The 72,089-nt window shown below is 35.5% G+C and overlaps 1 protein-coding gene across 1 annotated transcript; it reads right to left on the bottom strand.

Annotated features, from left to right (window-relative positions):
- Nucleotides 1-40,222: 40,222 nt before the first annotated feature.
- LOC108484891 (uncharacterized) lies at nucleotides 40,223-40,899 on the bottom strand. Its single transcript, XM_017788776.1, has 3 exons — nucleotides 40,832-40,899; nucleotides 40,567-40,686; nucleotides 40,223-40,418 (listed from the first exon to the last, which is right to left on the bottom strand). Exons 1-3 carry the CDS (start codon nucleotides 40,897-40,899, stop codon nucleotides 40,223-40,225), a joined length of 384 nt encoding a protein of 127 aa, XP_017644265.1.
- Nucleotides 40,900-72,089: the final 31,190 nt, after the last annotated feature.

Raw genomic sequence — 72,089 nt, forward strand, 5'->3', positions numbered from 1 at the left:
ACTTAATTGCAAAAGTTGATAAATATGAGTTCTAGATGTTAAAGGATTTAATTGAAGAGCATAATTGAAGTAGAGGTCCTTAAATGGTAATTATACCCTTAGGTTTTCATGGACAAAAGTGGACATACATAGGTAGAAATAACCAAAGTTTTTAATGAAGGGTATTTTAGTCATTTGGTAATTAAAAGATTAAAAAAAGGAAAAAGATGGCAAAATATGTCCATCTTCTTCATTAGGATGAAATTTCACGGGTTCTCCATAGCTAGGGTTTGTTTCAAGCTTCCAAGCTCCATAGTAAGTGATTCCAAGCCCCGTTTTTAATGTTCGTTACGTTTTTGGAGTCCCGGCAACTTGATTTAGCTTATTCTAGCAATAATTTAACCTAGGGTTTATATTTGGAAAAATACCCATAGGTAAAATGTGTTTATTTTGATGTTTTATGGTATAATATGAAGCTTTAAATTGTGTTAAACAACTTTTGCTAAACGATTTTATGTGAAAACGAGTAAAATGACATAATTGGTAAAAATACCTAATGTTTATAACTACATGTTAGAGTGAGAATTTGATGTTTTCATAGAAGGGAAAAATGATCAGCATGTCATAAAACATAATAATTTTGGAAAAAAAATTTAATTTTTGAGCTTTGGGCAAAAGTGTAAATATGCAGAAGTGTAGAGGCAAAATCATAATTTTTCCAAAGTTAGAGTTAAGGACTATTTTGATAAATGTGAGCATTAAGTCAACTAAATGTGTTATTTTAGACCAAGAAAGATGTGGAATCTACCTTGATCGGGGAAAGGAAAAGATTGTGGACTAAATTGCAAAATTTCTTTATTTTGTACCGAGGTAAGTTTAGGTGTAAATGTAGTAACATAATTGTCATTTTAAGTAATTTAATTTAATTTATATGATATGATGATTAATATCATGAAATATTATGCTTTGTGGTTATTATTGAGTAATATGCAAATTATGTGTGCTACTTGTTAAATATGAATTGCTACCGAGTATCGATTTCGATATTCCGTGGAAGACGAAAAAGATATGTGATCGAGGAAAAATCCCGTTTAAACCTTGGGAATAGATTAGAATACAAGTGACATATCACTAAGATGTTTGAGTTCTGAGCTGGTTGAGTTGAGTCCGAGTTCACTTATGGGCGGGTTACATGGTAGCTTGGCTACATAATTTCCACAGGCTATTGAGTTTGTCTAGCTGCGGGTATGGCACTTATGTGCATGAAATCCGTGTATTCGAATCATATTCCGATGTGTTCAACGGGTAAATCTTAAATGGATAAGGTGAGTACCTAAAATGAAGGTGACATGTTAGTAAGTGTGGTGAATGAGAAAATTTGTACAGGTATATACTTAACCCTCGGGTTGAGACTTCAATATAACAATAATATGGTAGGATCATGAATGAGAAATATGATATGAATGCTTTGGTGATATTATGCTAATGTGGATTTCGTATTATTGCATGGTTATGTTACTTGCTATTTACATGTGAACTTACTAAGCAATTATGCTTACTCCCTCCTCTCTATTCTTTGTAGTTTTGTCAAGCCGGCTAGGAGATCGGGAACGGTCGGAGGCGCGGTTACACTATCAACAAACTATTTCGGTATAATGACTTGTATGTTTTGGGAATACGGCATGTATAGCATTATAATCATTTTGTGTATATAATCTTATGATATGGCTCATGGATGACATGGAAATGTTTGAGAATGATTAGCTATTGGAGTGGCTAATTAAGATTATATTTGATAACACGTATGCTTTATGTGCTAACTAATCTATGGAAATCCATAAAATGGTGAAATTGGCTATAAAACAGAATCACACAGCAGCAGTGACGTGAGTTTGAAAAAACACTAAAAATATTAGAGATAGAATTAGATGATGAATAAAATATGGAATTGAAGCTTAATGAATCTATTTTCATGTGGAAGAAACAAAATAGGTAAAAGAGTTTTATTTTATGAGATATTTATGTTTTCGTGAAACAGGGTCAGAGCAATTTCTGGATTCCCTGTTCTGACTTTAGAAATTCATCATAAATTTTGTAAAAATAATTAGGACTAAAACTTTATATGTATGGATTACTTATTGAGTCTATTTTTAAGATAAATAAACGAAATGGTCATTGGATCTCTGTACAGGAAGAAATTTTATTCATAGTGCACAGGAGTCAGAGTAGCCAAACCCTAAAATAGGGGAGACTTTAACTAATAAACTGTACTAATTGGCCCTATCAAAAATTCTAGAAAAAAATTAGTAAGTAGATATATGAGTCTAGTTTCAGGAAAAATTTACGGAATTTGATTTCGAGTTTCATAACTTGAGATATGATTTTTTTAGAGACTATGACGCATATGGACAGTTTACTACGAGAATTGTTTGAACTTGTTTAAATGATAAAATAAGTTTAGTAATGTCTCATGCTGGACTCCGGTGACGGTCTCGGGTAAGGGGGTATTACAATATCTGGGACATGGCATCGGCATCTTACCCTTTTTGTATGAGGCTTAGCGGGTATCCATTTATTTTTCCAACTGGTTCAACGGGTAATTTAAAGATTATATCATGATTGAGAAAAGTTATGATTACGTTGCAAGTGGCACAGGTACCTAAACGAAACTCATAAGAATGAGCTTGGGTTATGTATATGAATAGTAAGGGTGAAATGTTATGTTTACAGTCATTCAAGAATCTTGTGCAAGTGTATGATATGTTATGAGTATGATGTTACTTGGTAAAACAATGTTAATTATTTACTTGTAACTTACTAAGCTTTATGCTTACTCCCTCTCTTTTCCATTTTCTTATAGTGTCGCTAAGCTAGCATCGGGAATCAAGGGACGTCGGAAGTCTTGATCACACTATCACCTGAAGCTTTTGGTATAGCTAGTTTAAATGTTTTGAGTGTGGCATGTATTGGGACTTGGTCTTTCTGTTTAATGTCATGTTAGTTTAGCCACAAGTGTTGGCTTATATGGATGTAATATTCATTTTGTATAGGTCATTGACGTTGGCTAATATTGATTATTATTAAATGCATTTGATGAAAATTCTCATGGTTGTGGCTATTTTTAGTTATGTGTGTTTATACTTGAATTGGAGATGTTTGATGTTGTGTAGGTTGGTGCAAGTAAGGGTGGCAAAAAAGCTTGGTAGATAGCCTTGTTTTTGTCTACACGGTCTGCCCCACAAACGTGTAGTCAGGCCGTGTGTCCCCTGCACCTAAATTTGGCAAAACAGAATGCCTAGTAGTAACCATACAGGCGGAGACACTGCGCGTGTCTCAAACGTGTGGAGGACACGGCCTAGTACACGGGCGTGTACCATGAACGTGTGCCCTTAAAGGGTTACTGATGTTAGAAATAGAATGTCAAGGTTTTTGTACATGGGCTGAGACACAGGCATGTCATGGCCGTGTGGGGGACACGGGCTATGGACACGAGCGTGTGCCAAGATGTGTGAAAATTCCTGTAGGTTCGAATCGAGAAATAAATTCGCACGTACGGGCATGTCCTGATATGTTCAGGCCGTGTAAGCCACACGGGCCTTCAACATGGCCATGTTAAGAAAATACACGGGCGTGTCGCCCTTCCACATAGGCGTGTGCCCCTGTCTGCGTTGAAATTTTACAAAGTTTTCTAAAGTGTTTAGTTTATTCTCGAAACATTTCCAAAGCGTGTTTTGGACCTCGTAGGTTTATATTAGGGTCGTTAAGAGGAAGTTTGAAAGTTTAAAAAAAAATCAAGTGAAACTTTATGACCCGAAAATGTTTGTATGTATGTGTTTAATTCCGGTAACACCTCGTATCCTGTTCCGGCGTCGAACTCGAGTAAGGGGTGTTACAATGACAACAAAATAAATAAACAAAGACACCAAAGAAATGGGCTTTTCTATAAAACTAACCCCAAAAATAATTAATTAATTAAGTGACCTTTTTTAAAAAAAATAAAAATAACCTAAAATTTACAGTAAAAGTTGGTGCAGCCAAAGTATTGACGCTACCAACATGCCATGTCAGCAATCGAGATAAAAAAAATTAATTTTTTGGTGGAGTCATGTAGAATGGCACCACCTGTATAAATACTAGGGAAAGACTACAATTTTTTAAAAAATGAGGGGGCTTTAAACAAATTTACCTTTTTTTGGTGAAGACAAATAATTTGGCGTCAGCATATTCCATGGCCTGCTGCTAGAGGTGCGCATGGGCCGCCTGAAATTTGGGAGGGTTTGGGCAAAAATATAGGCCCGAAAAATGGGTTTGGATAAAAAAATTAAGCCCGTTTAAAAAATGGGCCGGGCCTCGGTAAGGCATTTTTGGCCCGAGCCCAGCCTGGCCAGGCTCGAATTCACTACATGACAAAAAATCTATTTTTTAATATTATTTTCTTATTGTTTTCTTCCTATTTTGCTACTATTTTACTATTATGTTGCTACTATTTTGTTGTTATTATTTGGATATTGTATAAAATTTATTTTATTGTTAATTTTTATTATTTTAAACACATTTGTTAATTTTGTTATTATTTTAGAAGCATTTGCTTGTTAAGTTGCATCTATTTTAGTGTTATTTAAGTATACATATTTTTAAAATTTATTTTCAATATGTTGAGAAATATTTATTTTGATGTTTTTAGTATTTTTGATAGCTTATATATATTTTAAAATTATATAAAAATAATATAAAAATTAATATGGGTGGGTAGGTCGGACAGAGTTTTAACATTTTATTCGTGTCGGCTTGGGAAAAATTTTAGGCCCATCTTTCGGGCCGTGCCCGCAAGCAAACGGGTCTAATTTTGTAGTTGGGCCCGACCGAACTCAACCCGCCCCGGCCGACCCATGCACACCTCTACTTGTTTGCCTATGTCCTTTTTCTGAATTTTTTAATTTATTTTTCATTTTTCTGTTTTTATTAGTTTTTATTATTTGTTTATTATTTGTTTTACAATATTTTAAATGTATATTTGAAATGTTTTATAATATTATTTATTAAAATTTAAATATAATTTATTTAATATTATAAAATATTTAAAATATATTATTTTAAAGAATGGCCTTTCAAATTTATTATTTATTTTATAATATTTTAAATGTATATTTTAAAATTTTAAATATTAATTTTAAATTTATAAATATATATTTTAAAATTATTTTTAAAGATATTCAAATATTTTAAAAAATTATATTTAAAATTTTAAAAGAGTAATATTTTATTTGGTGGAGTCAAATTATAATAACTAAATAATAAAACTAATAAAAAACAGAAAAAGGAAAAACAAGTAAACAAAAACTGAAAAAGGAAATAAAGAAAAAAACAAAAAGGACAAACAAATAAAAGAGCAGAAAAATGAAAAAAAATAAAAAAACAGAAAAAGGACATAAGCAAAAGGGCCTTGGAGTCTGGCGGCGCCAAATTATTTGGCTGCACCTAAAAAAGGTAAATTTGCTTAAAGTCCTCCTATTTTTAAAAAATTATAGTATTTCCCTAATATTTATACAGGTGGCGCCATTCTACACTGCTCCACCAAAAAATTGAGTTTTTTTTATCCCGATTGCTGACATGGCATATTGGTGACGCCAAATATTTTGGCTCAACCACTTTTTACTATAGATTTTAGGTTATTTTCGTATTTTTTTTAAAAAAATAGGTCATTTAAGTAATTAATTATTTTTTTGAGGTTAGTTTTATAAAAAAAGAGAAAGAAATTATTTTTAACACGAGAAATGAAACAAAGCTGAATAATATTAAAACATGGATTAAAGTGTAACTATAAGAAAAGTTGAAGTATTAAAAGGTAATTAAACCTAGCCACTGTAAACTTAACTAACTAACTAACTAAGCATTAAACTAGAAAAGAAAGAGTTTGAATCCTAAAAAGGTTTGATAAACACTATACCCTAAGTTAAAAAGATGTTTTAAACTCACCCTTACTTTTTTCTCTCATTGTATGAAAGCTTCACTTTATAATATTATGATCTTATTAAATTTTACTTTATACTATTTTCCAATTAGTATTATAATTATAATTTTATATGAATATTCAGTTTGTTATTATTGTTTAAATAATTTGCACCTCCAAAGCAATTAATTGTATTAGAAGTCTAATATTGATTAAAGATGATTAAACATGTAGTACCCTTTATCCGAGCTTGATATCTGACCTGAGTAAGAAGCGTTATATTCAAACATCAAAGTTAATTTCCAATTTGCACTCATAATTATAACTTTTTTTTGTTAAATCCAACATTTTAAAACATTCCCAAACTTAGCTAAACGTTTAATCATCAAATTACTTTCTAACGTCATTCAACATAATATATACTCAACCATCATCATTCGAGTGCAAGTCATTACCAAAAGTTGAAAATGTTTAAGCCTAAACATAGCTCAACTTCAAGTCACTAAGCAACTACTCAAAATACATTAGACCTAACTTTAGTTCTTATGTACATGCTATACTAAAAACCATAATTTAAACACAAAAAGGTAGTCATACTCTTCAAGCCCCAAGGTGATGTGATGTGACCCGAAACGAACAAAATCTGAATCCAATCTTTTTAAGCCTAACCTTCAATCTAGGTGTAGAAAATAACAACGCGTTAAGCTATTAAATTGCTTAGTAAGTACTCATATGAACTCATTCTTTACTTTTCCATTTCGTATATGATTATAATTTAAGTAAATCAATTAACATTAAAGTAAATTTAATTACAACACATAAATATTATAGCTCATAAATAACTTATCAATTTCCATTTTAATTTAGCCCTTAGTAAACTTTAACAAACTACAGCCGGATATGTGAAATAATAAATTAGTTGCACAAGAGATTATATAAATAACGAATGTACAAACAAAATTGCACATTCGGTGCAATAGATCATATCTACCAGAAGGACAAGTGTGCTATGCACATTTAGTGCAAGATACATATTCTTAAATTCAGATCCGCACAAATAAAATTCCTAATGACATGCCATCAATATCCAACAAGTTCAAATCTTGTTTACTAAGGTAATTCTATATCATAATTAATTATAGGCAAAATTTATAATCTCATATCATATTAGCATTTCAAAATCACATAGTCACAATCATCTAATCGATTAAAACAATTGAACTTTCAAAATAAGGTTGTCAACTTGAGTATTAGTTACTAATATATATCTTAGTCCAAAAAATTCAAAATCAAGATCCATTAAATTTTGTTAGAAACTAGACTTAATAAGATTTCATCCATAAAAAAATCATAATTTAATTCCTTATCATTTTAACTCAGAAAATTTTTAAAATTACTTTAGTGCTGCTACTAAGCAACGGTGACCTTTCATCACTTAAAAATATTTTTCTCCTAATATAAAATTTTTATGCATATACTGCTTGCTTCATTTGAAACTATGTTCAATAATATTTCTATAAATATAAATATCTTATTTTAACTCAATTTCTACAATTCTCGACAATTTTTCAAAGTTGGAATAAGGGTCGTTGCCAACAACTTTGAGTTACCTTCACTAAAATAATTTTAAATCATAATACAAAATTTGTAACACCCTTCACCTGTCTCCGTCATTGGATTAGGTTATGGGATGCTACAGTAAATAACAGAACAAAATCATGCGATTCTAGTCCAAAACTTATTAACACATTCATTAATCGTCAAACATTTAGTTGAACATGTTATACATACAAGATTAGGCTTAAATCGAGCTTAGGAAAGCTCTAAAAACAATTTAGAATTAAGTAGGAACTAATTTGAAACATTTCAAAAAAATGTGACAAAAGTACAAAACAAGGGTCACACAGTCGTGTCACCAGGTCATGTAACTAACTGTGGCCACGTGGACCTAATTGCAAATCTTTTCAAATATTTTTATGGTCATGTATCTAGGTCGTATGAGAGACTAAGGTTGTGTCAATCAACCCGCACCAAATTCATTAAGAGCACATGGCTGTGTCACATGCCCATGTGAGGCACACGGCCGTGTGTTAGACCGTGTTCACCTATATGTACCTTATAAGGCAAGTTACAAACCGTCAACACTTACATACCATACGTGCACTTTATACCAAATCTTAAAACCTAATCAAAATACACCAAAATATACCAAAAACACCATTTAAAACATCATTCCTAAGTGCTTAACCAACATGCCATTTTAGCACCATGACAACAAATTGTAAACCATTATCAAAGCATTCAACAAATATAATACTATCATGATTCAATTATAACTTTCAACCATACATATAAGCATGAGATACCATTGTTCATCTTGCCATAAATTTCTATCAAACCTTACTTTGTAAAGTAACCTAAAACATGCCATAACATCTAATAGAATTGGCCATCTAGGTATCAAGTAAACAACTAGATCTATAACATGTTTAATCCATCCAAATCTCAATTTACATATATTTTTCATGATTCAAAATATCGCATATACCTATTAATCAACCATTTGTTAAAGCATTATCATAGCATAATTCTTCATAATTAAAAATAGGTATACATCAACAGGGCACACTTAAACCATTAATTCTATCAACCAAGCCAAATAACCTTATAAACATATTACATAATATCCGTTTTAACTACATAATCACATCCAATTCATGATCCCCCAAATGACCTATATATATATATATAACATATAACCATTCAAACTCAAATCACAATCAACAACCAAAGTACCAACATTCAAGATTGACCAAAAATGAGTCGCCTATATACATGCCACAAAACCAAGTTTTAAACGATATAAAGACTACTGAATCAATATCAGGATAGTGTGAGTTTCTTGACGATCCACCTGATACGTTTCGCAAGTTGACAATCTATAGGGAAAAAGGGAAACAAGGGAGTAAGCATTACTAATGCTTAGTAAGTTCATAGTTACTAAAACAACAACTCACCTCATTTTATAAATTTAAACAACAAGTTATTCAACTTGACGATTTTGCCTAAATCTGGCAACCCTATATTAACAAGGTGAGTTCATCCCCTAACTAATTCATATAACTCTAGACATTTAGCATTTCAAATAATTTTAATACCAATTGCATGGAAAACAACAACTCAATACCATTCACAACATTCCAATCAACATTTCAATTCACAAGTACTACTAAAAGTCTCAATGATACACATGTATCAATACATAGTAACTTTAATTAATCAATTTAAAGATTATATCTATCATTTCATTTTGTTGTTTGAATTTTGCATCAAATTCATAGATTTATCACATTTCCATATTGGCCCTTCGGCACATATATCCAATATATATTAGCAGTCAATGCTATCGATATTCATATATGTAACACCCCTAACCCGTACCCGTCGCTGGAGGGTTAAGGAGTATTACCATACAAGCACGAAATTCCATTTAACTTTATTCGAATAACTCCCGTTGGCATACTTATAAAACCGAATTCCAACTTGTTTTTCCAATTATACAATATACAAAAGAGTCATCTCAAGTTAATGGGTACATTGATTCATTCTTAAGTTCAATTCACATCAAAACATGGAAAACATTAATCGAATATCAACCACACATTCACATTAACTATGTGGAACACATATAGTAACTTAACAAGCCATTTTCGCATGGCTATACATATATACATCATCAAAAAGATACTTATTTAACATCAAAAAGTCAAGCCTATACATGCCATTATCAAAGTTTAGCTACTAGAGTACCGAATGGGCTTAGATAGTGTGGACGACTTCGACTTTGAGATTCCCGAGAACGTAGCTAACGAACGAGATCTATAAAACAGAGAATTAAGGACAACAGAGTAAGCATTTCTATGCTTAGTAAGTTTTAAGCAATGAAATCATTTAAAATTAAAACATAGCATTCATAAGGCTTATCATCTTTTCTTTAACCGAATGTAACCATGACTAAATATACCACTATTGTTCATGCATGTCATTTTAAATTTTTCCTTAAACACAAATTCATATCACGTAGATAACTTCTTTTTATCCAACCAGTTTCATCATTTGGCCGAATACATCTAATTCAATTACAAGGCTAAATAAATACATATATGCATATTCACATATTCATGTTACTTCACACTTCAACCAATATACTCACATGCTTAGAGCCAATCTTAACATATTTCCACTTGAATCAAAATTCATGTATCCTGAATAAGCTATAGACTTCATACAACCCTAAGCAATGGCTGGAAGAGCACTATCCAAATGAATAATCACAATTTAAACCGAATCAAATTTTACAACGTATATACGGTACATACCTGACCATCTTAGGGTTGTGAGCGCATTAATTGGAATTATTACAGCATGATCACACATTTCCAACACAAATGCCTTTGGGACTTAGCCCGGATATAACACCAGCACGAATACCTTTGAGACTTAGCCCGGATATAACACTAGCACAAATACCTTCGGGACTTAGCTCGGATATAACACCAGCACGAATGCCTTCAGGACTTAGCTCGGATATAACACCAGCACGAATGCCTTCGGGACTTAGCCCGGATATAAATCTCACACAAGGCCTGCGGGTCTTACCCTGGTTATAATCCTCAATTATCATGCACATATATATATATATATATATATATATATCATAACACATTAGCATTTCATTTACATTACTAGAACACAAGCACAACATGCTTATCAACCATTCCACTTTCGGCTCAATAGCCACATACAAAGAACACGATTTCATTTCGCTATCCAACATGATTTCTATAACCATTCGGCTACAAGTCATATGCACAAATTATTTATCTCACTACGTAATTCAAGTAGAACTATTAGGTCACAATTTATTTATTATGCTTATATATCATGATTTTATCAAATCATAAGCTAAGTTCCATTACTCAAAGACTTACCTTGTATTTTTCTGAACAAATTTCGGGTTGGCTATTCCGCGACTTTAGCTTTTCCCTTATCCGATGTTGCCCCTCTATGCTCTTGAGCTATGTTAAACAAGTTTAATTATATTAAACCTTATTCATACCTCTCATTCAATAATTACACTTTCATTCCAATATGACACACACACACACACACAATTTTCCTTTACATACACATTCGGCCAAATACAACTATGTTACAAGTCACAACTAAATTATTGATTTGATCAAGTTTACATAATCTTTTAATCAAACTCATTATTCATGACATAATAATCATCAACAGCTGAATATGTGATCACTTAGTAAGCTTAAATTCATGTGAACTTAAGTGTCAAAAATGTTTATGAAATATTTACTCACTATCTTCTATCTTTAACTCAATTTCCTAGCTCCCAATCGGCACACTAGGACCATCTTAATTCATTTCTCATCTTGTTAACATAAACATGGCAAAGCTAATTCCCATAAACAATTATCATTAATTCATTCATTCTCTAGGGACAAAGCCGAATGTTCAATAAGCAAATAAGGCACACAAAGCATGACTTCTTCAATTAAACCTACCATTCTCTATTTCATTGATTTTAACATCAATTTTACTTTTCAACTTCTCACTTTACAATTCGGCAACCATGAAAGCTTCTTTTTAAGCATATTAACTAAATTCTCAATTATCCAAATCTTAACAAAATCTAGCTAATGGCCGACTATAAATACTTTGCCCCATACCCACGAATTCACCTATTCTAAGCTCAATTTGCTAATTAAGTAAATAACACTAATGTTGAGCATTATTTGACAATTTGTCTTAAGTAGCTGACTAAATTCATGTTCCTAATTCATAATTTCAAGTATTTCATTCACAAGTTACACAAATTATGCTCAAAACCTCAAATTCAATTTCGGTAAGCACAAACATGTTAGCCAAAATTTCCCCAAAGCACCTAAACCACTACTATGCATATCTAACAAGTTTAAACCTCACTTATCCACCTTTACTCATAAGAGCATAAAACAAACACCATTTCTTACCATCTATACCATGGCCGAATGCCCAAATCACCATAGAATTCAAAATTTCAAAATGGGCTAAGTCAAATACTTAGCTATCAACCACACTTAAAAAAATTCAAAGGAAATAACATGAAATTTTTACCTTAATCAAGCAAAAATCAAAGACTGACCGAAAGCCTAGCTTTCCCTCTTATATTTGGCAAATGAAGAACAAAAGATGAACTAAGCCTTGTTCTTTTCACCTTTCACTATTTTATTTATTTTATTTTAACACCAATAACATATATAATTATAATTATATTATAATACAAATATATGTATAAAATACATACATTTCAATGATTATTCCACATGGCCGACCACTATATAAAAAAAAATGTCAATTTGACATGCAAGCCCTTGTGTTTTAAAGTCACATAATACAAGGCCATTTCAAAATATACCTAACACATTCTCAAAATTTTTACACAAGTCCATTTTCAATTAATTTCACATCAATTTGCAAAAATTAAAGCATTTAAAAATTCACACAGGCATAAACACATATTTTAGACATAAAATATTATATTCAAATATTTCGGTGACTCGGTTTAGCGGTCCCGAAACCACTTCCCGACTAGGGTCAAAATAGGGCTGTCACAATATATATATCATTAATCAATTTTTTATTACCATAACACAATTATCAATCCAATTTATATCTTAAAGATCAAATATCACATTACTTTCCATTTCCTATCTATTTCCAATCTCAACTCTTAAATAACACTTTTCATTTCAGATTTTCAATCTTATGATTTCAAGGACCTATCATCATTATTTCAATTATATTTATCCCTCTTTTATCATTTATTCCCCCCATAAACTCGACTCTGACTCAAATAGATACAAGACCAAGACACTAGTTTGGCATCCAGTGCCTAATCGGATAAATCTGAAGCAAATAGTTGCGTCCAACACTTATCAAACACCCGGTGTATCATCGATATAACAGAAGTAATTTGGCACCTAGTGCCTCATCGACTCCTAATCGAAGTAACCCTAAACTCTTCCTATCCTATGACATGCCAACAATTTCCAACACTGTCTGAATAATTAATAGGGTAATTATTTTCAATTTCTATTATAAGCCAATTTTCTTAATTCAATTATATATGTTCAATAGCAATTTATCAATACTTATCAATACCAATATAATTCTTCTCAATACAAAAATCAATTTTGCATTTACATCAATAGACAATCATATCAAATCAATTCAATTTAGTCATTACTGTAAACAATCAATCAATTTCATACAAACACAACTCTGTCAATTATAATCAATTATAAATTTATTTTTATTTCAAATTTCATTTCATCATTTTAAGTTTTATCCTTCAGCTTATCACTTTTCCATGTTCTAGTCCATAACTCACTCGTTGTACCAAATTATGAACAATTTAAACTATTATCAAACATATACAATTTCACAAATCAAATATCAAGCAATCTAAATACAATGATACTATGTGAACTTACCTGGTCAAAAAAAAAAAATACTCTTTAAGAACTAATCAACTTTTTTTGTTATTTCCTCGAATTTTCTTTAATTTGGTCAAATTTTCGATCTATTCAATAACTAAATTAAATTTATCAATTCCAACCCTATTATTACATCCAATTATAAACATGTATCAACTCAATTTTAGTATTCAGATGCCCCTAAATTTTTACATTTTATTCAATTTAGTCCTTAAAACCGAACTTATCATATCTTTCAAATTTGAACTCCAAATTTTAAACCCACGTCAATTATGTCAATATACAACCTCATATTATCACAATTTACAAAAAAATTCATACCAATTTGAATATATTCACAATTTAGTCCCTAACTCAAAACTAAAAAATTATTTAATAAATTAATCATATTTCATTTCTAAGCTTCAAAATCAACCATAAACATTCAAAAACTTCAGTTAACATCAATAGAAACTTTATAAATCTTTAATAACTTTCAAAACAGAAATACGAGTTAATTGGACTTAATTGTAACGATCTCAAAAATATAAAAAATATTTAAAACGGGTGTTCAAAGGACTTACATGCACGATTAGAAAGCTTGAAGGGTTCGAATATGGCTTCCTATTTTATTTTCTTATTTCAAACGGTGAAAAACAAGTGATGAGGAAGATGACAATGATGTTTTAAATGTTTAAATATATAATTGAAATTAATAAAACATTTTTTAGTAATAATAAAACATTTTTAAATGAAATTTCCACTTAAATATTATACACCATATTCTCATTAGAATTAAGGGACCGAATCCTTATTTAAATAAAATATATGGTAAAATAAAATAAAAGAAGAATTCATATAGAATTACACTTCTTTTATTTTATTTTAGAATAAGGTTATTAAATTCCATCTATTTGATATTAATTAGAATAAAGTGTTTCAGTCTTACTAGAATATGGCTTTACAAGCCTATAAGTAGACATAGTCTATTCCTCTTGTAATAAATTCGAATTCGACATAGTGAATTTTCTTCTCCTCTGCCCGTGGTTTTTTTCCTGAAAGGGTTTCCACGTAAAAATCTGTGTGTTCTATATTTTATTTTATTTTATTTTCACAAATTGGTATTAGAGCTTTCGGGTTGTTCATCTCGATCACAGTAATGGCATCTTTGAAGTATGAAATTCCGCCGTTGGATAGCAATATCAGGTTTGCGTTGTGGCAGATTAAGATGCAAGCAATTCTTGCGCAGATGGATCTGGAGGATGCTTTGCTAGGGATAGATAAGATGCCTTCAACATTTACAGATGAAGAGAAGAAACGTAAAGATCGAAAGGCGTTAATACAATTACAACTGTATTTGTCCAACAAAATTTTACAGGATGTTATGAAAGAGAAGACCACCGCTGCATTATGGAAGAGGCTAGAACAAATATGTATGTCGAAAACTCTAACAAGCAAGTTGCATATGAAGCAGCGTCTTTATACTCGTTGTAATACCCTGAAAATTTTTACAGTAAGATATTATCCTTGATATAGTAAAATAAGGAAATAAAGTGACATAAAGGGAAATTTTGAGTTATGTCAATATTAAAAAGTATATTATGATATATTAATTCAAGAAAGGACTAAATTGTAAAAGTGAGAAAAGTTTTGTTGCACAAGAGTAAATACTCAAAATTTAAGGGTTAAAGTGTAAATATGAAAATTTGAAGGACCAATAGTGTAAATATTTTAAGAGTGGAATGATCTAGAAACTAAGGAAAATGGATGAATTAGGACTAAATTGAATAGGTGAAGAACTATGAGGGACTAAATTGCATTTTACCAAAATTAAATGATGACTCAAGGATGGAATTTTAAAAGATAATAAAGGAAAAATGGTCAATTGGAAGAGAGAGAAATCTAGAAAGTAATGATGATGTTGATGATATTTTATGATTATTTAATTAAATATATATTATTTTAATGAGATATTTTATTATTATTTTATTATTAATTATTTAGTATAAAAGGAAGGAAAGATGAAGAATTTTCATCATCTTTCCATGCATGCAGCCAACGTTAGAAGAGAAGGAAAAGAAAGAAATTTTCTTTTCTTTACAATTTGGTCCTTCCACCAAAAATTCACCATTTCTACCTAGAAATCAAAAGAATTTCCATTGCTACTAAGAGAGAGAAATGTTAAGGAAGCCACGGGGAGTTAGAATATCAAGTTGGATTCAAGAAATAGAAGCTGGAGGAGAGAGAAAATCAAGTTAAAGATTAGTATCAATAGAACAAGGTAAGTATATCAAGATTTCAATATGTTTTTAAGTTTGTTATTATTGATAAAACATGGAAATAATGTTATAGTAGAGTTTTCTTACATAAGGTCTTATGTTCTTGATATGTTAGTGAAGAGAAAATAAGAGAAAGTGATGAGAAATGGTGTAGAAAAAGAAAATAAGGATGTTATAACATGGTAATTAGTATCTTGTACTAAAACAGTTTTGGACAGCAGCAGTAGTCTAACTTTGAAAAAATCATAAAAAATTATATAAATCTAATTATAGGATGAATAAAATATGAAATTAAAGCTTATTAAGTCTAGTTTCTTATAGAAGAAATTATGTAAGCAATGGAATTGTAAATCATGAGATATGATGAATTTTGTGAGACAAGGTCAGAATGATTTCGGGTTTCCCTATTCTGAATTTGTAAAATCATAAAAAAATGGATAAAAATAATTAGGGGATTAAATTTATATGTTTAGAATCCTGAATGAGTCTATTTTCAATAGAAACAAACATGAACATCATTCGAATTCTGTATGAGGAGATAATTAATTTTTAGTGAAGAAGGGTCAGAACTGTCAGACAGCAGAATAGGGGTAACTTTAAAGAATAAACTGTACTTATTGGCTAAACCAAAAATTCTGAAAATTTTTTGGTAAGAATATATATATGAGTCTAGTTTCAGGAAAAATTATCGGATCTTAATTTGAAGTTCTATAACTCCAGATATAAATAATTTAGTGACTATGACACAGATAGAGAGCTTGAATATTCATAAAAGTAAATAATAAAAATTATGGATAATGTTACTTACAAGTGTGTTATCTACATTAAGGATGTGGAATGGAGAGGAGGAAGAGGAAAAATATGTATGAATATTCATCTAGCATGGCTAATTTGCATATTTTAGGCTCAGGGACTAAATTGAATAAAAATAAAACTTTATGGGCAATTTTGTAAAAATGTCAGAAATGACCAAATTGCATGAAATGGATTATTTTATTATTTAAATTAAAAAATTGAATGAAATTATTAATTTAGTTTAAGATCGGGGGAAAACATGTTTTAGGGATTAAATTAAAAACTGTTGAAATTATGGAAAATTTTGATATTTTATAGAATTCATGGACTGTTATCAATATATATGAGAATAATAGCTGGAAATAAGGATTAAATTGTAAGAATTTTATTTTTCTGACCCTAAGGACGAAATCGTCACTAATTAAAAGTTTAGGGGCAAAATGGTAATTTTATCTAGAGCATTAATTAAATGCATTAGAATATGAAATGAATGAAAATGATGATCAAATTTATTTATAAAGATCTGGACGATTCAAATATGAGACTTGATCGTGGAAAAGAAAAGATATCGGATTAATGAAATTATAAACACAAACAAGCAATGAGGTAAGTTTGTGTAACTTGAATTGCATTTTAAATACTTGAAATATGTGATTATGTGATGAAAATATGATTTGAATGTTCAATTCATGCTATTTGATAAAATATTGATAATACTCGATATAAATTGAAAATAAATCCCGGTTGAATGAAAGGAAAATTCGATGGATCTCTGAAAAGGAATTGACTGTAAAAAGGATCTAGCCCGAACGGGTGATCTTATCCTGATATAGCCCTCCCGAAGAATACGTGTAAATGGGTTTAGCCCAGACGGGTAATCCGAATTAGGGTCTGAATTTAGCCTGGATTGGTAATTCAGATCCAATCTTATTAGAGTAATTGTCGTTGCAGGGGATTTAGCCTGGACTGGTAATCCCGACAATACTCTATGAGTTTATATTACTGAGGATTTAGCCCGGACCGGTAATCCCATTGTAAGGATGAGGTTCAGCGGAGTGTGCTCTCGATATGAAATGTGTAAGACCATGGTTGAAAGATACCATGGCAACCTGATATGAAATGTGTAAGACCATGATTGAAAGATACCATGGCAGCCTGATATGAAACGTGTAAGACCATGGTTGAAAGATACCATGGCACCTGATATGAAACGTGGAAGACTGTAACACCCCAAACCCGAGACCATCGCCGGTGTCGGACCCGAGGGGTTAACAAGCCAAGTTCACATGTTTTGCCCACCAATTTGACATTTCCAGTCAGGCTGGAAAACTGCGTCACTGTCGCCTTAAAAATCATATCTCGAGTTTCAAACCTCGGAAACTGGTTTCGTAAATTTTCCCTGAATTTAGACTCATATATCCATCCATGGATTTATTTCTAGGATTTTTGGTCGGGCCAATTGGTACAGTTTATTAGTTAAAGTTACCCATGTTACAGGGATCGACTGCTCTGACCTTCGCGCGGTATAACTTTAATATCTCTCTGTACAGGGCTTTAATGCTGGTGTCGTTTGTTTCTAATGAAACTAGACTCAAAATGGAATCTGTACATATAAGGTATGTCTCCTAATTCTTTTGGATAATTTATAGTGAATTTTAAAGTTACGACAGGGAACCCAGAAACCATTCTGGCCCTGTCTCACAATAGCTTTAATATCTCTTAACCTGTAACTCCTATGACCATTTCGTTTCTTCCATATGAAAATAGACTCATCAAGGTTCATTTACATAGCTTATTCACTATTTAATTCCATTCCTATGAATTTTGGTGATTTTTCACATTCATGCCACTGCAGCTGGCAGCATCTGTTTTAAGGTAGGACTTACCTATTTGGTAGTCTCCATGAATCAACTAGTCTTGCCATACATAGGTTCATATATGATCATTTTAACCATGCCAATGGCTGATCATATGACCAAAATTCCCATTTCCAAGCCATAGCCACATCATGACACCAAATATATACATACAACCCACAATTAGTCTAAGTTCATGCTTCCTTTTCGAGCCATTTTCGCATGGCCGTACATACTTACATTACAACATATTTAACAAACAAGAGGTAGTCCTATACATGCCATCTCAAGTTCAATCAAAAATTTATACCAAAATGGAGGCTTGATAGTGTGAATGACTTCGACTTCAACGATCCCAAATCCGATTGCCTCGAGCGAAATCTAGAAAACCGAGAGCCAAAGCAACGGGTAAGCATTTTTATGCTTAGTAAGTCTCAAGGAATATAATCAACTCTAATTACAGCAATACATTCACATAGCCAAATGCATCATTTCATTTATACACATTCTTACTTCACACTTCATCATTATATAATTTCACAAAGTATCAATCAATTCAATAACTGAAATTCATTAGTCGATTGAGCGAATGTTGCTCAAACATGTCGACTTTCCGATGCACATATAACGTACCTTATCCTTTGGGCTTTTCGAGTGTACTAATTGAATTCATTACAGCAACCAACACTCACCTCCAGCCCAAGATTCTTCGGAATATAACCGGATATAATCACGTGCACAAATGCCTTCGGGTCTTAGCCCGGATAGAATGTCTCGCACGAATGCCTTGGTCTTAGCCGGATGTAGCCACTAGCGCAATTGCCTTCGGTCTTAACCCGGATATAATTTCCAGCATAATTGTCTTGATTTAGCCGGATATCATTCAATTTCCCATGAACACATACATCAATTATCATTGGACATACATAATTCATTTTCGTTACTAAGGCTCAAACGCAATTATAGTCACAAGCATATTCGCCTTGGGACTTAGCCCGGTAGAATTCAAATACTCATGCATACACAATCAATAATCAATACACATCCATACTTTATTTCACACAATTCAAGTAGGGTCACTTCTTGAGGACTTACCTCGGATGTTGTCGAACGGCTTTTTCGGCTATTCGATCACTTTCTCCTTCCCCTTGTCCAATTGTGGCCCTCTAAGCTCTTGAGCTAATTCAAACAAATTCAATTTATTAAAACCTCATTGTGCTAGCTTTTGGCGAATATGACAAGGAGTTTAAATGGTCATATGGCCACCCTTTAGCTTGAATACACAATGGTCATGCACATTTTATACTACATCAAGCAATTCAATACAATTTATTCGAGCATCAAGGAAATGCTAAGGCCTTCAATAGGCTACCCAAGGCCGAATATTCATGTACATGTTGAGGTCAATTTTGCACTTAATACCTCACAAAAACAGCATGCAATTTACTAATTAATGCTTTGCACATTGTGGCCCAAAACTTATAATATAGCATCAAGCACCTACATGTGTGCTAGGCAATTGTGCTTGCAATTTCACAAGCATTCTTCCACATCTTCTTCTTTAAACCAATATATTCATCACTTAGTTCATAACCAAAACATAATGTGCAATCATATATATGCATATATGAGCATGGCCAATTTCAAGGTGTCCATAGCCATCCAAAACACAAATTTTAACTAACATGCAAGAAGCATGAATCATGCTCAAGAATGCATCATGGCGAATATGACAATCATGCTTCTTTTCAACTTCAATCATGATAAAACAAAAGAAAGCTCAAAATCTTACTCATAGGTAGACAATCCATCATTGCATGCATCATCATCAAGTTTCACACTTAGCATGCAATGGCTTTATCACCATAACAACTTTGGCCAAATGCCATTTCCATGGCATAACAAAGATTTGAGCCATGGCTAACATGCACATCAAATTAGCAACCAAAACATGCATGAAACTCCCAACACAACCTCATACATACCTTACTCTTGATGCAAATTTAGCCAAATCACCTTCTAGATCTCTTCTAAACAAAGGAAATGAAGCAAAAATCCTTCTTCCTCTTAGTATTTTTGGCCAAAAGGAGAGAACAAGGATGAACAAATTTTTGTTTTTTCTTCTTGGTTGCACGGCAATGGGGGATGCTACTCTCTCACACATTTTTTTTTCATTCTTTTCTTACCCATGCTTATTTGTTTATTATTTCTCCCTAATGCCCAACAAAACATGTTTCATGACATGTTTAGCCCATATCTCTTTGTCATGGCCGGCCATCACTTGTAAAGGGAATTTGACATGCAAGTCCATTATTTTGCATGCATGCTTTAATTAGTCATCACACATTTCCCTATCGTACTTTCCAAGTTCACTACTAAGTCCTTTCTAGTGGAATTCACCTTTATAACACTAAATCAATCATCATAAAATGTCATACATGAGCACACATATTATAGGCATCAAAATAAATTTTAATTATTTTTATGCCTCGGTTTTGTGGTCCCGAAACCACATTCCGACTAGGGTCAATTTTGGGCTGTCACAACTCTCCCCACTTAAGAAATTTTCGTCCCCGAAAATCTTACCGTAAATAGGTTTGGATATCGCTCTTTCATAGAGTTCTCGGTCTCCCAAGTAGCTTCTTCTATCCGTGCTTGAGCCATAATAGCTTCACTAGCGGAACCCGCTTGTTTCGCAACTCTTTCACTTCCGTGATAGGATACGAATCGGTTCTTCCTCATAACTCATATTGGCTTGAATTTCAATTTCGATGGACTAATCACGTGCGATGGATTGGATCTATAGCGTCAAGCATCGAAACATGGAAGACATCGTGAACCTTTTGAGTTCAAGGGCAAAATCAAGCGATATGCCACCGGACCGACTCGCTCGATATCTCATATGGTCCAATGAACCTCGAGCTCAACTTGCCCTTACGGTACGAACTCGAGTATCTTTTTCCAAGGCGATACCTTGAGAAACACTTTATCACCCACCTGATACTCGACATCCTTACGCTTCAGATCCGCATACGACTTCGACGATCGGAGGCTATCTTCAGACTTTCACGGATTACTTTCACTTTCATTCAGCATCCCTAATCAAATCCACCGAAAATCTTGCTTTCACCGAGCTCGGTCAAAACAATGGCGTGCGGCATTTACGACCGTCGCACAAGGCCTCGTAGGGTGCCATCTTAATACTTGATTGAAAGTTTGTTGTTGTAAGCGAATTCAATTAACGGCAAATACCGCTTCCCATGAACCACTAAACTCGAGGACGCAACATCTTAACATATCCTCAAGTATCTCGAATTATCCGCCGGATTGACCATCGGTTTGGGGGTGAAAGGCGGTGCTGAAATGCAACTTGGTACCCAAAGCTTCTTGCAACTTTTTCCAAAATCGCGAGGTAAATCTCGGATCTCTATCCGACACGATAGAAATAGGCACCCCGTGTAATTTCACAATCTGAGAAACGTACAATTCCGCTAATTTGTCCATTGAAAAATCCGTACGTACGGGACAAAGTGGGCCGACTTAGTCAATCGATCTACCACGACCCAAACCGCATCCTTCTTACTCGCTGACAATGGCAGTCCGGATACAAAGTCCATTGTGACTCGATCCCATTTCCACTCGGGTATCGTGATTGGCTGAAGTAATCCTGAAGGCACCTGATGTTCCGCTTTCACTTGTTGACATATTAAACATCTCGAAACAAAGTCGGAGATGTCTCGCTTCATACCATGCCACCAAAATCGACGTTTCAAATCATTGTACATCTTCGTACTCCCGGTGGATTGCCATTCGGCTACAATGGGCTTCATTCGAATTATCGAAATGAGTTCAATTCTTTGGGACACACGACGACTTTTGAACCTCAAACAATCGTCATCGTCGATTTGAAACTCCGAGTCCTTGTTCGAACACACGCAGCCGCTTTTGCAACCAACTCGTCATCGACTTTCTCGAGCTTCTCGAATTTGGTGTGTCAATAATGGTTTGGCTTTCAATTCAGCCACTAACACACCGTCGGATCGGATAGACAAGTGCACATTCATCGTCGTAAAGTGAATAACGATTTACGACTCAAGGCATCCGCAACCACATTCGCCTTTCCCGGGTGATAGTCAATGATCACTCATAATCCTTTAACAACTCGAGCCAACATCTTTGTCGCAGATTTAAGTCTCTTTGGGTCATCAAATACTTGAGACTTTTGTGATCCGAGTATACATGGCACCTTTCACCAAATAAGTAATGTCGCCAAATCTTTAAGGCGAATACGATGGCGGCCAATTCGAGATCATGAGTCGGATAATTTTTCTCATGTGGCTTTAATTGCCTCGACGCATAGGCCACAACTCGACCTTCTTGCATTAATACGCAACCTAACCCAAGTAGAGAGGCGTCGCTATAGATGACAAACTCTTTGCTGGACTCGGGTTGCACTAGAATTGGGGCTTCACCAAATAAGTTTTCAGTTGATCGAAACTTTTTTGGCATTTCTCCGTCCATTCGAACTTAACGTCCTTTTGGAGTAGCTTCGTCATCGGCGTGGCTATCGTTGAGAAGCCTTTTACAAATCGTCGGTAATAACCGGCAAGCCCCAAAAAGCTTCGAACCTCAGTAATATTTCTCGGAGGCTTCCAATTTAGTATGGCTGAAATTTTATTCGGGTCGACTCGAATACCCGATGCAGATACCACATGACCCAAGAAGCTAACCTCTCTTAACCAGAACTCACACTTGCTGAACTTAGCATATAATTGCTTGTCCCGTAAAATTTGCAAAGACTAACCGCAGTGTTCAAGATGTTCGGTCTCATTTCTTGAATAGACCAAGATGTCATCAATGAACACGACTACTTAATCGATCCAAATATGGTCTAAAGATTCGATTCATTAAATCCATAAATACCGCAGGGCATTAGTGAGCCCAAACGGCATCACTAGGAACTCATAGTGACTATATCTCGCTCAAGGCGCCTTGGGCACGTCTCAATCTCGGATTCGCAATTGATAGTAGCCCGATCTCAAATTTATTTTCGAGAACACCGAGGCTCCTTCAGCTTGATCGAACAAGTCATCAATACGTGGCAACGAATATTTGTTCTTTATCGTCGCTTTGTTAAGTCGACGATAGTCGATGCACAATCGCATGGTTCCATCCTTCTTCTTCACGAACAACACCGCACCCCAAGGTGAAAAACTCAAGCGAGCAAAACCTCTATCCACCAATTCTTGCAACCGAGCTTTCAACTCCTTTAATTCCGTTGGTGCCATACGATACGGAGCTATCGAAATTGGAGTGGTACCAGTACCAATTCGATGCCAAATTCTATTTCCGAATAGGTGGTAAACCCGCAATTCCTCGGGAAAACATCCGGTATTCACGAACCACGGGCACAGATTCGGGTTTCTTCTCGATTCCTTGTCATCGAAAGCACGTCGCAAGGTACGCCGCACCCTTTTCTTACATATTTCGGGCCAACATCGGCGATATTACGGTGGCAACCCTTTAAGTCCGTGGACTCAACCCGAACTATTTCATTATTCGCGCACCTCAAATCGATAGTCTTGCTCTTGCAATTTACAACCGCATCGTGCATGGTCAACCAATCCAAACCAAGAATAACATCGAACTCATCGAACGGCAAAAGCATTAAGTCCGCGGAAAACAAGAACCTCGGAACACTAGGGGACTTTTCTTGCACACTTTGTTAACAAGCACGTAATGACCCAAGGGTTTGACACCGAATTACAAACTCGAGAGACTCAATAGGCAAAGTCTTCTTTGGATGCTAAGGTTTCACATATATATGAATGAGTAGAACCGGGGTCAATCAAAGCAATCACATTTGTATTGAAAAGAGTGAAAGTACCGGTAATAACATCCGGAGAGGCAGATCCTCGCGTGCGCGTATGGCATAAGTCCTAGCAGAGCACGAGCCTCGGATCTGATGGTAGCATCTCTAGATCCTCTCGACCGCCACCGACATTGCCCATATTTCTAGGTGGCCTACCTCGGCGATGGTAGCACCCGGTTTGCACTCGACTTACATTCTGCTCATGCATCCTCGGGCAATCCTTCATAAAGTGGTCGGCCGATCCACACTTATAGCAGAACGATCACGAAACCAACAGCTCCCGAATGCCATTTGCCACAATGTGGACACTCCGCCTCTCTCGTGATCATTTCCACCATCGGCGATCAAGTGACTCGTGTGGTCACAGGGTCGATCGCGTCCTCGTCTAGAAAAGCCCAAACGCCTCTAGACCGGCTCGCATCATCTCGAAATCTCTTCGATGCTTGTTGAAGAGACTTTCCGAGGACCTCTTTCGAATTCTCCAATCCCCACATCAGCTTTTGTTTCTCCTTTCTAAGCTCTTCGGCTTTACAAGCTCGCTCAACAAGTACTACGAACTCTCGTATCTCGAGAATGCCAACAAACATCCTTATATCATCATTCAGCCCATCCTCGAAGCGCCACACATAATAGCTTCGGACGAAATGCATTCTCGCTGCATCGCTAAGCCTCACAAACTTTCGTTCGTAGTCGATAACGGACATAGAACCTTGCTTAAGATCAAGAAATTCCTCCGCTTTTGGTCGATGAATCTCGATCGATATACTTTTTTCGAACTCGGTTTGAAAGAATTCCCAAGTCACTTGCTCTCTAGGCACCACGTAAGTCGAGTACTCCACCAATAGTAGGCGGACTCATGTAGCAAGGAGATGGTACACTTTAAGCACTCATCGGTGTACAGGATAGCTCATCAAGCACCCGGATAGTGTTATCTAACCATAATTCAGCTCGCTTCGGCATCATCATCATCCGTAGCCTTAAATTCAGTGGCCCCATGTTTTCAATCCTATCGACTGGGGCTTACTTGACCTTATTTGGTCAGTCAACGGAGGTATTGTAGGTGCGGGGTTGCATTTTTCGGGAATGGAGGTTGTGGAACAGTGTGTTGGTTCGAATGTATTGATTAAACCATTCGCTCATCACACTATAAAAGGCTTGCCTAGCCTTGTCATTAGGATTGCTGGCCATAGGTTGAGAGTCCGCGCGCTGTCCCTTGCGCGGAGCAGCGCCACACTCTCCACATCATCAGCTATCGCTCGGTTGGGATCGGATCCATTGCTATAAACAAACATAAAGTCAAATTGTCAGAAATCATCACACTATCGATTCATCATTTAATGGCATGTATAGCTAGACCCCAAACACATCACGGTAGTCCTAGAATCGACTAAACCGTGGCTCTGATACCAATAAAATTGTAACACCCCAAACCCGAGACCATCGCCGGTGTCGGACCCGAGGGGTTAACAAGCCAAGTTCACATGTTTTGCCCACCAATTTGACATTTCCAGTCAGGCTGGAAAACTGCGTCACTGTCGCCTTAAAATCATATCTCGAGTTTCAAACCTCGGAAACTGGTTTCGTAAATTTTCCTGAATTTAGACTCATATATCCATCCATGGATTTATTTCTAGGATTTTGGTCGGGCCAATTGGTACAGTTTATTAGTTAAAGTTACCCATGTTACAGGGATCGACTGCTCTGACCTTCGCGCGGTATAACTTTAATATCTCTCTGTACAGGGCTTTAATGCTGGTGTCGTTTGTTTCTAATGAAACTAGACTCAAAATGGAATCTGTACATATAAGGTATGTCTCCTAATTCTTTTGGATAATTTATAGTGAATTTTAAAGTTACGACAGGGAACCCAGAAACCATTCTGGCCCTGTCTCACAATAGCTTTAATATCTCTTAACCTGTAACTCCTATGACCATTTCGTTTCTTCCATATGAAAATAGACTCATCAAGGTTCATTTACATAGCTTATTCACTATTTAATTCCATTCCTATGAATTTTGGTGATTTTTCACATTCATGCCACTGCAGCTGGCAGCATCTGTTTTTAAGGTAGGACTTACCTATTTGGTAGTCTCCATGAATCAACTAGTCTTGCCATACATAGGTTCATATATGATCATTTTAACCATGCCAATGGCTGATCATATGACCAAAATTCCCATTTCCAAGCCATAGCCACATCATGACACCAAATATATACATACAACCCACAATTAGTCTAAGTTCATGCTTCCCTTTTCGAGCCATTTTCGCATGGCCGTACATACTTACATTACAACATATTTAACAAACAAGAGGTAGTCCTATACATGCCATCTCAAGTTCAATCAAAAATTTATACCAAAATGGAGGCTTGATAGTGTGAATGACTTCGACTTCAACGATCCCAAATCCGATTGCCTCGAGCGAAATCTAGAAAACTGAGAGCCAAAGCAACGGGGTAAGCATTTTTATGCTTAGTAAGTCTCAAGGAATATAATCAACTCTAATTACAGCAATACATTCACATAGCCAAATGCATCATTTCATTTACACACATTCTTACTTCACACTTCATCATTATATAATTTCACAAAGTATCAATCAATTCAATAACTGAAATTCATTAGTCGATTGAGCGAATGTTGCTCAAACATGTCGACTTTCCGATGCACATATAACGTACCTTATCCTTTGGGCTTTTCGAGTGTACTAATTGAATTCATTACAGCAACCAACACTCACCTCCAGCCCAAGATTCTTCGGAATATAACCGGATATAATCACGTGCACAAATGCCTTCGGGTCTTAGCCCGGATAGAATGTCTCGCACGAATGCCTTCGGGTCTTAGCCCGGATGTAGCCACTAGCGCAATTGCCTTCGGGTCTTAACCGGATATAATTTCCAGCATAATTGTCTTCGGATTTAGCCCGGATATCATTCAATTTCCCATGAACACATACATCAATTATCATTGGACATACATAATTCATTTTCGTTATTAAGGCTCAAACGCAATTATAGTCACAAGCATATTCGCCGGGACTTAGCCCGTAGAATTCAAATACTCATGCATACACAATCAATAATCAATACACATCCATACTTTATTTCACACAATTCAAGTAGGGTCACTTCTTGAGGACTTACCTCGGATGTTGTCGAACGGCTTTTTCGGCTATTCGATCACTTTCTCCTTCCCTTGTCCAATTGTGGCCCTCTAAGCTCTTGAGCTAATTCAAACAAATTCAATTTATTAAAACCTCATTGTGCTAGCTTTTGGCGAATATGACAAGGAGTTTAAATGGTCATATGGCCACCCTTTAGCTTGAATACACAATGGTCATGCACATTTTATACTACATCAAGCAATTCAATACAATTTATTCGAGCATCAAGGAAATGCTAAGGCCTTCAATAGGCTACCCAAGGCGAATATTCATGTACATGTTGAGGTCAATTTTGCACTTAATACCTCACAAAAACAGCATGCAATTTACTAATTAATGCTTTGCACATTGTGGCCCAAAACTTATAATATAGCATCAAGCACCTACATGTGTGCTAGGTTAATTGTGCTTGCAATTTCACAAGCATTCTTCCACATCTTCTTCTTTAAACCAATATATTCATCACTTAGTTCATAACCAAAACATAATGTGCAATCATATATATGCATATATGAGCATGGCCAATTTCAAGGTGTCCATAGCCATCCAAAACACAAATTTTAACTAACATGCAAGAAGCATGAATCATGCTCAAGAATGCATCATGGCGAATATGACAATCATGCTTCTTTTCAACTTCAATCATGATAAAACAAAAGAAAGCTCAAAATCTTACTCATAGGTAGACAATCCATCATTGCATGCATCATCATCAAGTTTCACACTTAGCATGCAATGGCTTTATCACCATAACAACTTTGGCCAAATGCCATTTCCATGGCATAACAAAGATTTGAGCCATGGCTAACATGCACATCAAATTAGCAACCAAAACATGCATGAAACTCCCAACACAACCTCATACATACCTTACTCTTGATGCAAATTTAGCCAAATCACCTTCTAGATCTCTTCTAAACAAAGGAAATGAAGCAAAATCCTTCTTCCTCTTAGTATTTTTGGCCAAAAGGAGAGAACAAGGATGAACAAATTTTTTGTTTTTCTTCTTGGTTGCACGGCAATGGGGGATGCTACTCTCTCACACATTTTTTTTTTCATTCTTTTCTTACCCATGCTTATTTGTTTATTATTTCTCCCTAATGCCCAACAAAACATGTTTCATGACATGTTTAGCCCATATCTCTTTGTCATGGCCGGCCATCACTTGTAAAAAGGGGAATTTGACATGCAAGTCCATTATTTTGCATGCATGCTTTAATTAGTCATCACACATTTCCCTATCGTACTTTCCAAGTTCACTACTAAGTCCTTTCTAGTGGAATTCACCTTTATAACACTAAATCAATCATCATAAAATGTCATACATGAGCACACACATATTATAGGCATCAAAATAAATTTTTAATTATTTTTATGCCTCGGTTTTGTGGTCCCGAAACCACATTCCGACTAGGGTCAATTTTGGGCTGTCACAAAGACCATGGTTGAAAGATACCATGGCAACATGACGGGAAATAAATAAGACCATGGTTGAAAGATACCATGGCATCATGACATGAAATGAATAAGACCATGGTTGAAAGATACCATGGCAACATGACAGAAAATGAGTAAGACCATAGTTGAAAGACACTATGGCATCATGTCAAAGATAAATAAGACCATGGATGGGAGACGCTATGACATCTGTTGAACAATTGATATTCGTGTAATATGTATCGATGACTAATGGTTATATGAAATAATTATAAAGATAGATAAACGAAATAAGTATAAGTACATGGAATATAATTTATGTTAAGTTTGATATAAACTATTACCTAATAAATATACATAAAATATATGGAAATGATAGAGCATGAAATATTGATATAATGAAATGAATGATATATGCTTATGAAGAAATGGTAAGAGCATGATATGTTTCATGACAAGTACATATATGATTATCTTTGATATGTTGATACAAGGAAATTATGTAAGTTGAGACTATTATTAAACTCAAGTGCGATATGTCGAGAAAATAGATATATCAATGTTGAATTTATATGAGATATGTGCAAGTATACTAACAATGTCATTGTTTGATGCTTATACAAGTGTCAAAACTGTTGATTGAATGGTAATATATTTATTTATATGATGCATTGAATCGGTAAGTATTTAAATTTTTTTTAGTGATCTGTAAATGGTAGTAATGCTCTGAAACCCTGTTCTGGCAGCAGATACGGGTTAGGGGTGTTACACTCATCGTGTGGAGGAAGGTGCGTCTGTACATGAACACTTAACAGTGTTTAAAGAAATTCTCTCAAACTTAGAGGCCATAGAGGTTTAGTATGATAAGGAAGATCTAGGGTTGATTCTACTTTGTTCGTTGCCTCCATCTTATTCAACCTTTAGAGACACGATTTTATATAGCCACGAGCCTCTCACAGTTGATAAGGTTTATGATTCTTTAACCTCGTATGATAAGATGAAGCATCTTGTGGTTAAACTTGACTCTCAGGGAGAGGGTCTCATTGTTCGTAGGAGACAAGATCAGAATGCTGATGATGATCGTGGAAGGATGCAGGAACAGAATCCTCGCGATAAATCTAAGGGTAGATCGAAGTCTTCAAACAGAGGTAAAACTTGTAACTTCTGTAAGAAGAAAGGACATATTAAATCTGAGTGTTATAAGCTACAGAACAAGATTAAAAGAGAGGCTGCGAATCAAAAGAGAAAACAACCAGAAAATTCTGGTGAAGCTGATGTTGTAGAAGACTACAGCGATGGTGAACTTCTAGCCGATTCTATCAATGATTCTAAAGTAAGCGAGAAATGGATACTTGATTTAGGCTGCACTTTCTACATGAGTCCCAATCGGGATTGGTTTACAATTTACGAAACAATGTCTGAAGGTGTTGTTTTGATGGGAAATAATGTTTCGTGTAAAATCGTAGGTGTTGGAACAATTAAAGTTAAGATGTTTGATGGAGTTGTCAGAACACTTAGTGACGTACGACATGTTCCAGAATTGAAAAGAAATTTAATTTTGTTGAGTACTCTTGATTCAAAAGCGTACAGATACACAACTGAAAGTGGGGTTTTAAAGATTTCCAAAGGTTCCCTTGTTGTGATGAAAGGGCAGAGAAAGACTGCCAAGTTATATATTTTGCAGGGTTCTACTGTTACTAGTGATGCAGCGTCGCTTCCTCTTTCTTGTCAGATGATGATATTACTAAATTTTGGCATATGCGCCTAAGGCATATGAGTGAGAATGACATGACAGAATTGAGCAAAAAAGGACTTCTTGATGGGCAAGGAATTTTCAAACTGAATTTCTGTGAGCACTGTGTTTTTGGGAAGAAAAAGAGAGTTCAATTCACCAGAGGAATCCATAACACGAAGGGAGCGTTGGAGTATATTTATTCTGATCTGTGGGGGCCATTCAAAGTGCCTTCGAGAGGTGGAGCTAATTATATGCTAACCTTTATTGATGATTTTTCCAGAAAAGTTTGGGCGTTCTTCTTGAAGTAGAAAAGCGATGTGTTTTTCGTATTTAAGTCTTGGAAAATTATGATTGAAAAACAGACGGGAAAACAAATAAAATACCTCCACATAGACAATGGTTTAGAGTTCTGTTCTGATGAGTTTAATAGATTGTGCAAGTCAGAAGGGATCATGAGACACTTGACAGTTTGTTATACTCTACAACAAAATGGCATTGCAGAACGAATGAACAGAATGATCATGGAGAAGGTTTGATGTATGTTGTCAAATGCCAACTTACCAAAGTCATTTTGGGCCGAAGCAGCCTCTACTGTATGTTTTTTGATCAACTGATCCCCATCCGTTGCCATTGAGAAAAAGACTCCACAAGAGGTATGATATGGTAATCCTGCTAATTATTCTGATTTAAAGATCTTTGGGTGTCCTGTGTATGCTCATGTTGATAATGGAAAATTGGAACCGAGATCCATTAAATGCGTTTTTCTTGGTTATAAAGCTGGTGTAAAAGGGTATAAGTTATGGTGTCTTGAAAATAGAAAAGTTGTGATTAGCAGAGATGTTGTTTTTGATGAAACTGCTATGCCACCTAACTTATCTCTTAAAGACTCTTCCAATAAAGAAAATCAAAAGTAGGTGGAGCATCAGATTAATACAGAGTCAATTCCTCAAGCCAGTACAAAAATTGAGAATAGAGTTGCTTCTTCACCACAATACTCTATTGCCAAAAACAGAACTAGAAGAGAAATTAAACCTCCAAAGAAGTATGCCGAGGTTGATCTAGTTGCTTATGCTTTAAATGTGGCTGAAGATATAGATGCGAATCAAGAGCCATCTAATTATTCTGAGGCGGTTAGCTGTGAAGACTCAGAAAATTGGATGTTTGTTATGCAAGAGGAGATGGAATCACTCCAAAAAAATAGAACATGGGATCTTGTGAAACTTCTTAAAGGTAAAAAGGTTGTTCGTTGTAAATGGGTGTTTAAAAAGAAAGAAGGGACTCCAAGAGTTGAAGAACCCAGATATAAAGCAAGGCTTGTTGTAAAGGGTTACAGTCAAATTCCAAGAGTGGACTTCACAGATGTGTTCTCCCTAATTGTTAAGCATAGTTTGATTTGAGTTTTCCTTGGTATTGTGGCCATGAATGATTTTGAGCTTGAGCAGTTAGATGTAAAAACTGCATTTCTGCATGGAGAACTTGAGGAGGATATTTACATGCAACAATCAGAGGGTTTTATAGTCTTAGAAAAAGAGGACCATGTTTGCTTGCTGAAAAAGTCCCTTTATGGTTTGAAACAATCACCAAGACAGTGGTACAAGAGGTTTGATTCTTTTATGACTTCTCCTGATTTCAAAAGAAGTAGTTTTGATAGTTGTGTTTACTTTAAGAAAAATAGTGATGGTTCTTTTGTGTATCTACTTCTTTATGTTGATGACATGTTGATAGCAGCAAAAGATAAAGGAGAGATGAGAAATGTCAAAGCCCAACTAAGTAAAGAATTTGAGATGAAAGATTTAGGACCAGCAAAGAAGATACTTGGAATGGAGATTCTCAGAGATAGAAAAGCAAGTAAATTGTACCTAAGTCAGAAAAGGGTACATTGAGAAAGTTCTTTACAGGTTCAATATGCAGAGTACTAAGCCTGTTAGTACTCTTTTAACAGCCCATTTCAGACTTTCATCATTTTGTCTCCACAATCAGATGATGAGATTGAGTACATGTCACATGTTCCATACTCTAGTGTAGTGGGATTTCTCATCTATGCTATGGTTCGTTCACGTCCAGATTTATCATATGCAGTCAGTGCAGTTAGTAGATACATGGCGAATCCCGGTAAATAACATTAGAAAGCAGTTTAGTGTATTTTAAGATACTTACTAGATGCTACTAATGTTTGCTTACAGTTTGGAAGAACTAGAGATGGAGTCATTGGGTATGTTGATGCTAATTTTGCTGGAGACCTTGATAGAAGAAGATCTCTCACAGGTTATGTCTTTACAATCGGAGGTTGTGCAATCAGTTGGAAAGCCACTTTGCAATCTACAGTCGCTTTGTCTACTACTGAAGCTGAGTACATGACGATTACTGAGGCTTGTAAAGAAGCTATTTGGTTGAAGGGACTCTTTAGTGAACTTAATGAAGACCTTCAAATCATCATAGTATTTTGTGACAGTCAGAGTGTCATCTTTCTTACAAAAGATCAAATGTTTCATGAGAGAACAAAACACATTGATGTTCGGTATCATTTTGTTCGTGATATTATTTCTCGTGGTGATATTGTTGTGAGCAAAATTCGTACTCATGAAAATCCTGCAGATATGATGACTAAGTCACTTCCTATAACCAAGTTTGAGCATTGCTTACACTTGGTTGATGTTCATTGTTGAAGTTAAACCCTTAAAGGGTTTTATGGAAGAGGTGGAGAACTTGTTCGTTGAGAGTTCACGATGAAGAACTTGTTCATTGAAAATTCGTGTCAATATGGAGATTGTTAGAATTAAGTGACCCGACTCCTTATTTAAATAAAATACAGTGGTAAAATAAAATAAAAGAAGAATCCATTTAGAGTTACACTTCTTTTATTTTATTTTAGAATAAGGTTATTAAATTCTATCTATTTGATATTGATTAGAACAAGGTGTTTCAGTTTTACTAGAATATGGCTTTAAAGCCTATAAATAGACATAGTCTATTCCTCTTGTAATAAATTCGAATTCGACATAGTGAATTTTCCTCTCCTCTGCCCGTGGTTTTTTTCCCGAAAGGGTTTCCACGTAAAAATCTATGTGTTCTTTATTTTATTTTATTTTAATTTCACACATTCCACCACTATTTAAAAAGTGGTTAATTTCCACTTTGATCCTTAAGCATTTATTAATTAAGCATCTTAACAAATAAAAATCAATATCAATTAACTTTTTTAGTTTTTTTTTTTACATTTTTAGTCTTTTTTCTTTAATTAACCATCCAATCACTAAAACTTTTGGATCAAACTTCAATTCATCTATATAATAACTCCATAAATAATAAAAATATTTATGGCTTTAATTTACAGAAATGAGGTCCCGAAACCTCATTTTTCAAAACCACTTGGCTTTTGGTATGCATCATTTGTACCTTGACTAACTGACCAATTAATAAAATTTATTAAATCTCGATTCAATATTATACTATATTTAACTCATAAATATTCATTAAATATATCTATAGGCTCTCTCTTGTCGGAATTGTGGTCTTGAAATCACTATTTTCAACATACTAAAAAATAGATTTTTACAGAATTATGATGTAAGTATAATTTGATTAATTAAAACTAGATTCAACAAGCGTTTCAACCATATTTGGCTCTACTCTTAGTTCAATCTATGTATTTTTTGATGAGTTTTTGAAGTTACTTCTAATGTAATTTGCTAAACTATTTTTGTTGAGATTTGAATATCAACTTCAACAACTTTAGTTTTACCCTTTTTACACTTTCAATATTAATGCTTGCTTCTCCATCTAACTTATTAATTCTTTAAATATTATTCTAAATCATATTTTATAAAATTTTCAACTAAATCCAAATATGATAAATAAGAGTTGAGAAGAGTATTTACTTTGACTTCGGCTTGAATAAGTAACTTAAGTCATCTTCTTCCTTCTTTCAATTTTTTACTATATTTTTCTTTTTCTACACCACTTTTCCTATTCCATTTTATTTCTCTTCATTAAAAATAAAAACAAAAAGCAAAATGCATATCCAATAATAATATTACATGTTTTTACTTAAAATAAACATTAATACATGATGAAAACATAAATTTCTCACCTTGTCCCTCAACTTTCTCTAACTTCCAACCATGAGTTCTTAAATCCTAACATGTAATTAAATTTAGGTAATGTTTGGTAGTTTTTCATAAACGAAATGTAATTGTCGGAAAACTACTCTATAATGTTCATTATATATGGGGATGTATTGATTAAAATCCTAAGAAAATTATATTATCACGCTCGGTTCACTACGTATTTTTATAGAATGCAATAGTAATTTATCCATTATTAAATAAATGATAATATTCATATATTTCATCTTTATAATATTTTCTTCTTAACAAATATTTGGATTAAATATTTAATAATAAAATTTAATTAAAATTTAAAAAATAATTTATAATGTTAATTAAAAGCAAAATTATTTTAAATTTGTCCTACATATATTTTGTAAATATGATAATGCACATATAAAATCATGTATATGTAAAACTTGTTTTGAAATAAATTTAAAAATATATGTATATATAATACTTATGAATAATTGGTTCAAGTTATAGAGAAAATAAAATAGTAGGACAAAGGAAGAAGACAATAGTGTTTTTTTAACATTTATTAATAAATTAATACAAAATAAGGTTAATTTTGTCTTAATATTTTTTTAACTTTTAATTCACAACTTTTCTGTATTTTATTACGAGAATCACATTGTCATATTCATGGGAAAATAACTCTCAATGAAAAATTAAATTCCAAGGAAAGTAAATAAAATTTAACATATCAAACATTTGAATCACTTTCTAATTGATTAAATTATCATGAAAGTAACTATTTTTCATCATACTAAGCTAAATTTCACTTAGAATTTGATGAAAAATAAAAGGATTTGGGTAGATTTTGATGAAAAAGAGCAAGTTTCCCTTCATTTTCTTCTTTCTTACCGTGGTAGAGAAGATGCGTAGAAATTTTTATACATTTTTTTTTTTAAAAATTACGCAAACACAAATAAAATTATCTACTTAGGTCCAAATTAAATTTCTTTGTTCCACTTAATCTAATGGTCCAAAATCATCTAAAGCTACACTTACTTTCTCTCTTTTTCTTTTTAACTCTTAATATATCTTCTTGAGAGTTATATCCATTTTACCCTTTGTACTTCTTTATATTCACCCTTCAACATATAACTATTTTTTTTATATCTCTTGCACCTTTTATTCTTTACAATCTAGTCTAATGAATTTTTGGATGTTCAACTACTTCCTTTAATTTTTATTGATAAAAGCAATTCACTACTAAGGAAAATTTTACTAAATATTTTCCCATAATAGTACTATTTATGCCATCATAATTTTAGGGACATTAAGAGACATATCCACTGGTCGAGGTAGACAAAAATGAGTAGATTTAGATGATGATAAATTGAAGAAAAGATCAATATCAAAGATGATGACGAGAATAATGGATTAAAGTAGAAGATTAAAATACAAAATTTAAAATACTTGTAATATTAGTATTTATTTTAAATTAGATTTTGTATGCTAAAATAGTTTTTAAAAATAAAATTAAAAATTGAGACACTAATTTTTAAAATTAATAGTTAATTCGATAATTTTAATATTTGTTAAGATATTTACATAAACATTCAAGATAGAGTTGTTTTACATTTATTAAAGCTCATAATAAGTGTTGAAGTAATATCTATCTTTAATTACATTTTCATTATTGTTATGAATATCTTATTAAATGGATGTCCATGACGATAAAGATAAAGTGTTGATGTACTTTAAATTTTAATAGTTATTAGAATTAGATCTCTACTTCTTTTATACTTCTTATGCCTATAAATAGAGACTCTGATAAAGCATTGTAAATCACCCCCTTATTAAAGTACATTCTCTATCGCTTTCATATTTTCTTTGTTCTTTATTCTCCCCATCTTTCTTTATTTTATAACACATTATCAGTACGATCTTGCTCAAAGTGATAGTTCCTTTTATCAACGATCAAATTTATCCTTCATGATTTTCAATATCTTTGACAGCAAGATGCAAAGGTTTTACAAGAAGTTTCTTTTATTTAATGTTTCATATCTGATTATTATATTTCATTCTTCTTCCATTAGACATTATCATTGTTTTGATTAACTTATTTTTTGTTCTTAAGGATGGTGAAAGATTTGATACCATTATCTATATGAAATCGAGAAGTAAGATTCAATCTTAAAATGGATTATGGTTTTTATTCCCAATCTTTGATTTATTGTACAAGCATGGGTAAAGTATAGATTTGTGCTCGTGATAATAGTCAAGGTGATGACAATGATGTTAAAGATCTTTAGGTATATTTTACTATATTTTATTTATTATATTATGTTTATTATAGTTGGAAAATAATCATGAATAGATCGATTTTGATTTGAAATCTCACACATGTTTGCGATGGCGATTATGAAGTAAAGAATCGATTGCGATGTTTATAAGTTTGTCCTACTAGATTTGTTGCATTCCCTAAAGTGAATGTAAACATAAAGAAAATAAAAGATATAATTATGAACCACTAAAAGTGGGAATGTAGTAATAAATAAGAGAACAATTAGAGTTCTCAAGATAACTCTTCAAAGGGTAAAGATAACTTATGTTATCAATGTGATATGAAATATTATTGGCCACATATGTGGCGTATGCCCAAATATTTTATTTCTGTTAATATTCTTTGAGGAAGGATATGAAAATCTAGTAATGAATTTTATCATTACAGATACAAAATATTTATCTTATTTGGTACTGAAACAAACAAACATTATTCCAATATTTGATAGTACAAAATTAGTTTAAACCTCCGTAAGAGCTAATACAAAATTAGTTTAAACCTCCGTAAGAGCTAATATATAAATATCTAAAAAGAAAAAAAAATTATTTAATGCATTACTTTTAAAAGATATTTGTAATGGATCTCATATTGAGATTGTGAATAAGGAAAATACTATATTTTATATGAATAAAAAAGGACTGAGTTATTAATTTATATTTATTTATAATCTTTGTGATATTCTTTTGTCATCATCCCTATTAAAGGGTTGAAAGCAAAATATTTGACTGTGAAAGATCTACTTATGAGTAATAGAATATGATAATTCTATCTAAAACTTATTATGATTGGATGCACCTAAAGTTGCAAAATTTTTTAAAAAACTATAACACCCTAAACCCGGCCTAGACGTTATGGCCGAATCTGGTGATGTTGTATAGAATGAGTTTGAAAACGAAGTTGTCTCGTAATATCTTTTCAGTTAACTAAGTCAAATGCCTTACCTTTATTTTAGAAAACATTGCTTTATTGATTTATTTGCCAAAAATTTGATTTACAGCGGAAGCTTTAATCGTTTGGTTTGAAATCACAGTCATGTTTTTAAAGAAAAACCACTGTTTGCGTAAAAACCATCATTTTTAATAAAACATTTTAGCAAAGTAATTAAATAGTCAAAATAATCCAAAAATAACCAGTTAAACCAAACAGTCCAGAGAGTCCTTAAAATTACAACTCTCAAATGGAATCCAAAATAAAAATAAACCATTTAGTAGTTTAAGGTAGTTTAACAGAATAGTGGTCACTGCTGAGTCTCTACTGCACCGATCCGCCTAAAACTAAGGATTACCTGATAGATAAACAAACAGATGTGAGTTTACAAAAACTCAGTGTGTAACCCAACAGAATTAAGCTTGCAAGCATATAACACCAAACAAAAACTCAAAAATAGATTCAGATACAGACTCATGTCCCTTTTCAGATACGGTAGCAAAATCAAATACAGATGTAGATACAGATATGTAAAATCCTACCCCCATCCTTTACACACCATCTCCGACCATCCTATCAACCATGTGGGATTAAAAACACCCACCCAGCCCTATACACCACGTCGTGTCATTAAGACACATATCAGATATAATGTGTAGCCAAGCTGCCAGAATATAGGCGTTCAACACCGATCAGAATACTTCCTCCTCATAATAGATCCCACCCCAAAATAGAAACAAATACAGAGCATACATACAGAATTAATAGATAAAACATGCTTAACATGCTTACTTTAACAGATAACAGATATACATAACACAGACATGCTTAGAACAATATATCGGCCCAATATATCACATAGTTTTAGGGTTTAGTTAGCCCTTACTGACCCTACGGTAGGCCACAGTCGACTAGGATGACCCGTGCGACCCTACGAAAAATTTAAGTATAACGGGCCCACATGTCTGTATGGACCCACACGTCCAGATTGGCCATGCTTGTGTGGCCCACACGGCCTGGCCCAAATTCTACACGTCCGTGTGACATGCCTGTGTGGGCCCACATGCCAAACTTGGCTTAGGCCATGTGGCTCACACGGCCACACTCGATCCACCACACGGTTGTGTCTTGCGCACAGCCATGCCTTCATCGACCACACGACCATGTCCTCACACACGGCCTACCACATGGGCAGCCACACGCTCGTGTGGCGTCGACAGTGACCATTTTTGGCTTTTTCCAAAATATCGATTTTAGCATTTTGGGTACACACCTGGTAACGATTCGACGTGAAACCACTCCCAAGCCTTCCAAAACCAAGAATAAGAAAATGAGCACAACCTAATCAAGCCGCTGAAGAAATCTGATTGAACCAAAACTAACTTACACTAACAAAAAAAAGAACGTCAGGGCATTGCAACTCTACCTTCTAAAAAAAATTTTGACCTCAAAATTTACCTTATCAGAATTGATGAGGATACTGCTGACGTAACGAGTCCTCAAGTTCCCACGTGGCCTCCTCAATGCCATGATTCTGCCACAAAACCTTCACTAAGGGAATGAACTTCCTCCTCAGAACCTTAATTTATGATCCAGAATTTGAATCGGCTCCTCTTTAAAGGTCAAGTTTGGTCTATCCTCAATCTCCTCAACAGAGACAACATGAGAGGGGTCAGACCGATACCACCTTAACATTGAGACGTGAAACACATTGTGGATATATTCCAACTCTAGAGGTAGCTCCAACTGATAAGCGACCAGTCCTACACGCTTCAAAATTCGATACGGCCCAATAAACCTAGGGCTTAACTTGCCCTTAAGACTGAACCTCAGAAACTTCTGCCACTGAGAGACCTTAAAAAATGTGAAGTCCCCCACAGAATACTCAATACCATGTCTCTTCAGATCTACATATGATTTCTGTCTATAAGAAGTCGCCTTTAGACGATCTTGGATTAGTCTAACCTTATCCTCAATCTCTGAAATCAATTCAGCACCCAATACTCGTTGTTCATCTAACTTAGTCCAACATAATAGAGTGCGACACTTACGACCATACAAAGCCTCATAAGGTGCCATCTGGATGCTAGACTGCAAGCTATTATTGTAGGCGAACTTAGCTAGCGGCAGATAATCCTCCCAACTACCTCGAAAATCAATCACACAGCTTCGAAGCATATCCTCTAGTATCTGAATCACCCTCTCAGATTGACCTTCAGTTTGAGGATGGAACGCAGTACTGAAGTCCAATCACAAACCCAGAGCCTCGTGTAATTTCTTCCAGAACTAAGATGTGAAGTGAGGATCTCTATTAGAAATAATCGAAACAAGAGCCTCATATAGTCTTACAATCTCAGAGATGTAGAGGTTTGCCAACTTCTGCAGAGAGTAGTCGGTCCGAACCAGAATAAAGTGAGCAGACTTGGTCAATCGATCCACGATGATCCAAACAGAATCTTTCTTAGTAGGTGTCAAGGGCAACCTACTAACAAAGTCTATCGTCACACGTTCCCATTTCCATAAGGGAATCTTAACTGGCTGCAACAAACCCGAAGGCAATTGGTGCTCAGCCTTAACCTGCTGGCACATCAGACATCAAGCCACAAAATCTGTAACCTCACGCTTGAAACCTGGCCAACAGCTCATGGAGATCGCGATATATCTTATTACCGCTGAGATACATTGCATAAGGGCTACTATGCACTTTCCTCATAATAGATTGCCTCAGATCAGAATCGTTCAACACAGATCTGTCCTCGAAAACATAACATACCATTACTGTTTAACCCAAAATTAGCAGTAGTACCACTCTCGATCTGTCGAAATAGCAAGCTCAGAGACTTATCCCCTAACTGCTTATCCCAAATCTGATTAATCTAAGTTGGATTAACTTACAGCTCGGTTAGCAGACTCCCATAATCAAACAGACTAAGGCGAGCAAACATTACCCTCAGATCAGACATCGCTCTATGAGTGAGAGCATCGGCCACCACATTAGCCTTACTAGGATGATACTCTATGGTGCAGTCATAATCTTTAAGTAACTCAATCCATCGATGCTGGCTAAGATTCAACTCCTTCTGAGTGAGGAGGTACTTGAGGCTCTTGTGATCAATGTAAATAATACACCTTTCACCATATAGATAGTGCCTCCAGATTTTCAATGCAAAGACCACTGCAGCCAACTCAAGATCATGCATTAGATAGTTCTCTTCGTGTGTCTTAAGCTAAGAGGACGCATAAGCCACAACCTTACTATCCTATATCAGAACACATCCCAAATTGACGTGCGACGCACACTATACACCATAAACTCCTTTCTAGATTCAGGCTGTATCAGAACAGGAGCCTGAGTTAAAACAGACTTGAGCTTATCAAAGCTCAATTGTTGTGTATCAGTTCAGACAAATGACACACCCTTACGTAGAAGCTTAGTCAAGGGAGCTGCAATAAGTGAGAAACCCTCGACAAACTACCGATAATATCCTGCTAAACCCAGAAAGCTGCAGATCTCAGACACATTCTTAGGCTATTTCTAATCTAGTACAATCTCAATCTTCCTCGGATCCACAAAAATCCCCTCAGTGGAAACCACATGCCCCAAGAAGGTTACCTCTCGCAATTAGAACTCGCAGTTACTCAACTTAGCATAGAGCTGCTTTTCCTGGAGAATTTGAAGCACAACTCTAAGATGATCATCATGCCCATCCTCAGTCTTAGAGTAAACCGAAATTTTGTCGATGAAGACCACGATGAATTGATCCAGACAAGGCTGAAACACCCGGTTCATCAGATCCATGAAAGCGACCGGATCATTCGCCAGACCAAAAGGCATAACTAGGAACTCGTAATGTCCATATAGGTCCTAAATGTAATCTTATGAACATCAGCTTCAATAACCCTCAATTGATGATACCCAGACAGAAGGTCAATCTTGGAGAATACTGAAGCCCCTCGGAATTGATTAAACAAGTCGTTGATCCTCGAAAGCAGAAACTTATTCTTCATGGTCAACTTATTTAATTGTTGATAATTAGTACAAATCCTCATAGTCCCGTCCTTCTTTTTAACAAACAGAACTGGTGCTCCTCACGGAGACGCACTCGGATGGGTGAAACCACGGTCCAGAAGCTCTTGTAGTTGAGCCTTAAACTCTGTAAGCTCTTTTGGTACCATACGGTAGGGAGTGATGGACACCAGAGCTGTACCCGAAAGAAGCTCAATCCCAAACTCAATCTCTCGACAAGGAGGTAAACCCGATAACTTCTCAGGAATGACATCCAAAAATTCCATTACTGTTCTGATATTCCCAACAGAAGTGTAACACCCCTAACCCGTATCCATCGCCGGACTAGGGTTAAAGGTGTTACAGGACAAATATAATCATCTCGCATTCATTTCCCAATCATCATAGCATCATCGTCACACATCATTACAAAGTCCCTTACATAGGTCAAGGAGACCTTAAACATCTTTAGAAAGGGGTCGGGACTAAACCAAGAACATACAAATTTTCTCAGAAACTTAACAAAATTTTCAAAGTTTCAAAGGTCACATACTCGTGTGAACAGGCTGTGTGCCTCAGACGGCTTTAGACATGCCCTTGTGTCTAAACAGTGGCAAAACAGGGCATACATACTGACTTAACCACACGGCTACAAGACAAACCCGTGTGCCTTGTCCTTGGTCATAACTGACTTGGGTCACACAGCCAACCACACGCCCGTGTGTCTAGCTTGTGTACCCTTCGAAATGACCACACACGCCCATGTGCCAAGGCTGTGTGTCTTACATAACCACTAGACACGTTCGTGTGTCTAGGCCGTGCTCAAGACTAACTTGCATAACTAAGTTATAATAGACACACGGTCGAGACACACGCTCGTGTGCTCATCCATGTGGGGCGAAATTAGGCTTGGTTTAAACCTCATTTCCCACCTATCTCAAGCACACCAAAACCACAACATTTTTGTATCATTTGCATACATTTAAAGGAAACCAAAGTATGCCAATTCAATCACATATCAAACTATATAACCTCAACCAATTCAATATGCCAACATCATCACAATTTACCAAAATTCCAAATGCACAAACTCATTACTTCAATATCCCATAATAAACCATCACATAAACAGTATAAACATCACATTTCTTACTTATCAAACATACCATTTAGGCCAACTTAAGAGGCCATCCATACCAATATTTACAAGCCAAGTCTCATGGCTAATCACAACACCAAACATACCAAAATGACACTAGCCTATACATGTCATATACCATATATGCAACTCTTAAAATGATACCAAAGTAGATGTCCGATAGTGTGATTGATGTCACTGACGATCCCCAAATCCGAGCTAGCTTTATAACACTGTAAAACAAAGAACATTTCACACAGTAAGCTTTAAAGCTTAGTAAGTTTGTTCCATAAATAATCAACAGTTTATAATATACGAAACATCAACTAACAAACACTTAATAATTCACAATTAATCCATCAATTCTATTCTATCTCATTTAATATGTTCATATGAATTCATCAAGCTTCATACACATAGTATCATTTACGACATAGGTATCGAACATGCCTAAACTTTCTTGTATTTATTCATTTCATTTTTAACTCTCGTCCAAATACATTAATTCATTCAGAAGTCTTTCCATGCTTTACGAATTTGCACACTTAGTGCATCAGTGATTTGCCGAAGCTGTAACAATCTCGCACACTTAGTGCTATTTCAATAAATTGAAGCTATCTCAGTATCGCACACTTAGTGCCTTTTATAACTGAAGCTATTCCAACTCGCACATTTAGTGCCATTTGTAGCTGGAGCTATTTCGAACTGCACACTTAGTACCGAACATAGTCGATTATCATCATGCTCAAACCGTAATCAAATATCTATACAATTTATGCATTATCAAAGCATTAAAACATAAATATAACATCATTTATCACGTACGAACTTACCTTGTACTCGAAATTGACGATTCGGGCTGTTTACTCAATAACTTTTGACTTCCATCGTGTCTAAATTCGAATTCCTCTTTTCTTTATCTATATGTATTCAAAAGTAACCCTTTTATTCAACAAACCATTCAATTTAATCCATAAACACATATTTAGGGTATTTTACAAATTAGCCTTCACATTTTCACATTTTAACATTTTAGTCCCTATTTCACAAAAACATAAAATACACATAATTTCAATGAACCCATGCATAGCCGAATATTAAAAGGACCTCTAAGAGCCCAAAACTTTCATTTATTTTACAATTTAACCCTTCAATATACACTTTTCATAATTTAGTCCAAAATACTCAAATTCTTCAAAAATCCCAATACAAAACATAGTAATCTAACACATATCTTCCATTTGCTATCATTAAACTTCATAAAACTCACATTATGAACAATAGCTCAACTTAAAATGATCAACAATTTCCAAAATTCATACATGGGCATGATAGTATACAGAGTAACGATCACAAAAATGTAGAAATTATCAAAAACCGAACAAAACCCATACCTTAATTGATGCTTGAACTAGCCAAACCCTAACTATCTCTTTTTCTTTGATTTTCAGCAAAGGATGAACACAAATGGCCTTATTTTCATGTTTATTTTGTTATAACACATTTAATTACCAAATACTAACTTTGCTCTTTGTTTAAAACATTATAATTCATCCATTTTAAGGTCATTTATGACAAATCCCACTAATTATGGTCAAATTACAACATAAATACCTCACAATTATAAAGACATAACAAATAGGCACTTTAACAAATAGAAGGCCACATTTACATTTTATGCGATTAGGTCCTCTTTTCAAATTCAACACACAAATAATTAAATTTTTATACGAAACTTTCATACACGCTTAACCACACACTGTAAACATAGAAAATAATATTAAAATAGTTTTTCTAACTCAGATTTTTGGTCCTGAAACCACTATTCTGACTAGGGTCTAAATCGGGCTGTTACAACTCTCCCCCATTAGGGATTTTCGTCCTCAAAAATCTTACCAGTGAATAAGTTTGAATATTGTTTTCTCATAGCATTCTCGGGTTCCCACCTAACTTCTTCAAGCCCGTGCTGATACCACAACACTTTCACTAATGCTATTATTTTATTTCTCAGCTCTTTGATCTCACGAGCTAAAATTTGTTTCGGTTTTTCATCATAAAACATATCAGGTTGAATTTCAACCTCAATCAGGGAAATGACATGCAAAGGATCTGATCTGTACCTTCGTAGCATCGATACGTGAAATATGTTGTGAATCTTTTCTAACTCAGGTGGCAACAATAATTTATAAGCAACCGGCATGATACGCTCAATAATCTCATACGGTCCAATGAATCTCAGACTCAATTTGCCTTTTATACTGAATCGGAGTACTTTCTTCCACGGTGAGACTTCAAAAACACTTTGTCACCAATCTCAAACTGAATATCTTTTCGTTTCAAATCTGCATAAGATTTCTGACGATCCGTAGCTGCTTTTAGACTATCTCGTATTACTTTCACTTTTTCTTCTGTTTCTCTGATCAAATCAACCCCATGGATCTTATTCTCACTAAGCTTTGTCCAGTACAACGATGTTCGACATTTCTGACCATATAAAGCTTCATAAGGATCCATTTTGATACTCGATTGAAAGTTATTATTATATGCAAATTCAATCAATGGCAAGTATCATTCCCACGTACCTTCAAACTCAAGAATACAACATCTCAACATATTGTCTGAATAATTTGCTCGGATTGACCATCCGTCTACGGGTGAAAAGCAGTACTAAAATGCAATTTCTTATCTAAAGCCTCTTGCAATTTCTTCCAAAACCGTGATGTGAATTTCAGATCTCTATCTGATACAATGGATAAAGGCACTCCGTGTAATCTCATAATCTGAGAAATGTACAACTCAACAAGCTTATCAAGTGAATAATCTGTATGAACCAAAATGAAATGAGCCGATTTAGTAAATCTATCAACAATAGCCCAGATTGCATCTTTCTTACTCGGTGACAGAGGTAAACCCTATACAAAATCCATCGTAATTCTATCCCATTTCCACTTTGGAATCATAATCGGTTGTAACAAATCGGATGGCACCTGATGTTCAGCTTTAACTTGCTAACATATCAAACATTTCAAAAAAAAGTCGGAGATGTCTCTTTTCATTCCAGACCACCAGTAAGACTGTTTCAAATCATCATACATTTTCGTACAACTCGGATGTACAAGATAACTGACTACTATGAGCTTCATTCAAAATCATCTGAATTAGCTCTGAATTTTTCAGAACACAAATCTGATCTCAAAATCTCAAACAATCATCATTATCAACTCAAAATTCAGAATTAGAATCAAGATCACATTGCTCGTTTTGCTAGAATCTCATTATCAACCTTCTGAGCATCAACAATTCATTGTAAGAACACAGGTCTCGCTTTCAATTCTGCTAAAACCGAGCCATTATCAGACAAAGCTAAATAAAAATTCATGGCACGTAAGGCAAACAATGATTTCTGACTCAAAGCATTAGCAACAACATTTGCTTTTCCTGGATGATAATTGATAATAAGCTCATAGTCTTTTACTAGTTCTAGCCATCTTCTCTATCACAGATTCAAGTTTTTCTGAGTCATCAGATATTTTAAGCTTTTATGATCAGAATATACGTTACATTTCTCACCAAAAAGATAGTGGCGCCAAATTTTCAAAGTAAATACAATCACAGCCAACTCAAGATCGTGTGTCGGATAGTTCTGTTCATGTGGCTTTAATTGTCTCGAAGCATAGGCTATAACTTTGCCTTCTTACATCAAAATGCAACCTAAATCGTTCAACTAAACATCACTGTATATCACAAATTCTTTACCTAATTCTAGCTGCACTAACACTAGAGCTTCAGCCAATAGAACTTTCAACTGATCAATACTTTTTTGACACTTTTCAGACCATTCAAATTTCACATCTTTCTAAAGTAGTTTCATCAACAGAGTTGCAATCATCAAAAAGCCTTTTACTAACCTTTGACAATAACTAGCAAGTCTAAGAAAACTGCGAACTTCAGAAACATTTCTCGGAGGTTTCCAATCCAAAATAGCCGAAATCTTGCTTGGATCAACTCGGATACCAGATGCCGACACAACATGTCCTAGATAATCGACTTATCGTAACCAGAATTCACATTTGCTAAAATTCACATATAACAGCTTATCTCGTAAAGTTTGTAGCACTATTGTCAGATGTTCGACATGCTCAGTTTCATCACGTGAATAAATTAAAATGTCATCAATGAATACAACAACAAATCAATCTAAATACGGTCTAAAAATTCTGTTCATGAAATCCATAAAAATAGCAGGTGCATTCGTTAATCCGAAAGGCATAACTAGAAACTCATAGTGTCCGTACCTCGTTCTGACTGTAGTTTTTAGAATGTCTGTATCTTTTACTCGCAACTGATAGTAACCTGATCTCAGGTCTATCTTTGAAAACATAGTAGCTCCTTTCAACTGATCAAACAAATCATCTATTCACGGTAAATGATATTTGTTCTTGATCGTCACTTTATTGAGCTATCGATAATCAATGCACATTTTCATAGTTTCGTCTTTCTTTTTCACAAATAAAACCAGTGCACACCAGGAAGAATAACTCGATTGTGCAAAGCCTCTATCTGTCAAGTCTTGCAACTGAGCTTTCAACTCTTTTAATTCAGTAGGTGTTATTCTGTATGGAGCTATCGATATCGGAGTAGTTCCCAGTATTAATTCGATACCAAACTCAACTTCCCGGATTGGAGGTAAACCTAGTAACTCATTAGGAAACACATTTGAATATTCACAAACAACTGGCACTGATTCAATCTTCTTTTAAGTCACTTTCGTGTCGGGTACATAAGCTAAATAAGCTTCGCAACCTTTTCTCACATATTTCTGAGCTAACATCATTGAAATCACAGCTGGCAATCCATTCAAAACATTTGATTCAATTTGAATAAACTCATTACTCTGACATCTCAAATCAATCATCTTTTGTTTGCAATTTACAACAGTATCATACAACGTTAACCAGCCCATACCCAAGATTATGTCAAACTCATCAAATGGTAACAACATTAAATCGGCCGGAAAGCAATTACCTCAAATCATCAATGGACAATTCTTGCTCACTTTATCAACCAAAACACACTTGCCTAAGGGGTTCGACACTCTAATTACAAATTCAAGAGACTCTACAGACAAAGTCTTACTGGATACTAAATTCATGCATATATAAAAATGAGTAGACCTTGGATCTATCAATACAATAACTTTAGTATCATAGAGAGTAAAAGTACCGGTTATAACATCTGAAGATGATGGTTCTTCACGTGCTCGAATAGCGTAGGCTTGTGCAGGTGCTCTAGCATCAGATCTAGCTGTAGTGTCTCGCGTCAACCTCTACCACCACTCACATTTACTATGTTTGTCAGTGGTCTACCTCTAGTTGCAGTGTTACTCGGCCTCGTGTTCTGAGCATTATCTTTTTTAGCTAGCTCTAGGCAATCTTTTATAAAGTGATCTCATGAACCACAACTGTAACAAGCTCGGTTATTACTTTTTCCCCAGCAATATCCAAAATGTTGTCTTCCACATTTTTGACACTTACGCTTAACATCTTTTATGTTACCAACGCTCGATACCGATGTGGCCTAAGCTTTAGGATTAGTGTATTGCTTCTTGCGATCTCTATTCTGATATCCTGTTGAAGCTGTCGATTTATTAAAGTAATCTCTTGATTTTTTCGATGAGGAATGATAAGATTTATTCATCGATCTCTTCTTCGAATCTCTCGCCTCTGCATCAACTTTTCTCTTTTCTTTGCTGAGGTCATCGGATTTAGAAGCCCTCTCAACCAGTACTATAAATTTTTTCAGCTCAAGTATCCCGACTAACAGCTTTATATCTTAATTTAATCCATTGAAAAATCTTTTATACATGATCTTTTTAGTAGACACGTATTCTCGAGTATACTTGCTCAAACGTACAAATTCTTTTTCGTATTCTGTTACAGTCATCTGGCTCTGTTTCAATTCTAGAAACTCTTTATTTTTCTAATTAAGGAATCTCTGGCTTATGTACTTCTTTCGAAACTCGGTCTGAAAGAATTCCTAGGTAACTCGTTCTTTAGGAACCACCAATGTTAACGTTTTCCACCAGTGATATGCATTATCTCTAAGCAAAGATACTACATATTTAATACATTCATCTGGAGTACAGGACAACTCATCGAATACTTGGATAGTGTTCTCATGCCAGAACTTAGCCCTCTCGGCATTATCATTAACTGTAGCCCGAAACTCTTCAGCCCCGTGTTTACGAATCTTATCAACAGGTGGCTAACTCAATCGAATCAGATCTATTACTAGTGGCTCAACCGGGACTTTTTGAGGAACAGGTGGGGGTGGAGGTTGTTGAGTAGCCAGATTCATTTGAACAAACTCCGTGATCCACTCAATCATCATTTGGAAGAAAGCTTGCTTAGCCTCTTCTTCCTGACTACTAGATATTAGCCTAGATTTGGTCGGTGCTGCCCCTTGAGCAGGAGCGAGCGCATTGCTCTCAACATCATCAGCTATTGCTCGTTCGGGATCCATTAGCTATATGAAAAACACATTTTAATTGTCAGGAATCATCACACTATCACAATTTATATATATGGCATGTATAGCTAGAATCCAATATGCTAAATCGTAGCTATGATACCAATCAAATGTAACACCCCTAACTCGTATCCATCGCCGGACTAGGGTTAAAGGCGTTACCGAAAAAATCTAATCATCTCGCATTCATTTCCCAATCATCATAGCATCATCGTCATACATCATTACAAAGTCCCTTACATAGGTCAACGAGACCTTAAACATGCTTTAGAAAGGGGTCGGGACTAAACCGAGCACATAAAAATTTTCTCAAAAACTTAACCAAATTTTTAAAGTTTCAAAGGTCACACGTCTGTGTGAATAGGTCGTCTGCCTCATACGGCTTTAGACACGCCTATGTGTCTAAACTGTGGCAAAATGGGGCATACATACTGACTTAACCACACGGCCACAAGACATGCTCGTGTGCCCTGGCCATGGTCGAAACTGACTTGGGTCACACGGCCAACCACACGCCCGTGTGTCTAGCCCGTATACCCTTTGAAATGACCACACACACCCATGTGCCAAGGCTGTGTGTCTCACATGGCCACCAGACATGCCCATGTGTCTAGGCCATGCTCAAGACTAACTTGCATAACTAAGTTATAACAGACACACGATCGAGACACACGCTTGTGTGCTCATCCGTGTGGGGTGAAATTAGGCTTGGTTTAAACCTCATTTCCCACCTATCTCAAGCACACCAAAACCACAACATTTTTGTATCATTTGCATGCATTTAAAGGCAACCAAAACATACAATTCAATCACATATAAAACTATATAACCTCAACCAATCCAATATGCCAACATCATCACAATTTACCAAAGTTCCAAATGCACAAAGTCATTACTTCAGTATCCCATAATAAACCATCACATAAACATTGTAAACATCATATTTCTTACTTATCAAACATACCATTTAGACCAACTTAAGAGGTCGTGCATATCAATATTTACAAGCCAAGTCTTATGGCTAATCACAACACAAAACATACCAAAATGAAACTAGCCTATACATGTCATATACCATAAATGCAACTCTCAAAATGATACCAAAATAGATGTCCGCTAGTGTGATTGATGTCACTGACGATCCCCAAATTTGAGCTAGCTTTATAACAATGTAAAACAAAGAACATTTCACACAGTAAGCTTTAAAGCTTAGTAAGTTCGTACCATAAATAATCAACAGTTTATAATATATGAAACTTCAACTAACAAACACTTAATAATTCACAATTAATCCATCAATTCTATTCTATCTCATTTAATATGTTCATATGAATTCATCAAGCTTCATACACATAGTATCATTTACGACATAGGTATTGAACATGCCTAAACTTTCTCGTATTTATTCATTTCATTCTTAACTCTTGTTCAAATACATTAATTCATTCAGAAGGCTTTCCATGCTTTAAGAATTCGCACACTTAGTGCATCAGTGATTTGCCGAAACCGTAACAATCTCGCACATTTAGTGCTATTTTAATAAACCAAAGCTATCTCAGTATCGCACACTTAGTGCCATTTGTAGCCGGAGCTATTCTGAACTGTACACTTAGTGCCGAACATAGTCGATTATCATCATGCTCAAACTGTAATCAAATATCTATACAATTTATGCATTATCAAAGCATTAAAACATAACTATAACATCATTTATCACGTATGAACTTACCTCGTACACGAAATTGATGATTCAGACCGTTTACTCAATAACCTTCGACTTCCCTCGGTCTAAATATGTATTCCTCTTTTCTTGACCTATTTGTAATCAAAATTAACTTTTTTATTCAAAAAATCATTCAATTTAATCTATAAACACATATTTAGGGCAGTTTATAAATTAATCCTCACATTTTCACATTTTATGTAACAACTCGATTTAGGGCCTAGTCGAAACAGTGGTCTCGGAACCACAAATCCCAAGATAGAACAATAATTTTTATTATTTTTACGAGGTTATAGCACGATTATAGTAGTGCATGAAAAATTTAGTGAGTTAATTTTAATATTTTCAAGCCCAATTGCGAAAAAGGAGTAAATCGCAAAAAGGACAAAAGTTACATTTTAGTACCCAGATGTGTTAAATAGCTAGAAAATCAAAATTGAGGGTTTTTAAAGGGAAATTACACCCTTTTTAATAGTGTTGGCTGACCATGTGATGGATTTTAAACAAATAGTCAAAGTATTAGGTAGATGATGTCATGATTTGGTGATAAAATAATGCCAAAAAGCCTAGCTATCATTTTCTTCTTCTCCATATTCTTTCTTCATCAAAATTATCATCAAATATTGAGGTTTGAAAGCTCAAAAATCTGCAGCAACTTAAAGAACTCATAAGTAAGTGATTTTGATTAGTTTTCTTTAAGATTTTTACACTTTTGAGACCCTCGAAGCATGAGCTTTCAAATGAGGGTGATATCATACAAAAGGGTCAAGAGTTTAGGATTTTTCCATGGATGTATTTATGGTATATGCTGAGTTTTTATGGAGGAATATGAGTCCTAGTTGTGTTATAAACAACTTTTATGAAGGGTGTTAGCATGAAAAGACCTAAAGGGACTATTTTCATAAGTTACAAATTAAGTAATAAGTGTGTGAAATAGTGAGAATTTGGGGTTGCTCTAGTAGTAAAAAGAGTTTAGCTAGGCTTTAAATACGAAGAAATTCGATAAAAATAAAATTTTGAGCATGGGGTAAAATGGTCATTTTGCTAAAGTCTAGGGGCAAAATGGTCATTTTACCAAACATGTAAGTTTTAGATAGCCTAATTGTGTTTAATGACTGAATGAGTGCATTTTTTTATTATAGATCAAGATTTTCCAAAATCGAGCCTAGACTGAGGCAAAGCCAAGCAATCCGATTAAGCCGACTAGTTAAGTACTTTTTGTAAACCGAGGTAAGTTGTATATAAATAATACAACTATATTATTAACGCATGTATTGGATTGTTATTGATTTGATATAGCATAAATTTCTAGAATTGGAACTAAGTACATGTATTTATAATTGAGAAAGTCGAAAGATCTAGTAAGAACCCCAAGAAATAAACCGGATATTCATGCCATGACATGGGGTTATGTGAGACCCAGTATAAGACCATGTCTGGGACATGGCATCGGCATTGAGACGAGGGCTAGTGTAAGACGTGTCTGGGACATGCATCAGCTGCATCATGATAGCACGTGTAAGATCACGTCTGGGACATGGCATCGGCGTAGAGGTGAGTGCCAGTGTAAGACATGTCTGGGACATGCATCAGCCTCGATGATGTTAGCTAGTGTAAGACATGTCTGGGACATGCACCGGCTCAGTTTTGTGCTAGTGTAAGACATGTCTGGGACATGCATCAGCACGTATACATGAGAACTGGTGTAAGACCATGTCTGGGACATGGCATCGGCCTCGATGGAGATAGCCAGCGTAAGACCATGTCTGGGACATGGCAGTGGCAATTTAACCCATGTTTGAGGCTTATAGAATATCCGGTAGTATTCCAAAAGGTTCAACTTTAAGAGCTAAGAAAGAAATTTAATAAGGAAAGTATGATAATGTTGTAAGTGTTACAGGTACCTATTTGGTAGGCATGAGTAATGAGCTCGATTAGAAAGTATGATTTGAGTTGATGGTAATGAGTAAGTCTAGTTTGTACTTACCTTTGAGCTATGAGCATAATTGATAAACGGTAAAGTTGTTGTTGTATATATATTTATATGCAACTTACTAAGCTTTATGCTTACTCTCTTTCCTTCCCTTTTCTTTTAGTACTGCCATTTTGCTCGAGGATCCCTTGAAGTCAGAGATATCGATCACACTATCAGCCGTAATACTTGGTATAGTTGGATTTATATTTTTGATTATGGCATGTATAGGGCTAGACTAGGGAGTTGTATTATTGAGAATTGTTTATGTATATTGGCTTACGATAAATGCCCTTCATTTTGTATTAAGCCTAGATAATGGCTATTATTCATTTTGGCAAATGTATATGATGTTTCTTCTATGGATGAATTGATGTCTTTTGAGATGGAATGAGCATATTGAAATGATCTTGTGTAGGTTGTGCAAATTGGGTAACAAAATGGCTTGGAAGATAGCCTAGTTTGTCCACACGAGCAAGACACACGGGAGTGTGTTTAGACCGTGTGTGACATACAACTCACCCCCATGGATGTGTGTTATGGCTGTGTGTCCCCCTACACTTAAACTTTTAAATCAGTATTGTCCATGGTTAAGCCACACGGGCGTGTACCATAGCCGTGTCTATAAGTCAGTATTGCCCATGGGTAGGCCATAAGGGCGTGTGTCATGGTCGTGCCCTAAAGTCAGTGTCACACACGGGCTGAGGACTTGGGTGTGTTTTGAGTTACACGGGCGTGTGGAACCCTAAAGCAGGAATTTCACCAAGTTTTTCTTAAATTCTCAGTTAAGTCTAAATTTTCTCGAATGTATGTTTTGGGCCTCGTAAGCCCATTCAAGGAACTAATTGCTTATGAAAGTAAGAGTTTTAAAATTTATCAAAATTTTACTGCTCGATTTTGTATAGTTGATTGAGTTAAGCAGGTAACATCTCGAACCATGTCCCGTCGTCGGATATGGGCGAGGGGTGTTACATTTTGTGGTATCAGAGCATGGTTTAGTTGATTCTAGAACTAACCTAGCTAAAGTATGGGTCTAGCCATACATGGCATATATATATTGATAGTGTGGCGATTCTTGACAATTATAAATTGTGTTTTTCTTATATAGTAAATGGATCCTGTTGGGACCACGATAGATGACGTGGAAAGTAATGCGCCAGCTTCCACAGAAGGGACCACGCCGATAGAGAGTGGGCTCGTAAGTATGGGCCAAGGTGTAGGGGCTAGGGAAGCCTACCTCCGAGTGATGGATGCTTGGTACACAGAGTTCATTCGTGCAAACTCGAACACTCCACCTCTTCCACATCCTCTGATTCCTCAGTATGCCCCGGTGGCTCCGCAAGGTGCGGGCATGTTTAGGAGAGAAAAGCCTTCGGTAGACAAGATCCGAAAGCAAGGGGCTGAAGAATTTCGAGCTAGTGTAGATGATGAACCGGAGAGAGCAGAGTTTTGGATAGAAATACCATGAGGGTATTTGATGAGCTATCATACACACCCGATGAGTGCGTGAAGTGTGTCGTATCACTCTTACGAGACTCGACTTATCAATGGTGAAACACTCTTATGTCTGTTGTATCGAGAGAGAGAGGATCACTTGAGAATTTTTCCAAGAAGAGTTTCGAAAGAAGTATATTAGCCAGATGTTCGTGGATCAGAAAAGGAAGGAATTTCTATAGTTGAAGCAAGGTAGTAAGACTGTGACGGAGTATAAGTGTGAGTTTGTGAAGCTCAGTAAATATGCGTGAGAATGCATATCCATTGAAGCTACTATGTGTAAGAGGTGTAAGGGTGGCCTCAATGAAGACATTCAAGTGTTTGTGGGCATCCTAGAGTTAAGAGAATTTGTGGTGCTCGTTGAGAGAGCATGTAAAGCAGAAGAGCTGGTAAAGGAGAGAAGGAAGGCGACCATTGAGTCACAAGATTTAAAGAGAAGATAGATGGGGAAGATGCATCAGTCCTTCTCCTAGAGGTCGAAAGAAATTAATACCCGATCGAACGCTTCAATGGGATTTTCATGGAGGAACAAAAATCGACAGAATATGAAGTCTAAAGCCCAGACCACTTCGGTTGCTAGTGTTGACAGTATACGGCCAAATAGGCAAGAGTGTCTACAATGTGGGAGATGCCATTTGGGTGAACACTGAGTAAATGAGAGGGGCTGTTTCAAGTGTGGGTCGTTAGATCACTTCATCCGAGATTGTCCCGAAATAAATGACAAAGAGAAAAATCAAGAGGTGAGGGCGAGTAGTGCTCCTTTGTGGGGCAAACCCCAAAGAAATACGGGCAGTGGAGCTAACAGTAGAGGCGCGACTAGAGATACAGTGGCGAGGTCCGAGGGTAGAGCGCCTGTGAGGACTTATGCTATCCATGCTCGTGAGGAGGCAGAAGCTTCTAATGTGATTACAGGTACTTTTTCTATTCATGACATTTATGTTGTTGCTTTGATTGACCCGGGGTCTACCCACTTCTATATATGTATGGATTTACCCACTCCTATATATGTATGGATTTGATGCCCCGTATAAACATGTTAGTAGAGTCCACTAAGTTTGTAATAAAAGTGTCTAACCCGTTAGGAAAGCATGTATTAGTGGACCACGTTTGTAGAAACTGTCCTTTGATGATTAAAGGCCATTGCTTTCTGGCCAACTTGATGTTGTTGCCGTTTAATGAATTCGATTTAATTCTTAGGATGGATTGCCTGACCTCCCATGGTGTTGTAGTAGACTGTGGAAGAAAAGTAATTTAGTTAAGATGTAAGGACGGTGATGTTCTTCAATTTGGGTCAGATAACCTGCCTATGGTAATATCATTTTTGGTCGCCGAAAAATATTTGAGAAAATGTTATGAAGCTTATTTAGCTTTGGTGCTGAATACCCAAGTGTCTGAGTCGAAGATTGAGTCAGTACTAGTGGTTTGTGAGTTTATAGATGTTTTTTCAGAAGAGTTGCTCGGGTTACCTCCAAAAAGAGAAGTTGAGTTTGGTATAGATTTAGTTCCCAGCACAACGCCAATCTCGAATGTACCGTATAGAATGGCCCCCACTAAGTTGCAGGAGTTGAAAGTGCAGTTGCAAGAGTTAACAGATAAAGGTTTTACTAGACCAAGTTACTCATTATGGGGTGCTCCAGTGCTTTTTGTGAAAAAGAAGGACAGGTCGATGAGGTTATGTATCAACTATAGACAACTTAACAAGGTGACAGTGAAGAACAAGTATCCTTTATCGAGGATTGATGATCTCTTCGATCAGCTAAGAGGAGCCACTATATTTTCTAAAATAGATTTGAGGTTGGGTTACTACCAGTTAAGAGTCAAGGAACAAGATGTGCCGAAGACTACTTTTCGGACAAGATATGGGCATTACGAGTTTCTTGTTATGCCTTTTGGATTGACAAATGCCCCAGCGGTATTTATGGACTTGATGAACCGCATCTTCTGACCATATTTGGATAGGTTCGTCATCATTTTTATTAATGACATCTTGGTTTATACGCGTAACGAGAATGAGCACGCGAAGCATTTGAGAATTGTGTTGCAGATTTTAAGGGATAAGTAACTTTATGCCAAGTTTAGTGAGAGCGAGTTTTGGCTCAAGGAGGTCGGGTTTCTAGGACATATAGTGTCGGGTGATAGAATCTGAGTTGATCCAAATAAGATCTCCGCCATTGTGGAGTGGAAACCGTCGAGGGATGTGACAGAGGTTCGCAGTTTTCTGGGGCTAGCGAGATACTATAGGCTATTTGTAAATAGATTCTCCATGATAGCTACATTAATAACAAGGCTACTGCAGAAAGATGTCAAGTTCAAATGGATAGAAGAGTGCCAACAGAGCTTCGAGAAATTAAAGGCTTTGTTGACCAAAGCCCCAATTTTAGTGCAACCTGAATCGGGCAAGAAATTTGTAGTTTTTAGTGACGCCTCCCTAAACGGTTTAAGGTGTGTGCTAATGCAAGAAGGCAAGGTTATAGCCTATGCCTCGAGACAGCTAAAACCTCATGAGAGGAATTATTCGATCCATGATTTAGAGCTAGCAGTTGTGGTGTTCGTACTAAAAATTTGGCGACACCATTTGTATGGTGAGAGATGCAGAGTATTTACAGATCACAAAGAGTCTAAAATATCTAATGACTCAGAAAGAGTTGAATTTGAGGCAACAAAGATGGTTAGAGCTAATAAAATATTATGAGTTAATTATCGATGCTTTGAGTAGGAAATCGTTGTTTGCCTAGAGAGCCTTGAACGCTCAATTGACTACATCTAGTGATGGATCAGTCTTAGAAGAGTTGAGAGCCAGACCGACTTTCCTTCATGAAATCTGTGAAGCTTAGAAAGATGACGAGAAACTACAAGCCTAGAGAACTCAGTGTGAATTAGAGATAATGTCAGATTTTTGTATTAGTACTGATGGGTGTATAATGTTCAAAGGCAAAGTTTGTGTACCTAAAAATAGTAAGCTCATTCAGAAGATTTTATGAGAGGCACACAGTGGTTGTTTGCCAGTTCACCTGGGTAGCGTGAAAATATACCACGACCTTAAGAAAATGTATTGGTGGTCGGGTATGAAAAGAGACATTTCAGAGTTCGTTTCCAAGTGCCTAGTGTGTCAGCAAGTAAAGGCTGAACATCAAGTGCCTTCGGGTTTACTTCAGCCTATTATGATTCCCGAGTGGAAATGAGATCATATCACCATGGACTTCGTGACTAGTTTGCCTCTAACCCCGTAAAAGAGAGTTGTAGTATTGATTATTGTCGATAGACACACTAAGTCAGCACACTTCATACTAGTGCGTAGACACACTAAGTCAGCACACTTCATACTAGTGCGTGTCGACTACTCCCTTGAGAAGTTGGCAGACTTTATGTTTATGAGATTGTGAGGCTTTATGGTGTGTTGTTATCGATTGTATCTGATCGAGACCCGAGGTTCACGTTGAGGTTTTGGAAAAAGTTACAAGAGGCTCTAGGAACCAAGTTGAGTTTCAGTACGACATTTCATCCGTAAACTGATGGATAGTCGAAAAGAGTAATATAGATCTTAGAAGACATGTTAAGGTGCTGCGTTCTTGAATTTCGAGGAAGTTGGGAAAAATACTTACCATTGGTTGAATTCGCCTACAAAAACAGCTATCAGTCGAGTCTGAAAATGGCACCTTGGCTTTGTATGGGCGAAAGTGCCGAACACCCTTATTCTGGACCGAGTTGAGAGAGAATCAGATTCACGGGGTGGATTTATTAAAGGGGTTGAGGAAAAAGTTAAGGTGATTCGTGATTGTTTGAAAGCTACCTCGGATAGACAAAAAACATACGCGGATTTAATACGAAGGGAGATTAAATTTGAAGTCAGGGATAAGGTATTTTTAAAAGTTTCCCCATGGAGCAAAGTCCTCAGATTTGGTAAAAAGGGCAAGTTGAGTCCTCGTTTCATATGACCTTATAAGATTACCGAGAGAGTAGGGCCTGTTGCCTACCTTTTGGAATTGCCGCTAAAGTTAGAAAAAATTCACGATGTGTTTCACGTGTCTATGTTACACCGATACAGATCAGACCCTTCACATATAATTGCACCAACTGAAGTTGAGATTCTTCTAGACATGACTTATAGTGAGGAGCCGGTCAAGATTTTAGCTAGAGAAGTCAAACAGCTAAGAAATAAAAATATACCACTTGTGAAGGTTTTGTGGCATAGACATTGTGACAGCCCTAATGTGACCCTAGTCGGAAAGTGGTTTCGGGACCACAAAACCGAGTCACAAAAATAATTAGATGTTATATTCTGTGCTTATTGATGTGGAATTTGTATGTGTGAATATTTCGTGCCTTGATTTTATCAATTAGGTGCTAATTTATAAGAAAGGACCCATGTGATAGGACTTGAAAATGTGATAGGTGAAATTTAAAGTGGCCAAATAATGCGTGAGTTATTGACATGAGGGACTTGCATGTCAAATGGACCACTTTTAATTTAGTGGCCGGCCATGATGATGGTTGATAGATATTATATGCATTTTTTTAGCATGATAATAGTTAATGGTTTTATAGTATGGAAGAAAGAATAATTAAAAGAATGGAAGAGTGATAGAAACAAGGCATGTTCATCCTCCTTTCCCCCATTGCCGTACCTAAAGAGAAGAAATTGAAGTTAAGGCATGGGTCACCTTTAAGGAAATAAAGGTAAGAGTGTTCATCTTCCTTACCTTCTTGCACAGCCGAAACAAAAAAAGGAAAGAGGAAGGAACTTGTCTAGGGCATTCGGCTATCTTGGAGGTTAAATAAGGTAGGAGTTCATGTTATTTCTATTGATTTTTATGAGAATCTAGCTAGTAGTCAAGCTCTTATTGCAACCCATATGTTGATTTTTCTTTAGTTTTGGTGACAAATTGTGCATACGGTATTATGGGGTAAATGCAAAAAAGGATAGTGTTTTGATGTTTTGGATAGAAATATTAGAAAGGAGAAAATATGAGCTACCTAAATAGATATATGTGAATTTAAAAGATGGTATGAACAAATGTGGAGTTTTGCTAGTTTAGGATTATTCGGCCAAGTGTTTATGTGGTGGAAATTAAGTGTTAAATGAGATGAAAATGATATTATATGGGGATATGTATATTCGGCCATATGAGTAAATATGATTGGCATGATTTGTGTTTTGGAGATGTGTTGTGATGTTGATTATATGATTCAAAATGAGGTATGTTAATGATGAAATATAATCGGCCATGGAAGTAGCTCATTTTGGAAGTGTGATTTGTGTTATATTTTTCTTTGTGGTTGATTATAAAAATTTGGCTTAAGTGAGGTAATTGGTAAAAGATGTGTTTATGATGTAATACATATGTTCTCATAAGCTATGTATATGTGATATCTTGCATATTGGTTGTTATGGTAAGGTTTGAGATATTGACGTATGAATATGTTTTGTTTGTGGTTCGGCAACTAATGGTTAAGTTGTTAAGTTACATGCTTGAGTAGTAAATATGTTAAGAATGGTTCTAAAATGTATATGGATGCCGTGTGATTGTGTTTGATTGGGAAGTAAATTATTTGATTTAGCTCAAGAGCCTAGAGGATCAAAGTCGGATAAGGGAAAAGAGGAAGTAAACGAATAGCCGTGGATATCTAGTCGTCGACCACTTTCGAGGTAAGTTTTAAGTGATTAAACATTGAGTAAATTCAATCATAATAGGACATAATGAGTTGATTTAATAAGATATGATGTGGCCATGATATGTCTTAAACCCAAATGGTAAGTTCATAAGTGTTTGGACTTGGAAATTTAAGAGCAAATTGTAATAATTTGCTTGGACAGTAGCAGTAATGTGATTTTAGAAAATCACTATAAATTGTTGGTGTGGAATTATAGGCTGAATAAAATATATAATCAAAGCTTAGTTGGTCTAGTTTCTTATAAAAGAGACCGTGGAAGCAAAGAAATTTCCTATAAAGAGATATTTAAAGTTGTGCGGGACAGTGTCGGAATGACTCCGAAATCCCCTGTTTTGTTTTTGGAAAATCATTATAATTTGTACAAACATGGTTATAAGATAAGATTTATATTCTTAGACTCCTTAATGAGTCTATTTTCAAATGGAATCAAATAGAACACATTATGAATTCTGTACAATGAAAAATTTGATTTGTAGCGAAGAGTGGTCAGATTAGTCAAACAGTGAAACAGGGGAAACTTTAAGAAAAATCTGGTATTGATTGGCCAAACTAAAAATTCTGAAAATTTCATGTATGGAAGATATATGAGTCTACATTCTGAGAAAATTAACGGCAAGTGATTTGGAGTCTTGTAGCTCTGGGTATAAATAATTTAGTGACCATTGCTCAGGAAAACAGCTCGTAGCGAATATGTGATTTTGTTGTAAACATGGATAAAAACTTGTTTTAGTTGCTCATAAGCTATTGATTGATCCCATACTTGAATTCTAAATTGTGATATTGTAAAATGATACATGAGTGTTAGATGGATCTTTGATATCAAAATTTGTGAAATTGTAAGTTTATGAGTATTCGAATATGAAATGATAGTATGGCGTGAAATTGAATTATTCGTTGGAAAATGATTGATGTAGATTCGGCCAAGACCAAGTCTGTACATAATAATATATGTGATAAGGCCTAATGGCCGACGTGATGAATGTGAAAATGTATACATATGTGATAAGGCCTAATGGCCGATGTGATGAATGTGAAAATGTATACATATGTGATAAGGCCTAATGGCCGATGTGATGAATGTGAAAATGTATATATATGTGATAAGGCCTAATGGCCGATGTGATGAATGTGAAACTGTATATATATGTGATAAGGCCTAATGGCCGACGTGATGAATGTGAAAGTGTATACATATGTGATAAGGCCTAATGGCCGATATGATGAATGTGAAAATGTATATATATGTGATAAGGCCTAATGGCCGACGTGATGAATGTGAAAGTGTATACATATGTGATAAGGCCTAATAGCCGACGTGATGAATGTGAAAGTGTATATATATATGTGGTAAAGCCGAATGGCTAATGTGAATGTTGTAACATGTGATTAAGTGTACATGAAACTTAGAAATATGTTTCGGGTGAGACCTAATGACTACGTGTGGAGATTACGTCTGGGTACGACCCGATGACTACGTGTGGAGATTATGTCCGGGTAAGACTTCGTAATAAGAATTGCTTATAAATATACGCAATGCGAAAGGTTAAACAGGTATGTACTCCAAGTTTATATATGATGCATACGAGAGCAATCTATGGGACTATTCCTATGATTATGTGACATCGGATTAGTGTGAGAGTTTATCTGCCTATTGTAAATGATGAGATGTGCATATTCGGTAAAGGGATGGTATGCCCGAAGGAAGAGTGAAATAAAAATACGAACAACTATGTTATAATTTGATTGTTATCTGTTGACACTGCTTAAAACTTACTAAGCATTGTAATGCTTACTCTGCTTACTCTGCTTCCTCGCCTTTATAGGTCTCATTGCGGCTACTGTGCTCGGGGATCGTCACTACTAGTCACACTATCACTATCCACTGTTTGGTACTGCTATGTTTTGGAATATCTTATGGCATGTATAGAATAGACTAGTAGTGAGAGGATATTTTGGTTAATGTATAGGGCTACTCTTTCGTTTGTTGGTCATAGACCCTTTGATTTTATATAAATTTGGATAGCCATGCGAAAATGGCTTGTATACACTTTGGCATGGTATCATAATCATTTTGTATGTTGTTCATTAAGAGATGTGGAAATGTTTGGAATTGATTAGCCCTTGGAATGGTTAATCGTGATCATCTTTTGTGCCATGTATGCTAAAAGGGCTAGTTGAATCAAGGAAATTATGAAGTAGGTAAAATCTACCTTAAGGACAGAGGTTGACAGCTGCAGTGATGTGGATGTGAAAAATCACTAAAAATAGTAGGAATGGAATTAAATAGTGAATAAATTATGTAAATGAACCTTGATGAATCTACTTTCATATGGAAGAAACGAAACGGTCATATGAGTTGTATGTTAAGAGATATTCAGATTTTCGTGAAACAGGGCCAGAACATTTTCTGGATTCCCTGTTCTGACTTTGGAAATTCATTGTAAATTAACCAGAGATAATTAGGAGTCATGCCATATATGTATAGATTCATATTTGAGTCTAGTTTCTATAGAAACAAACGACATCAGTATTGAAGCCCTGTACAGGGAGATATCCAGGTCGTAATGCATGAAGGTCAGTGTAGTCGCACCCTGTAACAGTGGAGACTTTAACTAATAAAATGTACTAATTGGGCCGACCAAAAATTCTAGAAAAATATATGTAGATGCATATATGAGTCTAGTTTCAGGGAAAAATTACGAAACTGGTTTTCGAGTTTTGGAACTCAAGATATGATTTTTAAAGTGACAGTGACGCAGTTAGCCAACTGGCTGGAAAATTTTTAAAATGGACTGCGAAAGTGAATGGTTTAAGCCGTTAACCCCTCGTGTCCGACTCCGGAAGCGGACTCCGGTACGGGGTGTTACAGACATGGAGTCGAGGAAGCTACATGGGAACCAGAGGAGTCTCTGAGAGAACTGTACCCGAACTTATTCACCGGTAAGATTTTCGAGGACGAAAATCCCTAAGGGGGGAGAAATGTAACAACCCGATTTAGGGCCTAGTCAGAACAGTGGTCTCGAGACCACAAATCCCAAGATAGAAAAATTATTTTTATTATTTTTATGAGGTTGTAGCACGATTATATTAGTGCATGAAACATTTGGTGAGTTAATTTTAATATTTTCAAGCCCGATTGCGAAAAAGGACTAAATTGTAAAAAGGGAAAAAGTTACATTTTAGTAGCCAAATGTGTTAAATAGTTAGAAAATCAAAATTGAGGGCTTTTAAAGGGAAATTACACCCTTTTTAATAGTGTTGGTCGGCCATGTGATGGATTTTAAACAAATAGTCAAAGTATTAGGTAGATGATGTCATGATTTGGTGATAAAATAATGCCAAAAAGCCTAGCTATCATTTTCTTCTTCTCCATATTCTTTCTTCATCAAAATTATCATCAAATATTGAGGTTTGAAAGCTCAAAAATCTGCAGCAACTTAAAGAACTCATAAGTAAGTGATTTTGATTAGTTTTCTTCAAGATTTTTACACTTTTGAGACCCTCGAAGCATGAGCTTTCAAATGAGGGTGATATCATACAAAAGGGTCAAGAGTTTAGGATTTTGCCATGGATGTATTTATGGTATATGCTGAGTTTTTATGGAGGAATATGAGTCCTAGTTGTGTTATAAACAACTTTTATGAAGGGTATTAGAATGAAAACACCTAAAGGGACTATTTTGCATAAGTTGCAAATTAAGTAATAAGAGTGTGAAATAGTGAGAATTTGGGGTTGCTATAGTAGTAAAAAGAGTTTAGCTAGGCTTGAAATACGAAGAAATTTGATAAAAATTGAATTTTGAGCATGGGGGTAAAATGGTCATTTTACTAAAGTCTAGGGGCAAAATGGTCATTTTACCAAAGATGTAAACTTTAGATAGCCTAATTGTGTTTAATGACTGAATGAGTGCATTTTGTTATTATAGATCAAGATTTGGAAAAATCGAGCCTAGACCGGGGCAAAACCAAGCAATCCGATTAAGCCGACTAGTCAAGTACTTTTTGTAAACTGAGGTAAGTTGTATATAAATAATACAACTATATTATTAATGCATGTATTCGATTGTTATTGATTTGATATAGCATAAATTTCTAGAATTGGAACTAAGTATATGTATTTATGATTGAGAAAGTCGAAAATCTAGTAAGAACCCCAAGAAACAAACTGGATATTCATGCCATGACATGGGGTTATGTGAGAGCTAGTATAAGACCATGTCTGGGACATGGCATCGGCATTGAGACAAGGGCTAGTGTAAGACGTGTTTGGGACATGCATCAGCCGCATCATGATAGCCCGTGTAAGATCACGTCTGGGACATGGCATTAGCGTAAAGGTGAGTGCCAGTGTAAGACATGTCTGAGACATGCATCGGCCTCGATGATGTTAGCCAGTGTAAGACGTGTCTGGGACATGCATCGGCTTATTTTCGTGCTAGTGTAAGACATGTCTGGGACATGCATCAGCATGTATACACGAGAGCTAGTGTAAGACATGTCTGGGACATGGCATCAGCCTCGATAAAGATAGCCAGCGTAAGACCATGTCTGGGACATGGCAGTGGCAACTTAACCCATGTTTGAGACTTATAGAATATCCAGTAGTATTCCAAAAGGTTAAACTTTAAGAGTTAAGAAAGAGATTTAACAAGGAAAGTATGATAATATTGTAAGTGTTACAGGTACCTATTTGGTAGGCATGAGTAATGAGCTCGATTAGAAAGTATGATTTGAGTTGATGGTAATGAGTAAGTCCAATTTATAATTACCTTTGAGCTATGAGCATAATTGATAAATGGTGAAGTTGTTGTTGTGTATATATTTATATGCAACTTACTAAGCTTTATGCTTACTCTCTTTCCTTCCCTTTTCTTTCAGTACTGCCATTTTGCTCGAGGATCCCTTGAAGTCAGAGATATCGATCACACTATCAGCCGTAATACTCGGTATAGTAGGATTTATATTTTTGATTATGGCATGTATAGGGCTAGACTAGGGAGTTGTATTATTGAGAATTGTTTATGTATATTGGCTTAAGATAAATGCCCTTCATTTTGTATTAAGCCTAGATAATGGCTATTATTCATTTTGGCAAATGTATATGATGTTCCTTCTATAGATGAATTGATGTCTTTTGAGATGGAATTAGTATATTGAAATGATCTTGTGTAGGTTGTGCAAACTGGGTAAAAAAATGGCTTGGAAGATAGCCTAGTTTGTCCACACGGGCAAGACACAAGGGCATGTGTTTAGACCGCGTGTGACACATGACTCACCCCTATGGGTGTGTGTTATGGCCGTGTGTCCCCCTGCACTTAAACTTTTAAATCAATATTGTCCATGGTTAGGCTACATGGGCGTGTTCCATAGCCATGTCTATAAGTCAGTATTGCCCACGGGTAGGCCACACAGGCGTGTGTCATGGCCGTGCCCTAAAGTCAGTGTCGCACACGGGCTGAGGACATGGGCGTGTTCCGAGTCACACGGGCGTGTGGAACCCTAAAGCAGGAATTTCACCAAGTTTTTCTTAAATTCTCAGTTAAGTCTAAATTGTCTCGAATGTATGTTTTGGGCCTCGTAAGCCCATTCAAGGAACTAAATGCTTATGAAAGTAAAAGTTTTAAAATTTATCAAATTTTACCGCTCGGTTTTGTATAGTTGACTGAGTTAAGTCAGGTAACACCTCGAACCATGTCCCGTCGTCGGATATAGGCGAGGGGTGTTATATTTTAACATTTTAGTCCCAATTTCACAAAAACACAAAATACATATAATTTCAATGAACCCATGCATAGCCAAATATCATAAATACCTCTAGGATCCCAAAACTTTAATTTATTTCACAATTCAACCCCTTAATATGCACTTTTCATAATTTAGTCCAAAATACTCAAATTATTCAAAAATCCCAATACAAAACATAGTAATCTAACACATATCTTCCATTTACTATCATCAAACTTCATAAAACTCACATTATCAAAAATGGCTCAACTAAAAATCATCAACAATTTCCAAAATTCATACATGGGCATGATAGTATACAGAGCAACGATCACAAAAACATAGAAATTATCAATAGCCGAACAAAACTCATACATTAATTGATGGTAACTATCTCTTTTTCTTTTCTTTTTCTTTGATTTTTGGCAAAGGATGAACTCAAATAGCCTTATTTTCATGTTTATTTTGTTATAACACATTTAATTACCAAATACCAATTTAGCCATTTGTTTAAAAATTATAATTCATCCATTTTAAGGTCATTTATGACCAATCCCACTAATTATGGTCAAATTACAACATAAGAACCTCATAATTATAAAGACATAACAAATAGGCACTTTAATAAATAGAAGGCCATTTTTACATTTTATGCTATTAGGTCCTTTTTTTTTTCGAACTAAGCACATAAACAATTAAATTTTCATACAAAACTTTCACACATGCTTAACCATACACTGTAAACACAAAAAGTAATATTAAAATAATTTTTTTAACCTAAATTTTTGGTCTCAAAACCACTATTCTGACTAGGGTCTAAATCGGGTTGTTACAAGAAGAGTCCCCAAAACAAGAAACATTAACGTAACCCAAGTACGCCTTACACCCTTTCTGAACCAATTTCTCAGCCACAAGAGCGGAGATCACATTAGACAAGTAATCTCGACGTTCGCCAATCACTACCACCTCCTTATCGTCTTGAGTCCTCAAAACGACCCTCTTAGTTGCGTAGTCCAAACTAACCCGGTGCTTGACCAGCCAATCCATGGCCAGAATTAAGTCGAACTCCCCAAACGGGAGCTCCATCAAATCTGCCAGCAAAATTGTGCCTTGCACCTCTAACGAAACATCCCTATAGATTTTATTAACCTAGATAGTCTACCCCAACGGACTCAGTACAGTTATCTTGCTAGTAGTGCTCTCAACAGTAACCCCTAAGGTTTTAGATATAGTACTTGCTACGTATGAGTGCATAGAACCTATATTTATCAGAGAAGTATAAGATACATTAGAAATTAAGAACGTACAGGTGACGACATCTGGAGCATCTTTGTCTTTTCAACATCGGGCAGCATAAAAAAGTTTAGGCTACCTCACCTCAGTTTGACTAGCACATCTGCCCAGTGCTTTCTGTCCATGGCCCAAACCATTACCACCCCTAGCCACTCCATGGCACCTAGGTGGCTGCTGAACGATCCTTTAATGCTGTGCAGACCCTGGTGTTGACTCTTGCATCTGATCTGCCCGCTGAGGACACTCTTTGATCTGCCCCTATCCTCCTTCAACACTCGCCCGGATGGCACCTACCACAGTCACTATAACATCCCGAATTAGGGTCTAGTTTGAAGACTGGTTTTGAGACCATAAATCTGAAATAGAAATAATGATTTTATGATTATTTGATGATCCATGATATGATTGCATGTTTGTGTGAGATTTTCATGAAGAAATTCTATACCTAAGGTGTCTAATTTGATTTTAGGGACTAAATAGAATAAGTTGCAAAACTTGTGTTCTAGAAGCTTCAAGCATGAAATTGCATCAGATTATTAATTAGAGGTCCTTAAATAGAAATTTGACCAAGTTCTAAAATTTTGGACAAAAATGGGCAAGAATAGGAAAAGTTGGAAAGAAATGCCTTAAGGGCATTTTTATCATTTGGTAAATAAAAGGAATAAAAAGGGAAAAATCAAGTCAAAATTGTGTCCATCTTCCTCCTTGAGTGCCAAAATTTGCAAGGGTTCCATAGCTAAGGTTTTCAAATTTTCAAGCTTGATTGTAAGTGCTCCCAAGCCCCGTTTTTAATGTTCTTTGCATTTTTGAAGTCCTTGAAGCATGATCTATCCATTTCTAGCCATATTTGAGCTTGGGTTTATGTATGAAATTTGACCCATGTGTGACATGTTTGTATTTTGATGATTAATAGAAGATTATGAAAATTTGATGTGTGATGAACATATTTCACTAAGTGATTTGTAGTGAAAACACCTAAAAAGGACTTGTTTGTAAAAGGTGGAAAAAATGAGTAGTTAAAATGTGAAATAAGGGAAAATGTGGGCTGATGTGAGCATGGTGTACATTCAGCTAGGCTTGGGTAACCAAGAAAATGCATGTATTTCATTTTACGAGCCCAGGGATTAAAGTGTAAATAAGTGAAAAGTTAGGGGTAAAAGGTAATTTTATCAAAGTATGAATTATGGGCCAATTCAAAATTGTATGTATTGAACAAGTTAAATTTGGCATTATTAGATCAAGAAAAACATGATTTGGGTCTTGATCGGGGGAAAACAAAGTTTACGAGGATTAGGCTTGTTTCTATCATTTTGTACCTAGGTAAGTTCATTTGCAAATTATGCAATATTTACCATACTTTAAATGCCTTAATATTGCATGTATGGTAAGTACATATAATTAATATAATGTTGTACCATGTGTTTAATGCTTAAATTTTATTATGAATTATGCTTGATTATTCCACTAGTACGTGATTGGTGTTAAGGATATTGAAATCGATATTACAAGCAAGCTCAATAGAAATGTAGTATTGAAGAATCTCGCTTGAACCATAGGAATAGTTTAGGATACATGTGACATATCATTAGGAAGTATGTGATCTGAGCTCATGAGTTGTGGTCTGAGTTCATGATATATGTTACACATGTTTTGGCATTCCGAGTATTGGTCTTGTATGTTCTACCGGTGGTTGGGTAGTCCGGCATGTGTTGCGGATACCTGACAACATGTGTAAGTAGACCCGTGAGTAGCTCAAAAGTGAGCAACATGGGATATGTGATATGAGGTAGTGTTGGCTACATATGGGGCACTTAGGTGCTAGATTCTGATGTATCTGACGGTATTTCAAGTGTTCAATGGGTAGTCCAATAGAAGCTCAATGGGTAATCTCAATGAATATGTCAAAGACGAGAAAGTAAGTTATTTTGTACAAGTGGGTATAGGTATGTACATCGAACTCATGAGAATGCCATGAGATATGATGAACTTGTGGTAAGAATGTATATGAGAAAGTTATGCTTATGGGACTTGATGACATTTATGAAACTTTGCATTATGCTAGTTGTATGATTTATGTTGCTCATTATTTGCATTGAACTTACTTAGCTTTAAAGCTTACCCCCTTCCTTTCCTTTTCTTATAGTGTCGCCAAAGTAGCTCGAGGATCGGAAGACGTCGGAGTTTTCGATCACACTATCAATTGAATATTTGGGTATAGTTAGTCTCAACATATTGAGTATGGAATGTATAGGGACTTGGTATTTTTGTTATATGTCATATTGATTAGCCAAATGTGTTGGCTCATGAAGGTATTATGATTATTTTGTATATGACCATGAGAGGTGGCTCATATTGATTATTTGGGTTGTAATATTAATTATTTATGCATGCATGCAATGTGTTTATGCTTTGGATGTGATAAACGAGATATATGCTTAATGAATGAATTGAAACTAAAAAGTATGACCATAACTATGGTAAAATTTAGTAAAATTGAAGGTAGGTTTATAATAATGAATAAATATGAAATTGGTGTAGAATCCCACATGAAAGCATGATGGATTGAATATGTGCTATGTGACATATAAACATAATTTAACCATGAATATTTATGCTTTGAGTAATCAAATGTGCCATGTTGCATGTCATGAAGTGGATATAAGTGTATGAGTGCTTAAGGGTGGAAAATGGCTTGGAAAATAGCCTAGGATTTGTTCACACAGTTAGACACACGGACATGTGTCTAGGCCGTGTGTGACACATGGTCTGCCCCGTGGGCATGTGATTTGACCGTGTGTCCCCTTCACCCTAATTATGCAAAACAGAATGCCAGTAGTAAACACACGGGCAGAGACACGGCCGTGTGTCTCAGCAGTATGGAGGACACGGCCTTATGACATGGGCATGTGCCCTGGCCGTGTGAAGTCTGCACTTGATTTTTGCAATTTAATTCGCCACCCGACCTAAGCTCACGGGCTTTTGAGTTGGCCGTTTGACCTTATTTTGTTGATGACATCATAAACAGAGAGTTACACGGGCTAAGGACACGGGAGTGTCCCAAGCCACACGAGTGTATATGTGACCACACGGCCTACCCACACGGGCGTGTGACCCTGTTTCATCGAAAAATTTTCTAAGTCTTCCAAATGTTTTCAAAGTTCATGGTTTAGTCCTGAACCATTCCTAATATATGTTTTGGGCCTTGTAAGCACATATAAGTGAAAATTTGCATAGGTATGAATGAATTGGATTTGAATGAAATTTTATGGCCCAGTTTTGTATGTTTGTTTGTGTTTAAGTCCGGTAATGCCTTGTATCCTGTCCCAGCGTCGGACACGGGTAAGGGGTGTTATATTTAGTGGTATTTGAGCTACGGTTTAGTCAATTCTTGGGCTAATGTAACATGTGTACAAGTCTAGCTATACATTCCATACATATATTATGATAATGTGATGACTCTTGACGATTTTAAACTGTGTTTTCATATAGTAAATGGATCCCGACAGAGTAGTGACAGATGATGTTAAAAGTAACGCACCTGCTTCCACTGAAGGAGCAGTGCCGTCTGATAGTAGACCCACAACTGTTAGTAGAGGAGAAGTAGGTAGGGAAGCCTTTCTCTATATGATGGATGCCTAGTACACTGAGTTCGTTCGAACGAACCTGAACGCTCAACCTCCTCCACCCCTTTCAAATCCCAAACCTGTACCCCAAATGCCTCAAGGTATGGATTTTATGAGATTTCATAGAACCACAGTTGATAAAATTCGAAAACAAGTAGCTAAGGAATTTAGGGCCAATGCCGATGATGACCCCAAAAAGGCAGAATTTTGGCTTGAGAATTCTATTCGAGTATTCGATGAACTATCGTGCACACCTGAAGAATGTTTGAAGTGTGCTATTTCCTTATTGAGAGATGCGGCATATCATTGGTGGAAGACACTAGTTTCGGTGGTTCCGAAAGAAAGGGTTACATGAGAATTCTTCTGAGAGGAGTTCCGAAAGAAATACATCAGTGAGCAATTCATCGATCAAAAGCGTAAGTAATTTCTTGATTTCAAACAAGGCCACATGTCAGTTACTGAGTACGAAAAAGAGTTTGCCTGGCTTAGTAAATATGCTCGAGAGTGTGTATCCTCTGAGGCTAAAATGTGTAGAAGGTTTGAAGGTGGACTTAGTGATTATATTGGAGTGTTAGTGGGTCTTCTTGAGCTGAAGGAATTTGTTGTTCTCATTGATCGGGCTTGTAAAGATGAGGAATTGACTAAGGAAAAGAGAAAAGCTGAGGCTGAGGCTAGAGATACATGGAAGAGGCCGACGAGCAAGTCATTTGCATCTCAGTCTAAGAAATCCAGAGATATGTATTCCCGTTCTCATGTTTTGGCTGGACATTCGTATAAAAATCGTGAGAAGCAAAATTCAGTTTTTAAATCTCAGGCTACATCTATGACTAGTTGCATAATGATAGACCTTCCAAACCCGAGTGCCAACAATATAGTAAAAGTCATTTTGGTAAGTGTAGGGTGAATAATGGATCTTGTTTCTGATGTGGTTCTCAAGACCACTATATCAAAGACTGTCTTGATATGATCGAGAAAGAAAA

This window comes from Gossypium arboreum, chromosome 6, assembly GCF_025698485.1.
Source record: "Gossypium arboreum isolate Shixiya-1 chromosome 6, ASM2569848v2, whole genome shotgun sequence".
NCBI lineage: Eukaryota > Viridiplantae > Streptophyta > Magnoliopsida > Malvales > Malvaceae > Gossypium > Gossypium arboreum.

What these genes read in the sequence shown, in the direction of transcription:
- LOC108484891 (XM_017788776.1), bottom strand. Translation starts at nt 40,899, where the DNA reads ATGTCTGATCTGAGGGTAATGTTTGCTCGCCTTAGTCTGTTTGATTAT. An exon ending in GGGAGTCTGCTAACCGAGCT is followed by an intron (nt 40,687 to 40,831) that starts GTAAGTTAATCC and finishes TTTCGAGGACAG; the next exon opens with ATCTGTGTTGAACGATTCTG. An exon ending in CTCCATGAGCTGTTGGCCAG is followed by an intron (nt 40,419 to 40,566) that starts GTTTCAAGCGTG and finishes CTTTGTTAGTAG; the next exon opens with GTTGCCCTTGACACCTACTA.